A 72089-nucleotide genomic window follows, 5' to 3' on the forward strand; every position below is an offset into this window, starting at 1 on the left:
CCCAGATACATTCGAAAGAGCAACAAAATCCATGTTTTGCAGAAAGTTTGAAGTGGACTGTCCAGGGCACAGAGGCCACCTGTTTCCTGTATTAGCTCACTTGGCAGAGGCCAGAGCAATCTGATTTTAGGGAAATGCGGAGCCCCCTGTGAGACACCATCCTTACCTACCCAGGAGTGGAGCCAGTTGTTCAACGCCAGGTCATGTCCCTGCCTGAGTGCTTGACATACTTGTCAAGGAATATACCTATACCCACATCTATTTGCACTGATTCAGGACCATCTCCTTCCAAATTTAGTCCTGGACGTTAATAACCCCCCACCCCCAACACACACACTCTCTCTCCTCTCTGTCTCTCTCTCTGTCTCTCTCTCTCTCTCTCTCTCTCTCTNTATATGGTGAAATGATATTTTGGATATATTAGGTTAAAGTATTAAAATTACCTCACCTTTTTACTTTTTTAAAAATGTGGCTACTAGAAAATTTTAAATTACACGTGTGGTTTGCATTCTATTTCTAGTGGACAGCACCGGTCTAGGGGGAGAGGCTAGGCGTTAGTTTCTAGGGCTCCTGGGTCTACAATGCCACTCTTTAGCCTTTTTGAAATAGCTCAAAACATGGCCTGAAAGCTGAGCCTTCAAGTGGTGGTTTCTACCCACATAGTGAAGATGGGATAAAGGGGGAAAAGTAAAAACAAACAAAATTCTTTCTAATTACCTGATTAGCTTATAAGTCCCTGGTGCTTTAATTGATATCAGTGTGGTGGTCCCCAAGAAACATGTTTATTACTGTGGTTATTATTAGACCCAATATTAATAGTAGCCATAATAATCATCTATTGAGCCAGAGTGAGTAAAATATTCCACAAAACTGAGATGTGCACCCATTAACTCAGGGCACTGGAGTGTGTGTTTGGAAAATTAGCTCTTCTAGGAACTAAATGGTATCTTGAAGTCCTGAAAGAGTTAATGGGGACAGAATGTCGTGCTGGGCAATGGCTTCCTTTAACTCCAGGTGGATGTGCAGAGGCACACATGTATGGATCTTAAAATTGCTATAAATGTATCTATGCAACTTCCTTTGGAGCATCAAAAGCAGCTTTAGTCGCAGAAAGAAGTGGCCACAAACCCATGTATGTGGCTCACAACCCTGTGACAGTTCCTGGCAAGGGTCAGGCAGGAGTTCCAGGTTGAGGCTGTCCTCCCGGAGGCACCTCCCACTGGCCACTCTCTGCAGACCCTCCCTTCTTCCATCCCTCAGCCTCTGTGCGTGTTAATCTTCCTGAAACGTGGAAGGCTCCAGGTGACTCCTTTGCTCAGAAACTTTCAATGATTTTATGGCCTGAAGGATAAATCCCAAACTCCACAGGACTCAAGGCCTTCAGCACACTGGCCCCCGATTCTTTCTCTCACTTTCTTTCCCGCGATTCCTATCCCTTGGAGTCTACTGTCTAATAAGGAAACAATAATGCAAGTAATTATTTTATTGGAAACTGCTATGAAGGAGAAGCACAGGGGGCTGGAGGAGCATAACTTAGCTCTCCTTAAACCTTTGTTCTCCACCTGGAGTGGATGCTCCTTGATGAGAGTCACGTCTTTATATACCCAGGAGGACACACATGGTGGGTGCTCAGGAAACTCGAGGAAGACTACTGGTGACAAAATATCAGAAGTGGATGGGCTCTTCCAAGCTGCGCAGGCAGTGGTTTTCTATGTCTGTGCCGAGTAGTTTGGGACTCAGAAGTGCCTGGCTGAGCAGCAGGAGAGTCAGGGTGTGGGCTACGGCCCACCCCTGCCAGGCTTTGTGCAAAACATTCAACTTCAGTACTCTTTCTGTGAATTTGACCCAATACCGTAGAGGTGATTTTATTCAGTATACTTTGACTGAGGAGCAACACGTTTAAAAACGTATTTTAGGGCCGGCTGAGTGGCGCGTTGGTTAAGAGTTGGCTTGGGAGCACCAGCTCTGAGCAGCAGGGCCGTCGGTTTGGATCTCACATGAGGGCCAGAGACACTGCGCCTTCTATAGCTAAGATGGTGAACAACAGCTCGACCCGGAGCTGGGCTGCCTGAGTCGCCAGCAACGGCGTAGGCTGCAGTGGGGCTGCAGTGGGCTGCCATAAGCTACCATGAGTGACCGGGAGCCAGCGTGAGCAGCCGTGGGCTGCTGTGAGCGGCCGTCCAGGGCCCAGCAACCGATCTGCCTCACCCGGGAAAAGCGCAATGATCACAATACCAACATGGGCCAGTGAAGCAACGTCCTCCACAACTAGACTGAAGAACAAAATGACAGCAACTTGTCTGTTCCCCTTCCCCGATTTCCCAATGCTGTTCCCTCCCCCAGTTCCCCCCAAAAATCGTAAAACAAAACAAAACAAAAAAACTTATTTTAGATCTTCCAGCAAGACCCTCTGCACAAAGGTAAAGCACTGAAAGGGAAATGATGGCTCCTCCCCTTTGCATGGCTCACACACCACCAGGAAAGTGGCCTGATGGTGAGCATATCACCAGGGGAGTCTGGTGGGTGATGCCCATCAAAGTCATGGTGTCCCGCCCTCGGCTTGTCAGCTGAGGAGCATGTACGGCAGGAATCAGCGTGACACCATCACCCATCAAGACACAGCATTACATCATCCAAGTCCACGAGGAGTTTCTGTGGAACCAGAATGAGTGAGTTTCTTGCTAGCTGCTGTGAGGTGTTTCACGAATTGAGGTGAACATAATCTTATGAAATCAAAACTTGAGTTTTCTTCTTAATGTGGACTCATCAGGCCATGCAGCGGTTTTTAAAAGGAGGCAGGCCCTCGGGCTACTTTCAGGCTGGAATCATGTGAGGATTTCTGTGCCTCACCCCAAACGAGGACTGGGATAAGCCCCAGAAATCTGCACTCTACCTAAGCTCCCCAAGGGATACTATGCAAACTCACCCCCGTTTGAGAACTGCTGTTGAGCGTGCTCAGCCCCAACCCTTCCCTTAATTCCTACCTCTCATGGCCCTAGCTGTCAGTCTTGCCTCCTGACCTGTCCTGGAGATGACATTTTACCTTCCCTGCTCCCCAAAGCTTATTTTCTGCCACCAAAGCTGCCCACCCTGCTATCATTCCGAAATTTCTAGAGTTGTTAGAGTGGCTTGTTGGTAATGAGTGCCCACTCCAGGGAGGGCTTACCTCTGGTATGGGCCTGGAGAGAGGGGAGAAGCTACAGATGCCCTGAGGGGAGAAGTGGATTCCACTATAGCAGGATACTTGGGCTGACAAAACAAAGCTCCTCTTGTCCTCAGATATCCTAAATAGAAAATAATGTATTTTTATTGTAGAAAAGGTGAACTTAAAAGACCTGAAAAAGAATAAGGAATAAAACAAAAATCCACCACAAGTGTAATAATTAACATGAATAAACTTCCCTCGAATCTTTTTCCTTTTCGTATATCTGTGACCATTATGTTCTGCTTTACCAGTTTGAGCTATAAAATGATCACAATTCTTTTAGCATTAAGATGAATAAGATTTGAGTCCCCATCCTGCCTATAAATCTGTCTCTTCCTGTGATAATTTTAAGAAGCAAGATGCTTCCTTGGTCCACACACTGTCACCCTGGTTTTCTTGCTTGATGCAGAGCTGTTGGTTTGTGTTGCTGCTGCCTGTGGTCCCCTATATTCACACACACACACACACACACACACACACACACACACACACACACACACACACACACTCACACACTCACACACTCACACACACACACACACAAACATATACTGTCACTACCCCTGGAATTCTGATGTTAACTCCAGGTTCTATCCAGACCTATTTTACCCCAAACAAGACAGACCCAAGTCCGGGTAACCGGTTCAGACTCTCCTCACTCATGGTGAGTTTTCATGGCCACGGGTAGGGCAGGCATGGAGCAGAATTCTAGGATCCTTTTTTACTAGCTGACCTCCATCAGGCCTATGCAGCTAATCAGAGATGTTCTTATCATATTGAACTTCAAAGAATAACAGCCAAAACTCAATATTTTTCCTCTTTGGCAGTTCTGACAATGTGCCCACTCCCTGCTGCAGGGATATCCTACAACAAATGAAGAGCGACCACTTTTCTCAAGCAAAAAAAAAAAAAAAAAAAAGTCTGCTAACCCCTTCTCACAGAATTTAAGCAAAAAGAACCACTGAAATGATTCTTCCTAAGGTGGCTGACCAGCTGTCACAGTTGCTTAAAATAGAGGTAACTGGAAACTTTTGAATATCATCTTGACTAAATTTAAAATGGTATAAATTTAAACTATTTTTTTTAAATGATAAAAAGACTTTCTACCTTATCTTTTGTACTACCCCCAAATACTGATTATCAGTAATAAAAATGTTTCAATTACAAATTTCTTCCCCAAGGCAACCTCTTGAAGAAAATACTACTAAGACTAATCCTGGCCCTCACTGTGAGTTTGGCTTTCTTACCTCATGTTATTCTATTTCCTTTCTCTGTTTCAGGATGCTGTCCTTCCCCATGCTACAGGGATATTAGACCTACTCCCCCAAGTCTTATGTTGTAGAAGAAAATCATTTGATAAAACCCAACTTACTCTGATAAAACTATTAATAAGATTTTAGGAACTTCCCAGCAGAAGGGCATCTTAGAAGAAAAAGTTAGAGAGAAAGTAGTGGTTAGCACCAAGGCTGAATCACTAATGATGGCATTCGTCACATGTGGGGCAAACAGTCTTTGATATCCTTCCCATCATACCTTGTGGTTGGATGCTTTGCTGCTCTGGTCTGCTGGAGGCCAGCCCCAAATATTTCCCACCTGCTGAAAAATTAAATAGGAGTTTCATGTGGGCACACTAAAGCGTTCTGTTTAAGACGAACAAAATATTCATAATAGTTGAAGCTGGATGATGGGTACATTGCCATTTGTTATACTATTGTCTACTTTCATGGATGTCTGAAAATTTCCATAATAGAAAAATTTTAAATTCTCTTTAACCAAAAACTGGGAGTGGTGATTATGTCGGGCTTTTGAGCTTTTGACTGTGTGTAGATTGGAGGAGTGAATAAAAAGATTCTGTTGGAAGTGGCCAGTTAGCTCAGGTAGTTAGAGCGCAGTGCTCATACCCCCAAATTACCAGTTTGATCCCCACGTGGGCCACGGAGCTGCGCCCTCCGCAACTAGATTGAAAACATTATGACTTGGAGCTGATGGGTCCTGGAAAAACACACTGTTCCCCAATAAAATCCTTTAAAAATTTTTTTTGTTGATTTTGAAATATTTCATTTGGTCTGTTCGTAACTGACAGGTTCATTTTGAACACGAGGAATTAAGTTAAATCATGGCACAAAATATGCCACAAATCCAGTTTCTTTCTCTTCAGTAAAAATATTTTTATAATCCAGGAAGTAAAGTACCAGTATGCAAAAAGGGAGGGATCTTAGTACACTGTCCAGCCCCACCAAAGAGACTTTTCTGTATGCGAAATAACCACAGTCCTAAGCTGACTCCTGCCAGAATCATTCATGAAACCTGTACTAGCAGAAATTCAGGGTCTCCTGAAATAGTCATACATGTTCCAGAGACTTATGAAGTTAAAGCTAATTAATGTGTCATAGTCTGAGAACATGTGACTGGATGACATAAAATTATGGTTATCAGAAACTAGTTTAATAGTGATAGTGTGACTTATCTCTGGGATAACTTACATGTAAATACACAAAGTAAAACTTGGCCATCTAGAATCTTGGCGAATGAGTCATTTTTGCTGTCTTGATGTTACTGATACCCTTCAGACAACAAAACTTCAACCATCATATACAGGAATTCCTTGAAAATTTTGTGTTACAGTTGATGAGAGTCTGTCTTGGTGACTTAGGGAAGTGATGATGAGCAAGTTACTGTATTTCTCGATGCCAGGGAAGCTGTGGATGGGCGACCACCTCCCCTTCTAAATGGTCTTACATTTACACCCTTGTAACGCCCTTCCTTCTGTTCGGGTATCAGCTCCCTTTGCTACTCACTCTGGGATGCAGGTTTCCAATATATTTCCCTCTGGCTCTGCCTTTTGACTTGTTGTCTTTAGTCTTCTATGGACTGGGAGCTTCTTGGCCCTTTTAGAATTGTGTAGAAAGTAAGAGTAAATAGAATTTTAAATGCCTGTGAATGAGGGCTCAACTAATAAGCCAACTACTGGATTTTAACCCTGAACTTTTATGAAACACTTTCTGGTGGATCAAAGACTAATATTCTGAATGGATAAGGTCTTACCATCAAAATAACTTATGTGGCTTTGGTAAGTATAACATTTCTGTGTTATATTTTGAGCTCTATGTCAATTTATCAAAGGAAGTTAATATTCACTGATTTGAATTACATCAAATGATTTTTTAAGTGTGTGTGTGTGTGTGTGTGTGTGTGTGTGTGTGTGTGTACGCGTGTGTGTGTTTTAATTGGCCAAGAAGTAATTAGGTAGCACATATGTGTTGAGAGGCAGGGTACCACAGTATTAAGAGCCAGACCACCTCCATGGTAAAATGGGGACAAGCGTACCTTTGTTGGGTGGTATGTGAATTGATATTTATAAAGAATTTGGTAAACATTGACTCTTATTTTTAGGCAGGAAGAAGAATGAGCCAGGACAGAAGACTGGTTCTGGATAAGAACAAGAGTAGCCCCCCTTCCCCTCACTCCCCCGCCACCTTCTTTCTGCTGCAGGGGAAGGAAAGAGAGAGAGAGAACTAGAGAAAGAGAAGGGGATAGTAAAAATTGAGAAGGATAAAAGCCATGGAGGTATTTGGTGACTATTTGTGTCTATTCATAAAATGGACATTGTCTAAAAGAGAACTGTAATGTCAATACTGACAACAACTCAAGGATCTGCTGATGTCTGGCAAATAAAAATGTAGAAAAGACAAAGGTAGAATGAGAGGACAGCGAAAATAGTCATGGGGATAGAACCAACAAGAAAAGTGCTCCAAAGGTGACAGATGCAACAGTGAAAATGCGCTGTCCCCTCTGGGGGAGCATATACAGGGAAGTCCTAGAGAGAGAAGGAGTCAGAAATGAAAGTCATCAGGGTCAGGCCAGGGACAAGGACTGGTGAGCAGTGAGCTTGGCAGGCATTTTTTTTAATTTTACGATCTCATGAAACACAAACTCATCTGCAAGGAAGTGCAGTTTTGTGTTGTTAATTAAACACCGATTCAGTAAATGAAAGGACAAAGCCTGAAGATGTAGTATAATTAATTTAGTGGTGCAGTTTCCCACCCCCAACCCCCATCTGTTAGTTGAGTCATTTCCAAAGATAGAGAGCACAACCCTTGAGCTGTGGCTGGAAATGAAGAATGAAGATTAGTTTAGGTGCTAACATTGTTTTATTCATCAAGACCTGGGACACTGGACATACGGTAGAACTTTCAAAGCTTTCAATGAAAGCCAAATAGTCAAGAAAAGTGTCTTCTACACAAGAACAGAGAGGCCTTCTCCCTGCTGCTCAGCTTCTGGGCTGTCAAAACACAGAAAAACAAGATGGTTGGTGGTTTTTGTTGTAAACATTCAGCTCCAGACAAATACCTTAATTTGTCAAGCAGTCGTGGAAGAGGAGGATGATCCGTTTTGACTCATGCTGCCTAGATGGCGGAAGTCCCATGGAAAACAGCAGGAGGAATTAGATGAGACTAAATTAACTTCAGTGTCTGTGGAAATGGGTGGGAAGAGACAGTGATTCATGGCCACAAAGATAAGCTGGTTCTTGTTCTTATGAACGCCAAGTCCAGAGTCCATTTTCTGAAGTCATTCTAAAAGAGGAAATTCATTTGTGTAAATAGAAAGTAAAAGGCATCGGAGCTGCAGAGCTGAGATTGTCAGCAGGTTTAGGGGTCAGTGCCCAGAAGTGATGACCTCATGTGCCAACACGACCCAATGGGCTCTGATGCCCAGAGACTTAACTTGATCCCATAGACAAAGGGGACTCATATATGTAGCAAAAAGAGAAATGGTATTGAACTGAGGAGGACATTTGGCCCTTTTGACATTTTTTATTTTATTTTATTGAGGAACAGTGTGTTTTTCCCAGGACCCATCAGCTCCAAGTCAAGTTGTTGTCCTTCAATCTTAGTTGTGGAGGGTGCAGCTCAGCTCCAAGTCCAGTCGCTGTTTTCAATCTAGTTGCAGGGAGCACGACCCACCATCCCAGGCAGGATTCGGACCGGCAACTTTGTTGTTAAGAGCATGAGCTCTAACCAACTGAGCCATTCGGCCTCCCACCAGCAGCTCAGCAGCAGCTCAGTGGCAGCTCAGTTCAAGTTGGTGTCTTCAATCTAGTTGTGGAGGGAGCAGCTCACTGGCCCATGTGGGAATTGAACTGACAACTCTGTTGCTCAGAGCTTGTGCTCTAACCAGCTGAGCCACCCGGCTGCCCCCCTTATTACATTTTTATGGTTAGTCCAATTACTGAGGTTTTATTATTATTATTTTTTCCTACAGGAAAAGAAAGACAAAAGTTGTCTATCTTCCGTACTGCTTTACTCCTGAAGTATGGTTTTCAGATCTGAGACTGTAGGAGGTTTTATATAATGCATCACTAATAAAAATTGATGTAAGGTACATTTTGGGGTGGAGCTTTTTGATGCTGTAACTTCTAGGTTGGACTTGATCTATGGTGGGGGGTGGGATTAGGTATTCTGAAGAGTGCTGGTCCTGGCTGTTTGCTGGGAGGTCTCTGAGATCACTCACCTTCTCTCCAGCAGTAGGAGGGAACCACCTCGTCCCCCTGCTCCCACCTCCAAACCTTTCTCAGCAGCCAGACCTTAGGGAAGCCTTGAGCCCGACTTGTCAAGTTTGCTCTCACAGTGTTCAATCATTTCTAGAGGAATTGCTGTCATGGCTTTAGCATCGCCCTTACAGGAAATCCAATGGGACTGTGACTATATACAGTGTCATAAAAGAAGCACTGGACTCAGAGTTAGAAGACCAAGGGTGTAGTCCCAGCTTCGCACCTGATGTCTGGTGTGCCTGTCCATGGGCGGTCACTCTCCCCTATGACCTGACTGTAATATAAGGTTACTGAAGATAATTTCCAGTCTGTCCTACCTCTGAGATTCTTCTAGTCCACGAAGTGCTATCATCAATGGTAACAAAGGTCTTGGTAAGCTGCCATGCCTTCTGGGAATGTACCAAGAAGAACTTAGAACCAAGAAAACATGACCTAGCTTATGACAGAAGCCAGGGCTGCCAGATCCCTTGTTGGCCACATGTAACCAGATGACAGGAGACACCCACGAGTGTGACAGACTCGGCAGAGGCTCTTGGGGAAGGAAGAATATTCTGCTCACAGTACTTCTGACTTTCTCTCCTGTGTTCCCCAAATCCCCTTCCTCAGCACATCCTTTTGAATAATCATATTGAAATGTTGGGCCTAAAACTCCAAGCCCAATGTAGGTTATAGAAATCCCTTCTTCTGTCCTGCTCCATGTGTCAGAAGCATCATATTGGAACTGACTTGAAAGGGACAGAGCAGTAGAACTTCCAGTAGAAATATTTCAAACACTCTTGCAGAGAATTCACTTCATGTTTCAGACCTCTTTGAACAAAGTTCTCTGTTCCTCATTTAATGTTTATCAGCCCTTACTGTGGAGAGCTGGTCACAGGATTAGGGCACATTTTAAAAATGATTTTTATTTAAAAATTTGATAATATATATACCTGGTGCAAAATTCAAAAGGGACAGGAGGATATTAAAGGTAAGGTTAAAGTAAGTGTTCCTCCTACCCCATTCTTTAGCTTCCCTTGTCTTCCAAATAGGTATTAATTTTCCCCAGATTCTTGTATATCTGTTCAAAGATTCAATGCATATGTAAGACTTGGTGTACATATTTTTATTTTTTCTCTTCACAAATGGTAGCACAGTACACACTATTACTTGCTTTTTTTCCTCTTAAAGTTACATTTTGGTGCTCTTCCATTTTACTACATGTAGAGCCACTCTATTCTTTTTTAAAGGCTGCATGGTATTCCATCATATAGATGATCATAATGTGTTTAACCTGTTTCTATTAATGGATATTTAGACGGTCCAAAATGTTATAACAAACAATGCTATAATGAATATCCTTGTATATACAACATTGTCTTTTTGACGTTATCATGTATTGCCTTGTGCTGTCAGTCTTATTTTCATGCGTAAATATCTATATTTACAATTAGATTGTAAGTGTCTAGAGAACAGGAGTGAACACTGTGCTATCCTGTGACTCCAACAACACAAAGTGCAGCATCGTACACATAGTATGGGTTTCATAAATATTGGATGAATGATTTAAAGATCTTCAGTTGTGCCCAGGATACTTTAGAAATAAGTAAATGGCAATTCAAAGGTTAAATGACTGACCTAAAGTCACAGAGAAACTGTCAGTCATAGGAAACACCAGTACAATAAAATAGATGAAAATAAAAGCAGATATTCAGAACATGTTCCAACAGTAGAATACTTTTCCAAATTTACATGCACACTTAGAAGAGATAACTCCATTTTAGCTCTGCCAGGCGAGTAAACAATGCCTCTGAAAATATTGGTCACCTTGGGAGTGAGCAAATGTCTCCAGCTATTGGAATTCCACTTGGTAAGTGTTGACTCCAGTTCACCAAACGGTGTCCCAGTGACCTAGAAGAGGTAAGCATCACCCAAAGTGCCTGACTGATCTGTAAGGAGACATTTCCTCATCTGAGGAAATCTAGTTCAGTCCAGAGACAGATAAAAAAAAAAGAAGGAAGGGAAGAAGGACAAAAATCAGGAGGAGACAAAAATGTTCTCTGCCCATATGACAGCTCTGGAATAAATCAGGAAAAGGAGGGAATGAGAACACGACTTAATTGTGCCGCATCGGCTGTCATCAGTGATACATGAACAGAATGCCTCTTTGTTAGCAAACAAGGAGGGCGTTGTTATCATGATGTTTAATGAACACTCATTATAACCAGATAGTACGAAATGTGTGGTCTGATTGGTTGGTCTCAAAACAATTATGTCGACATCTCATAACTTAAAGATTATACAGCTTTGTAGTTTCATAACTTATTACCCCCTAAAACAAAAACAGTTGTCCATACAAATAGTGTTGTAGTAATCTTTACACAACTTTTCCAGGATTTCCAAGACCCCTGCCTACCTAGAGTGACTTTAATATTGACACCAGTGTTTTTGAGGTACTCAGTTTTCTTTGCCCTCAAATTGGGAGGAGTGCCGGATGGCTGGCTTTATTTACTCTTCCTTTTCTCTTTAGTGACCTGAAAGAACAGACCCACTGGGTCTAGGAAGAACATCCTGATTCACTCTTATCCCCAGCCCTAACCAATAAAAGCCTTGCCATCAGGTTTATGGGTTGAAAGACAACAAGCAAACTGCACAACACCAGGGAATAGGAACTGTGGATGCCACACAGCACTGAAATGCAAGGACAATTCGAGAAGCATAATTATCCAAGGTAGCAGTTTGATGAAGGGATGGAGGCTGGCACTCCTAAGCTTGAGTAAAGTGTCCTGGAATTTCAGTGGTTTTAAATGGTCCACATTTCTAGTTCCTGCCTCACCCCAAAGTACTGGCAGCTCCCTCATAACAAGGCCCACCTGGGCACCTGCAGCCCTGGTCCTCAGGGCATAGAGCCATGTGCTGAGTCATCAATACCTTCCAGAGCTCTGAGCCAAGAGCTACAGGGCAACGCCACCCTGTTTTCCTTTGCCGCCCTGACCAAAACATCGTGCTTGGCAGAGTGGCTGGAAGGGAGCGCCATCAGCTGAGGCTTCAACCAGACCTTTTCACGTGAATACAGCTTGATGAAAAGAGCAACAAGCGCTTACATTCATTGATTTGTAGAAACGGACTTAGGGGTCATCTGGTTTAACTGCTGCATTTTACAGATGTGGAAACAGGACAGACCTAGAGAGGTTACACCTCTTGCTAAAGTCACCCAGCTGGCTGAACCAGGAATAAACCTAGGACTCTTGATGACCTGTTCCCCCAGCCTCCCCCCAATGGAGTGCCCTTTCCATTTCATGAAACCAATGCCCCCACCCCCCCCATTATTGCTATTGTTCTGGGAGTGCATTCTTTTGAAATAAAATAATGGCCTGACATGATCTTATGAATCCTTATGAGATACTTGAGATGGTTGAAGGTAAAACCTAGGGAATCTCAGCACAGAGTGTTTTAAAACAAACAACTTAGAGTTCTTTTTGTTTATGATCTTATCCAGAAATTCACATTTCTGAAGATCTAGATAGAAATGATACTGTAGTTCCATTTCAGGGAACTGACCACATACTCCTAAATTATCACTGATTTATAACAAAAATTTAAAAATTTTCCTCACAGAAATAGCCGGATTTAATGTGTTTTGTTGGTACTCTGCTCTAGCTGGCTAGAACAAATGTAACAAGTGAACGTGGAATTCTTTCTTGGACGTCCAGATTCAAATATAGTCAGAATGTACACTGTTCTTAATTAAAAAATCTTTTTGAACCAAAGTAAGATTATATGCAGACGAAACCCAAAATAGCTGTAAAATTAAATGCTATAAAATGGAAGCTAGGTATTAGTGTTTCTAATTCAACTTGATCTCTTTTAGCAGATAATAGTAGAACTAATTTATTTAAAAGAGACCAATAATATTAAATCAAATTGTACATGGCTCTCTTTCTCTTCAGAAAGTAACTCTTTGAGATCAGGATCTCAGTCTTATTCATACCTGAGCCTCACCCATAGCCTGGCCCAACGTTTGAAGTATAATAGGCAGGCAGTACATGTCCATGAAATGGACAAATGAATAAATACGTAAGTAAAAATGCTGGTTTTATCTTTCATTATTAGGCTGAAAACCCCCAAATTTGAGACAACCTCCACACTCCCAAAACTTAGGACTTATATGTTGGATCAACCTATCTGATGATAGGATGTAACAATAAGAGGAACAGTAGGCAGGACTTTCTAAGCATTTTTTTCGGGGGTGGGGGGAGATTGGTCAAAAGAACACAAGGCTTGTGAAATACATTTAGTGAGTCTTCAACAAACTCTCTAATTCTATAGCTAATACATAATAACGTGGAGTTTTCAAAATGTTTTAAACTTTTTTTAATCTCTTGTGTTTTGTGGACTGAGCTACTGTGCTGAGGTAGAGAGAGAGGTTATCAGACATGGTTTAGGAAGGCTGTGGTCAGAGTTACTAGTTGGGTGACATTAAGCAAGTTACTTAAGAATAGTTACTGTTTTGGAGTACTTTCTATGTGCTCTAAGTTGAGGTTATTTTCCTGAATCATCTAATTTATTTGATCTCTCTAGGCCTCTGATTCCTGGTATGTAAAGGGGGGATGGACAGAACCTACCTCACAGGGTATTTGTGAGAATAAAATCAGAAAATGGCTGTGACAGACCGTAGTAACTTATACAGTATAAATCAAATGGGAAGCATTATTTTTATGATTATGATTGTATTACAGAAGCACCAAAATCAATATTTAAGGTAGATTTTTACTTTCTGTTTCTTCTACTGGAACAATGCCATTTAAAATGAATACTATAGAGCAAAAATAGACATGACTCATGAATCATATGTTCTTTGGAACCTTTATCTGTCATTCTCTTCATTAATCTCATGAAGGAAATGAACCAAAGAAGGAAAAAGTCAAGGTAAGAGTGAGAGAAGATGGAAAGTTACTCTAAGAAGTGCCCAGCTAATTTCTAGAAAGCTTCTTATCTGCAAGTAGTCCGGTCAAATAGTTCAGTGTGTTTTAAAGCATCTGCATGACTATCGGCATGTGCTTTGTGATCTGAGTATTCCTGTATTCCCCCCCACACCCCACCCCCCCACACCCCCGAATTTCTATCCTCTTAGGAGTCTCAGAGTAAGAAGTGCATCATAAAAGCGTGGAAGCTTTGTTCTGGGTGGGAGAAAATGGTCTGTTGAAAAACAAGCCAACTCCTCCTGGGCCTTGAAGCTTGACAATGTCATTTATGGAGTGACACAGTCACGCTGTAAATGACCAGAGACATTCCAGAGTTCATGACTGTTGTGTAACAACAACACTTGAAGGGTGGCTGCAGGCACGAGGCACCACCCGCCCTCTAAGTGTGGTGACAGTAGAGGAACCACGCCCCCTGGAATGTAGCTTTGCTCAAAGGCCAGCCTTCCTCCAGTCCCCACCACCAAGCGCTGGGGGTGGAAACTGGACAGACTAGAGGGACGACTCTATTTTCAGGGAATAACAAATTGCTGCTGATTGGGTGAGAGTACTTACCTGCCTCCGGCTCAGGCTCCAAGGACAACAGGCAGGGAGGCTTTGTTTAGGAGCCACTTGTATGAGGAAGTGTCTCAGGGCAACAGAATCCAAACATGATTGCAACTCTGGGCTCCATTAGAAAATTGGAGGTGAAGGGCCTTCTCCCCAATGTCCTATAGTCACCAAGTTGCTGGAGAGGACATTCCATTCCACTGAGAGAGAGAGAAGGAGACAAGATGGCAGCTTCAAATTACATGTGCAATAGGCCAGGAGGCTTGTAAACATTTAAGGAGTTGATTGTTATTTTCATTCCTGACTGGTTTGGTGGTGCAAATAACAACTCCATAAACTGCTAAAGCCCAGCCGGAGTGCTGAGGACATGCATCTGTGGTTGGGATCACAGCGAGTGATGAATATTCATGGAAGAGTGAATCTGAAGTGCTCCCCAAACAGGTTGGCTGGTGTGTGAACTCAAAACAGGTCTTGGTGTGGAAATCAAGTTTATACATTTAACCAAAGAAAAACATTCCAGTTAGTAGCATGATCAAGAAATGGCACTACACAGTGGCTGAGGAGGAGTAAGCAAAGTGTACTTGTTCAATGAGTAGTGTTTCAGCTTTGCAAGATGGAAACAGTCTAGAGATCTGTGGCACGACAATGAATATATATAGTTAATGCTAGTGAACTGTACACTTAAAAATGGTTAAGATATGGTAAAGTTTATGTTACGGATTTTTGGTTTTTGTGTTGTTTTTTTTACCACAATTAAGAAAGAAAATAAAAGAAATGTCACTATAGAGATGTCCTAAAACAGTTCAAACCAGATATATAGCTGTACCCCAACCTCTCTCATTCTTCCAACCCTGGGGACAGGTGCTAAGGAGTGAGGTATAAGCTGGTCTCGGGCTACACAGAGGTAACTGTGGCCACTCTTTGGGCTTCCTGGAACCACGGAGCTCTTCACCTGAATGTTCTTTCCTTTGTCTAATGATCTCTTTTCCCATCACCCCAAAGTGATCAGGGGCATAAAAGATGAGCTTTGCTGCTCTAAGGATTGGAGAGTCTGGCAGGGGTGGATACCCTGTCTAGGGCAGAGGGGAAACCTTAATGATCTCCCCTCTCCCCTATCCTCACCAACCCTCCTGCTTGGCCCCCAACACCTTCTACCCCCACATGCACCACCGAAAGGGACTTTCCCTCTCTAACCACCAGGGTCTCCAGTGGTGAGCAAAGATGATGACAAAGGACGTGTTGTGGTTTCTGCTCAGTTAGAAGCACAGGAAAAACTTTCAAACACCCTTTAGAAGGGAGAAAAACCCAAGTACGGAAGGAAGTCTGTGCACCCTCAGCTTTTTTTTTTTTTTTTTTGTCTTTCAGAAACATATACCTCTCTCTTGGAGAAGCCCACCAAATGCCTATCGAACCTCAGCAGGTCTCATGGAGAGCTGGGGTCAAGAGTCCTTACTAGCAAATGCTCGTCTCCATCCTACCACTTTCAGACTCTCGTTTCTCTGATGTGAACAAGATTTGGTGCTGAATTTAAGAGATGTTTCTCTCATTTCCAAGTTATACAGCTAGTTTTAAAAGACTTCTTCCTTCCTTTCTTTCTTTTTTTTTTTTTTTTTTTTTGCGAATCCTCTTAAGAGCATATAATTCTTCAGGCTATATATAGATGAATAATAATATATTATGCTATTACACTAAAGTTGGAGGGAAGATTGAAACAGCTGTAACCTATCTAAGATGGGCTGAATGGTTTGCTTCAGATAATGTAAGTTTCAGTCTGGAATCCACGTGTAGGTCAAAACTAGGGAAGACAAAAACTACCAATTTGAAGGAATCTAACCATAAATCTTGCAGGTTTCTGTTGGTTTCAAAAGCTGTATAACAGGTGAGCATACTGAAAGTCTTCAGACAATTCTTCGAGGAATCGTGACTTTTGGGATTACATTGCCTGGGAACAAAAAGGTAGAACAGACTGCTCTTTCTCAACTTTCATCTCTGTCTCCAGGTACACTGGTTAACTATATATGGGCAATGTTTAAAACAGAGAACATACCTCCTTAAACTCAGAAGTAACGAAAAATTTTTTATGTGTACTTGAAGCAGAAAATGTGTCCATTTATGCGTTTCCTCTCCTTTATAGAAAACACAGACCCTCCACACTTTAAAGTAGAACGAACTTAAAGCAACTTTATCTAAAATAGCATCTGAAATTTTTGCAATTGCCCAATGCCTTCTATCTGAGGATCAGTGTGCCCTTCAGCCGCAGTTGCTAGATCTCTGAAGCATGCTCTAACAGGGTGGGATTAGCTATGTGCCTCAGTTTCCTTTCTGGGACACTATTGACCTGAGGCTGATACCTACCCTTTTGCTAACACACACAGAAATGCTAACTCAATCCGGCACTTTGCGGGAGAATTGCCCACCCCCAGAGTGATCAAAACTTTTCAATAACGTGTCATCTGGGAGCAGCTTGGCTTCAGAGACATAAATGGTTGTGTGGAGGGAGCTCTAAGCGGGATGGATTCAGAATCACAGTAGGCCATAGTAGGCTACAGTTCTCCAAGACTTCCTGTCTCCTTTTTTCTTTCCCCAAATGCCTGCAGAACTAGTTAGGAGTCAAGCTCCTGACAATGCAAACACATTAATTTAATGCTACAAAACTCTGCTGTTTTGGCAAGCCTGCCTGAAGTACAGACAACATCAGTAGCTCCTGCGGGCCCTACCCAGCAGGGCAATAGCAGCATTATCTAATCGGCGAATGGAGGAAGCAGAGTCAGGAAGCTGGGGTTCAGTTTCCAGGTCCAGCAGGAACTTGTCTGGTGACTTGGGCATCTCTCCTGACCTTCCATATTTTTTTATATTCCCATTTCTAGGACGGAGATATTCAAAGCCCAACCCTTCCTACCTCCTTCATGAAAAAATTCAAGGAGGAAAGCACATTGCCTTAAGCCTTTCAACAGCAAAAGGCCAGGTACCTCTTGCAGCAACAGCAAGAGCAGGACCAGAAACTGTGTGGGGCCCCGAGGAAAACCTCAGCTCACTGGCCAGATGGGCAGAACTAGTCTTACCCTGGTTATTAAAAAAGGAACAGATTCATTGAAATTGGACATCATTCTTTGATTGTACAGACAGCTGCGTGTATGGCGAGCTGCTCCCTGGGTCACTTGGGTCAAATGCGCCCCTGGAGGGCCACCTGCCTCCCTGGAGTCTGCCAGAGACAAGGGTGTGCTCCGGGAGGGTGAGTGCTGACCAGTAAAGCACACCAACGCAAGTTATCTTGGCGTTTGTGAGCACCCACTTCCTACCTCCTTTCTGTTGAAGCAGATAATCGAAAGTTAGGTGTGTGCCAGCAGTTCCCATATAGACATGTGTTCTATACTTGGAACGAGAAGGGGAGCAACCCCACGGCTTTGGAAATGGCTTGTACAATTTTTACCAGCCATTTTTCATGACGCTTGACCTGTCTTTTGATGGTTGTCTGAGCACTTCCGTCTTTCACACCTCTTCCTGGAGGCTTGAAGGGCGGGGTCACACTGGTAGAACTGGTTCACTTCCCAGTGCTCCCAGTGCTTCCTCAAGTATTCATGGGGCGAAGACAGTTTTGCTACGATTGGCATTTTGTTTGCTAGCCCTGGGCCCAGAAATGTTCCTGAGAAGGGTATTCTGTCAACTCTTGGCACAGAAGACACTGTGTCGCTGTGGGAACATACCACCAAGAATGACAAGGAGCACTGACCATGAAATTACATTCTCAATTTCAGAGAAAAGACAGAGACAGGCCAAGGCTTCAGGCCTCATTAACTTCCCGGCTTCTCCTTCCCTCAGAAGGTTTGCTCGCCTCTCCTTGGCCCTCACTCCTTGGACTGTCTGTGTCCCGTATGTCCTGTGGAGGATGTCACCTGCCTTGTAGTGTCAGAGGGTTGGAGACATGACCAAGTGATGTTTTCTGTGTTCAAGGCAGCAAAATGGCCCACATGTGTCTGTGATGGAAGGTAATCACAACGAAACTGACACTCAAGTAGAAAACGGTGTCCGCCCACGGGAACGGCTGAGCACCAACTGCTACATGTAGGTTAAGCGTGGAGTCGACTACTCAGGTCAGCCTCTGGCTTCCACAAGCTTGTGATTCAGTAATAACTGGAAGCACGATTGCTTTTTCACTCACTATTTTTTAACGGTTTATTCATAAAGCAATTTTTCACTTTTCACTTATTTTCAGCCCCTTTCACATCTATCTACTCACAGTTTCTGTCTTGGTTTAACCTTTCCCTGTCTCCTCCTCCCTCTTTCTGCTTCAATTTTCTTTATTCCCTTTTTTAAACCTTGAACCGTTAAAACAGTATTGAGGCCTTGATTGCTTGGCTAACCAAAATGTTTCCTTTCAACGTCTTCTTGGGTTCTCTCTACTGAGTTCTCATTCTCTTCCTTAGCTACCAGTAATTTTGTCCCCCTTTTCTTTTTGTGGTAGCAAACTTAAATCTTTCCCAGTCTTCTTACAAGTATGCCTTTGCTTAAAAAAAAAAAAGAAAAAAAATCATGAAAAAAAAATCCCAAAACCCACTAAACTAAACTTCTTAGAATTTATGCAGACCTCTACTAGAGTTTGAGTTAAGCACAACCAATTATTTCCATTAAAAGAATATTGATTCTTTTTAGATGAACGTATTAATTCCTGAGGAAAGTTCATGGCTCTCACAAATTTGCAGGACCTTTGCGGCTCCAGCCTCTTTTGCCAAAAGAAGCCATAATAGTTCTTTCCATACAAGCCTGCCCCTCATTTCCATTTTCTCTGACATCTGCTCTCTAACTTATAAATATCTGCCCATAGCAACAATCAGAGTTCCAAGGAAAACAAACACGAAGGAAATAAGAGAAAATGATGGAATCTTAGCACATGAAAAGAGCGGGAAGGCCACTTCAGAAAGAGCGGGATGACAACCGAAGATCGACTCTTCCATTTTATGGATCAGGAAACTGAGGCCCAGGGAAGTTCCGGGACCTTTTGAGAACAGTTAACTAGGGGCTGAACCAGGACTAGAACTAAGCTTCTAAACCTCATTTCACTGCTCTTTCCACCACAGCAGGAGCTCATCATCTCAGTTCCCACCTTGGGATGTGTGTATTTTTAGACCCTGGGCCAAGGAATCATGGAAGGAGTTAAATCACCCATTAATTATCCTTAGTTGGTTGGTCTCACAGCAACTCACTATCTGTTACTTATACTAAAACTGGGAAGGCAAAGAAAGGTTACATGGAAGGGGAAGAAGATTCCCTTTGCCTGTGTGGATGGGAAATAGTATTAAAGAGAAACTGTGCCGATGGGAGAAGGGAAGGTGAAGATGGTCCCCTCTCTTCCCATGGAGTAACTGCACTGAAAGGCTGCTAGCCTGGAGGAGGTTGCTTTGCAGAGGGCTAGATGCTAGGTGAGAGCGTTACCATGTCTCATTTTCCACCCCCTTTTGGAATCCCTGAGAAGAGCTGAAATGTGGAATACATTTTCAAATATTTTACAAAATATACAGCATAGTCCATTTCATGGTATCATGGACTCTTCCTCAGAATTAGACAATCTCCAAATCTGTCTTTCATATATATATATATATATATATATATATAAAATCCACACACTATAGTTTATATATATATAGGCATTAAGGAAACAAGTTTTCTACCAAAGCCTTATGTCTATCTTGTCCCCAGGTGCATGATCAGTTATAAGGTTAAAAGAAATCGTAGAATTATAGACCTAGGAAGAGCTTACCAGAGCATCTGTATGTCCTGTGCTTTCAAACAACCTGACTCCTCTCTAAGGCCTCCCAGGAAGGAGACTCAACTTCCTTTCGACTTCCTTTCTCCCGCGGAATGGAACCCATTGTGTTACAAGCCCTAAAGGTGTTGTCTTTGTGATTTAAACCAAAGTCCCTCCTGCTATGGCTTAATTTCATTTCTTTTGCTCTGCCTCGCATCCAGTGGAGAACAGCTGCTGCCCATCATTGGCAGGTAAATCCTTCAGACACCTAAAGATGGGAAGTTTTGCCATAGTTCCATGAGAGCAACCCCGTTATGTTTACATAATGAAGAATTTCTTACCAAAATTACCTGCTGGCACTTATCTGTCACTTCCTTTCTTTCTTTCTGGATGGGGTAGGACAAAACTCTAAGGTGACTACATTCACATTTATGCTAAATAAAAACTTGTATCTTAAATTCAGAGAGAATGAGGTGCACGTGGCCAACTTGGGCTGATTTCTTGTGAAGCTTAGAAGAAAGAGTGAACCAGGAGAGGGTTTGTTAGTTTATAGTGTTCTGTGAAGCTGGGCATGGAGAGTATTTGCATAAATCAGGTTAAAAATAACTTTTTGAAATCTTGCTGGGTTTTTTTTTTTTTTTGCGTTTTCCTTAAATTACATGATTAAGGCTGTACTGAGATTAAAATCATTTCTCACTTATTTAAGGAGCAACTGTGAGCAGCTGTAAGCAGCACTTTGAGCAAATGGACTTGGGGGTTCTGAGGACTCAAAGCCTGAAAAAGGATGTGGTAGAAGACTTATCCATGGGTCCTTAAACTTTTCTTGCAGCTGCTATGTACCCAGAAGTGGACTCCAGTGTTCAGCATGACCTATTTCTTCTGTCCAGAAGTTGATAGTGGGCATGTTATGGACAAAGGATTCCATAGCCTCCTAAAGGAAATAGAAGTGTCTTCTGAAATGGTTCAATGATTGTATTCTATGTAAATTCTCTGCTATTCATTAACGTTTTTAGCTGCCATCCTCTGTGGTACAGCCTTCCTTTCTAGACCAGATTAGCCTAAAGGCCTGATTTTTCTGTTACTTTCATTTCTTCTCTCTGGCCTTTTCCCATTATCTCCTTTAAGAGAAGCCCGCCTTCCTTCCCCACCCCATGCCCCCTCCACAGGGGGATAAGCTCACATATAGAAATGTATGGCTCCTAAATTGGTTTCCTGACTCCCAAAGAAAAAAAAAATCTAGAAATGTGTCCATGAACTCTCATGGAACCGTTTATTCTGTGTATTCCCTTATGGTGGGGAATTGAATGTATCATTTCTGGACAGAGCTTTTATTTTAGGAAGAGATTCAGAAAACTGTGATACCTTTAGTCTCGCCTTGCCCTACAAACAGCTGCATGGAGCCTGGATCCAACAGGGTGAATGCAGGCCGGGTGGACTCGTGCTCCTCGTGAATATTATCTTTTCATGTAATGTTTCATTAAACAGCCAAGTCCACAAGTGTTCCCAAGATATATAACTCTCAAGGAAAAAAGACAGGCTTTGCCAAAGAAAGAACTATGATTTATGATAGTAACTGTTAAACTCTGGATCTTATTGGGCTTTGTTTTGAAAAATTATTACCACAATGGTTCTGTAGAATTTAGTAGTGCAACCAGCACCATTTGGCACGTTTATGACAATAGGGTTCTGGTTTTCTTAACTCCACAGTTACATGTTGGCAGCATTTCAAATTCTTGGCACAGATGTTTAAGTGAATATAAAGAAAAAAACATTTTTAAAAAACCGGGCAGTTTCGAGTGTCCACATGTAAGGAGCATTATGTTCTTAACATTCAGTTAGCATGGGCATGAAAACATGAACTTAGTGATGGATGGCAAGCATGAAAACCATTTGCAAAGGGCTTTTAGATTTTTTGTTTTCATTGAGGACACTAACACTTTTCGAGAAGCATCTTATTTACATTGACTAAATGAGACTCAAATTTGTTTGCGCCTGGAGACAGGTTAGTTTCTAGAGCATCAATGGACAAGCAAGTAGACCCCTTCCCACCATAGGACCCTTGGTGCTGCGTGGCCATACTACCGTGATCCCTAGGTTTCACACCAACAAACCCAGCTTCTGGTAAAATAGAAGCTTTTTAAAATTTAAATACACCAGTTCAAATCTGCTTCCTGAGTTAAGATGTGAAGGAAGAAAAATCTAGGATGTCAGTAAGGAAGACTATGCAGATGCACAGAAGACCTTCCATGTTCCCTGTGGCCTGCTCAGTGCTAGCTACTGAAGCAAAAGTGATGTCACCAATGGGCAAAGTGTTCCTTGACTCAGCTTCCTAGGGCTTCCCGAGGGCCCATCACCCATGAGAGGGCTGGGTCTACACACACACACACACACACACACGCACACGCACACGCACACGCATGCGCACACACAGAGGCACAAGGCTAGGAAGGCATTTCTGGAATTGATCCAAATCTTCCTTTCTCCCCACTACCCCATGCCCATCAACAACGTAAAACAAAGTCCAACAACAGCAAACAAATCTTCCCCCACTTATTGGCTAATGCTTGAAATGCTTTCATTAGAGAACATTTTTATAGCTCATAATGAAAGAAAACTCTTACATTGTTGAGTTATAAGAGAGACAACAGATCAGTTCTTCAGATCACTCACAAGCAGTGAGTGGGGTGGGGAGGTTGGAGAACCATCGCTGCAGGAGGCGGGGGACAGGGGAGAGACAAATTGTGTCATGTTTTTAAAATCTGTTCTGGGGCCACCCTTGTAGTATGGTTAAGATGTCGCTCCCTGGCCCCTCACTCAAGACGCTAGACAAGCATTGGTAAAGTATGAACATTATATTTAATTTACATTTTGACAATTTGCACATAAATAACAATGTAAACCAGTACGTAAACATAAGATAGTTTGTTGTTCTAGCAAAGTAAAAAGCCAATACCTTGGTCAATTTTAACTTTGAGGGAAAAAACCACTATTGATTGTGGGCTCAACACTCACATGCAAGAGCCTGGGAGGGAAAGGCAGATGGAGCAGAAAGTCTCAAGCCACGTGAAGGTCTTGGTAAAAATTCCCACAAATGAGAAAGCACAAAAGCAGGAAAGCGGAACAAATGAGCATTTGGGAATAGAAAATATTTGGTGTCAGAGTGTGATGCTTTGGTTTACCTACAATTAAGGACTGTGTTTGTCAAGCACTGGTACATTAAAAAAAGGGTCAGTTTTGCTACTTATAGGAACAGATATAAGGCTCTTAGGTTTCCCTGATTATCCTAAATTTTCTGTTCTCTTCTGCAGGTTGACAACAGTTGCCATGAGCAGAATGCAGGATATATAAACCAGATTGATTAATGATACATCAGCTATTTAGCAAGGAGGGAGAGGAAGAGAGAAAAAACGTCAGTGGTAAAGGGAGTAATAAAGGAATTTTCATTTCCGTGACTTGGGTGTGATCACATAAGGTGGCAAAACAAAAATAAAGCCACCTTAGGTTGCCCTTAACAGTAAAAAGCAATGTCTCTCTTTTCTCCCTGGTTGTTATGCGGTCCCCACCTTTGCACTGAGGTTTTAGGGTCTCTTACAACAGTGAGGGGTGTTCAAGCTCACCAATATGACTGTGAGGCCATCGAGTGTTAAGCAAAGTCTCAGAAAGGGTTTGATTCTTCTTTTCTTTTTTTTTTTTTGCCCTAAGGAAAAGTAGGTTCTTTTACATGGTTTGGCTCACAACTTAAGTGGTTATAAATATATTATATATACACATGGTATAGTGGTATAAATAGATTTATAAATATACATAATTCTTTGCTACACCTTGAATGCCGACATGTAATCTTTGGGCTTAGCAGAGTACAAGATAGAATGGCATGCTTTCTATCTTTCTGGAGCACACTTAGTTTCTCATCTAGAGTAGCAAATCATTAAGAAAGACATCATTTCCTGCACTACTGGACACACTCAATGAGGTAACTGTTGTTGAACAACTTTGCAATGCCCTTTCATCTTCAATTAAATTAACCACAAAATGTAAAAACACAAATACTGAGGAAAATCTGAGTTTTACAGAAAGAATACAATTGATGTGTTGGGGATAGGAATGTTCGTCACCCGCTTTTACCCTAAGACAACGAGAATACCCGTTTGGTTATTTTTTTGTTTTTTGGTTTTTTTTCAGTATTAAAATGTGGCCTGAGCCTATCTACCTCAAATCCTTCCTGGTAGAGCACCATGTTTGTGCAATTTTGACATGACAACAACAAAAAACCCAACAACAAAAACAACACCCAGACTCAAGCCTCCAAACCTCACTCATACAAAACCACCTGTGCTTTGGGAATGTTTCGCAGTGGTTTTAAACATGGCATTTTGTCTTCTTCACATTTTCAGATAATACGGTGGGTGGGATGCAAAAGTCACGTGGCCACTCTGAATGGTCACATGACTTTGGGGGTGGGGTGACCCTGCTTTTTTGGAGAAGGAGACAGGTTGGCAAAGCCTTGTCGCCTTTCTAGCAAATTTGTGACTAGGGAAAAAAAAAAAAACCTGAACTATCTACAGAAACACACAAGATTCCCTTTCTTGTTTCTTCTACTGAAGTGATTATTGGGTAATTCTGCACAGAAGTTATACAATGCTGTTCAAATGATTCGATCCTATGAATGAACACATCAACTGCCTCACTTTGGCAATGCCAGAACCTCATTTTCAAACCATTGTTATAGAGGGAGGTTGACTGAAGTCATGTATTTGTCTACTAAATCTTAGGTTACTTAAACAGATGTGCAGAAGTTATGTACAAAGGATGGCCACAAGACAAAAATATAACATTTATACTCAAATTAACAAGAATTTTTCCAGTTACTGTAAACTTTTTTAATTATTGCTTTTTGAATGATAAATTGTATAATAAATTATGAAGGATTATCATTGAAAAAATAATTATGGCTAGGCAATAGTCTTAGCAATGGGAAGGCTATGCAAACATATTCACACAAGTATTCAAAATAAACAGGTTCAAATATATAGATGGGGGTGTAAATAAGTATATATAATATGTATATATATAGTCTTTGCCTCATTTATGCCCTGAGATTTCAGTAACTTTGGAATTCCTTCTTTAATTCCAGAGAGGTGAGGGAAAACCATGTGCCGTCAGGAGAGCATTATGGGACTGGAATTATGTACAAGCAATTTGCTAAGGCACCCTGACTCGCCATGTCATAAGTTAAGAAACAAAACAAAACACTTTTCGTTTTCTGAAAATCTTAAGGATCCATTGCTTCAACCATTTCTTGTTTGACCTTGACAGGTCCCAGAGGTAGTGGGTTGCTATGAGGCAACTTCATGAGGGGCGGGTCTGATGACTCATAAAGGTTACACCCTGAGAGGAGTCCATTCCCCGTGTTTCTTTGCAAAGATACTTTCAGGCCAGTTTCTTCTTTCTCTTTTCTGACCATGGCCAGAATTTCTTTTTCCACCACAGAGGTCACATCGATGTCCTCCATGCCCTCAAGCCTGTCAGCGTTGTCACTAATGTCAAACTTCTCAATTTCTTCATTGATTCGGGTCAGGTCCTCCAAAAGCAGCCCTGTGGCCGGGGCCACGGGACAGTTCCCCTTCAGGTGGACCTTGAGGCTGCAGAGATGGATGTAGCTCTTGTGGCAATGGGCACACTTGTGGGGCCGCTCCCGGGTGTGTAGGCGCTTGTGGAGTTTCAGGTGCACAAACTGGGTGAACTTGGCAGGGCACACCTTGCACTGGTAAGGCTTCTCTCCAGAGTGGAGTCGCAGGTGGGTCTTGAGATTGCTGGTGCTGCTAAATCGCTTGTGGCAAACCTAAAGTGCAGGGGAGAGGGCGGAGAACGGAGAGGAGAAGACCAGAAAATTAAGAGTTGCCCATGGGAGAGGCAAGCTTATAAACCAACGCCCAGCAACCCGGGAGGTGAGAAGCCTCCCTGTGGCACCTATGTACGGTGTGGCATTAAGCAAACAGGGCGATGTGGCCACACTGCACATGAGGTAGTGTTTATTTCCCCTGCCATTTTCCACCCACTGGAAGCTGACTGTGTCATCATCTCAGCTCACAGCAGGCACAGGGCTGTCAGTCCATGCATGGCAAGGCAGGATTCTCGTGTTGGCTTAATCTACAGGCTACATGACCTGGGGAGGGAAACTCCTCAGACACCTTCTACAAAGGTCAAAAGTTCTACCCAGAAAATACTGCCCACCTGGCATTCATGTGGCTTCTCTCCCGTGTGTACCAGGTAGTGTTTCTGCAGGTGGGCGAGCTGAGTAAAGCCTTTGTTGCAAGTTTGACATTTGAAAGGCCGTTCTCCACTGTGCACTCTGAGGTGGACCTGGGAAGAAGCCACACGGGTTAGCTGTGCTATTCATTGGCTGGAAGACTTAACATTTCTGCTCAAGGACTCAGGCATTTATGATGCAAACATCTTAAGAAAAGCATCAAGATAAAAAGTCTTACACAGAACGAAATAAAGCCCCAATGTTTTCAGAACACTTTGTTTTGTTTGAGCTAAAGGAACAAAAGTCACAGGATAGCAGGGACTTTAAACTGATCTTCTATCTCACCCCCCCATGCTTTCATGATTCCAAAGAAACTCAGGAGAGGTGAAGTAACTTGTCCAAAGCCACACAGCCAGAAGTGGCTAAAAGCAAAGCCAAACCCACATCAACTATTCCCAGCCTGGGTCTCATGCCACTGAAAACGAAATTTATAGCTTGTGGAAAGCGAGCTAGATAGAAACGTGTGTATGCACTCACAGGCACAGGTACTAGCAATCAGACTGCACTATTTTGAGGCCTACCTTTAGATTTGACAGCTGGCCAAAAGTCTTGGAGCAAACATTGCATTCATACTTAATCTTGCCATTCTGCTTTTTCAGGGGGTAGGGAAGTGTCTTGTAGCCAGTCATGTTTCTTTTGTTTTTCATGAGATTCATGGCTTCATCACTGCTGGGGGCTGCCATCACTGCTGAGGTAGCTTTGGGCTGCACCACATGTTCTGCCGTGGCGGCTGTGCCCGCAGTCGGAGACCCACTGGTGGGGCTGCATGCCTTGTCCTTCATGCTGACAGCGGCCCCGGTGAGGGAGAAGGCACTACCAGGGGCTGGGACTAGCACCTCTCTGGGATGTTCGGGCTGAAGCAACCTCCGAGCTCCTTCTGAGGGCAGGGAGCTCGGGAGAGTGGCAGGGTTGAGCATGGGGTGAGGCAGGTTGCCCCCACCGAGGAGGTTGCTGTAGACGGGGTACAACCTGGGGAAGAGGCTGAAGTTGTTGATGCTATTGATGCTGCCCACAGTGCTCAGGCTGTTACAATTCATGCCATACGGGGGTAAAAGGAACTTGGGGTAGTGAGCATTGTAGGAGGGGATGAAGGCTGGTGGGAGGTGGTGGGGAGGCGCGTATCCAGGGTAAGAACCCAGACCTTCGGTGCCATAGGGCGCGTTCAAGTAGCCGTAAGAGTCCCGATGTTCTTGAGAGTTAGGAGCCAGAGGCGACATGGTGTTCCCTGGGCTGCTGTGAGGGCTGGAGCTTTTGAGGCTCTGGTCAGGGCTGCTTCCTGCTGAGGGGCTGGGCGTTGTGGAAGAGGGAATGGGGGAGTGAGTGATGTATGTCGGCCTCTCCATCCCATAGGCCAGGGAAGCTTTCAAATAGTCTTCTGGTAAAGGGGCCCGGATCGGGTACACAACCCGAGGGTAGAAGGGCATTTCGGGGCTCCCATTTTTTCTGAAGCCATCTGTGTCCTTTTCTGAAGTGAAGGGTGAAATGTTCGAACGGTAGAAGTCCTTTCCTTTCGAGGGGTTGGAGTCCAATTTTAGGATTTCTTTCACGCTGTACTCTCTCTTTGGGACATTCTTTGGGCAAAGGTCATTTTTCTCAGTGTTCTGCTGCTTTAGATGGCTCTGTGTTTGTGCTGAAATAAAGAAGAAAGGATGATTACTCAGAGGGGGATACAGAACTGAAGTGAAATTACCAAAGTTGTTCTCTCCTTGAGCAAAACTGAGCAGCAGCTGGCCACAAGCGAGAGACACCTGGTTTCTCAACGTCCTCTCATGCTAGAAGGCTCGGGGCCACTCACTCACAACTCCATTTCCTTCTCAGCAAGACGGGGGCACCGGCAGCATCGATTGAATGCATAGCACCACTTGGATTATTTTGTTTCCACTAGCAAAAAAAACCCTTATGATGGAAAAGTGCTGTTCAAGCTAGAACAGGAGAGCGTCCATTAAAATGGGGTGGAAAAAATACTGGGGTAGGGGTTGTCATAGGTTAATAAATGTCATTCTGAGGAAATCAGCACACCCTGTGAACTAGATGTGAGAGATTACGACTCATTTCAAGTAATAAGCAGTCATCAATTTTCACCTCAATTCTTGTTTAATACCAATTTGATAAAACCCTGTTCAAACTGCCTGTGCCAAATAGACAGATTAGAAATATAGATGCTACCCCTTCCCCTCGATTTGCTGACCACACGAGAATTCCACAAAGGCTTTGTCTGGTCTAAGCAGGCTCCCAGCAATGGTGTCCCATGGAATCACAAGGCGTGACATAGTCATCTCTGCCAAACCACAACAGGCACTTCCCGAGCCAGTTCAATTACTTAGAACACCAAAGAAAGCAGGCAGCTAAGATGAAAGCATTTATTCCAAAAGATGGCATATTATTACTTGGTAAATATACTATTTAGGAACGGCAGCAATGAGGAGGGCATTTCTAGACTCTCCAGGCCATTGCCAGCCCTGCCCCTCTAAACACACAGAACAAACGATGCCTTCAGGGAAACACCAGTCAGAGCAGGGAAAACCAAAAAAATTCCCTGCTCGGCCTTCTTTGGAAATCAAAAGTAAAACATAGGCAGCTTAGCGGGAGCTCAGGTTATTGGAGAGCAATCGCTCCAACATGAACACCTGCCCTAGGAGTAGGAGTAGGTTGAAGGCATCGGCCGTCGGTGTGTGTAGCCGCCATGAGAGGCAGGAAAACTCTTGGCCTCAGCATTAGAAGAAGACAGGTTCTAGGGACCAGGCTGAAGCCTCTGTAAAAGTATCATTCGTTGTCTTAAAAAAAAAAGTTCCTGTTTGATTTAACTGAAAAACAACTCCAGGCTTGATATCTGATACGTCTAGAAATGAACTCTGTGGAACTCCAAATTCTGAACTCTTCAAATCCATTCTCTAGGCTGACAGGCTTCAGGGATTTGATTCCAGTTTGAGAGCCCTTCAGAGAATGTTATCTGCTGCTAGCTGTTATCAGTTACTCCCGGGTGAGCCAGCAGCCCCAGAATAAACACAGCCAAGACACTATCAGGGAAGATGCTGATGGGGGGTGAAGGGGCGGGGGCAGTGATGGAAAGCTTGTTGAGGGAGAAGGATTTCTGAAGCCACTAAACCAAAATAAATATCCCTTTATCAGGCCAATATCAGTCTTTCAGTGAGGCCCAGCAGGCAGGAAGTTGAAATTGTCACTTTTGTTTTTTAAAGCTGAAATGGTAAAGAAAGAGAGACAACTAAGTTGGAAAACTGATAGGCAAGGCATCTATCTCACAGCCTCAGGAAGGAATTTTATGGAGGTTAAAAAAAAAATGATTCGGAGGCATTCACATAGGCCCACATTAACAACAACAACAACAACAACAAAAGAAGAGGTCACCCTAATGAAATGAAAATGCAGACACTTCACCATCACAACTTTCTGCCATTTTTAATATGGAATATTACATCTAAGTCTTTCCATTTTTCCAGTGGCTTCGACAGTCCCTTAATTCTAAAATCCAACAAATTAAAGCCATAAGCAAAAAAGTTTAAGTCCATCAATGGCACTCTCCCTCCTGCTTAGTCAGGTGGTCTTACTAAGCACCTCAATAATTCAACTGACACAAAGCTAAGGATTGGGCCAACAAACAAGAAAGTTGGAATTCATCATTTTCTATTTAAAATACTTAGCACAGGGCCTGGCGTGTCATAAATCCACCATAAATGTTTGCTATCTCTTATGGCTTCGTAAAAACAAATTTATATCTTATTCCAAAACCATATTCAGAGGTAAGCATTAGTCCCTGCTAAGATGTTCTACAGTGGAAATCATGCAGCCCAGAGGAAGGTACATTTAAAAAAAATCATCCTTTAGCAGCTGAGTAATCAGTGGAGCTAGCTGGTGTCATTTCTGACTCTCCCACTCAGCAGCAGCTTGAGTTAGCATGAAAAAGAAAATCAAGATCTGTTTTTGTTCTTAAATCTTTAATGGCTGTAGGCGGACAGAGTCATTTCAAGAGTGAACTGCTTCTGAAGGCTCCAAATGGCTTAATTATGCCGACTCACATTTTCGATCTATAATAAGAACCCCAAGACTACAAGAAAGAACCTAGAAGTTCTGCAGTAGGCAAAACAAAGTCTGTTTTCAACTGAAACTGAGAAAGCAGATTAACATGTACAAGTCTCTAATTTGGTCAACTGTTTTCTAGATGGGTTAGTTAGATAGAAAAAAAAATTACAAAAAAAAATAATAAAAAATGGGAGGGGTAGAAATTAAACTTAATAAGTTCCAACTCTTTTTCTTTGGTTTAAAAAAATATTGTGATTTCTGGCTACTTATTTTTCTTTGACTCTGTTTGCTTTGAATCGCTTCTCCTCAAAAGCTCTACCCGTTGAACCATCACAGCCATTTAAAATCCTCTCGGAGATTCTGGCACAGGCCTTGATTGTGCTTGAAGCATGGAAACCCAACACGACTCACCTGCAGACACCATCTACCTATTAGACCTGATGAAATAGTGGAAATTTTCCTGATCGGAGTCTCAATCATCAGATACCACACCTAAGACAACTCGTTTCACAATAGGCAGTAGGAGTCTTGGCCTAACGTGACTGGTTATTGTTGACTCTCATTCTTTACTCTGAATACTGGACAATGAAAGGGTACTTGAAAATGTTAAACCATCATTTAGAAAAAAAATTCTGCATAAACAAAAAGGGATATTTGAGGGAAGAAAGGTGTCCGTTTCACAGTATACATGAAAGTTGCTTCTGAACACGAAGGATAAGCTCTTGAATCTTAAAATACTGTGCGAGGCCTTTCATCAGGGAATAAACATATGCAAAGCCTTTAAAACCTCTCTGTCATGGCAGAGGGTGAGGGACATGTGCAAAAGCCTTTTTTGTGGTTGGTGCAAAGTCACTGGGGTGGGTCACCTCAAATGGAGTTAAAGTTAAAAAAAAACCAAAAATCAAAGTCTTTCTCTGAATCCATGAATGATTAAGCTCAAGGAATGTAAGGAGACCCTCAAGAGGAGGTGGTGACTCACTATGCTGAGGAAGTGAGGAGGAACCAGCACACCTGCCCATGAGATGCCCTGCTATAAGCTGTCTTGCCACCAGGCCCTGTGCACTGGGCTGGGCACATACAGATGCTGAAACAGCTGAATGGCTCCTGGGATGTTTGGCACTAGAGACACAACAGAGACTCTTGAGAGAGCTAAAGAGAGATGAGGGAAAAGAACAGCCACCTTTGGTGAGGACCTGATTATACCTATCATGCTCATGTTGAAAGCCAGTTTATTTCCAAACATGCCAAGACTTCTTCCTAAAGGTCAAGTTCAAGGGTGCATTTTGTGTGTGTTTGTGTGTTTGTGTGTGTGTGTGTGTGTGTGTGTGTGTGTGTGTGTGTGTGTGTGTACCGTGAACACAAATCTGAAAGGTGATCCTACTGGGGAGGTCCTTAAGCTTTTATAGCCCCTGCTTTTCAGAAAACTACAAATGTAGCCTTGAGATTATAGGGAGATCAAGTAAACGAGACACTGTGAGATGAGCACCAAATAGCTATAGAGTTGGATTACACCTAACTAGGATAAGTAATTGGTTTGTTTATTGGTTCTAAAGTTGAAGTCGAAATTCAAATTTATGTTAATATTAACATTCATTCCAAATGTCTCAAAGGTGAAAGTATGAACTAAAACAATTTAGTCTTCAGATAAAACAAATGGGACAGCCTATCAACAATTGAAGAATCTGGGTAAAGGGTATCTGGGAATTCTTTGTACTATTATTGCAACTTCTTAAGTTTGAAATGGTATCAAAACAAAAAGTTACAAAAATTTCAGCATTTAGATGCCGAAACTTTTAAGCCAAAAGGTGTAACATTTAAATTTAAAATTTAATTAAAAAAATGCTTTAAAACTTAGTGTAACTGAGAACATACAACCATAGTTACAACAGGTTGGAATTTTATGGTAATTCTCAAGTCATTCATAGACATCACTTCAGAATAACTAAAATGAAGTAGACCTTTGGAGAGATGTCACGATAGCAACTTTAACCAAATAAAAAAGTAAAAGCTTATAAACCTGAGGAACTGAGAACTTGTTAAGATAAAGCGATAGGTGGCTACTGTAATACTGATCAAGTGATCAGATAATTAGGTTTTTACCATAAGGAAGGAAGCTAAGATATAAAATCTTGATACTCATTTAGAATACCAATCTCATACTATGTTCCACATCAGACCATAACTTGATAACCAAATGGGCATCTCTACAATATTTCAATGCACATTTTAAGCACTGGCCAATTACCACAAACAAAGGGACTATACCTTGCACACTCTGGCACGTGAGGACCAATCTCTATTATACTCCTACCCACCCCCTTTTCGATAGATTAGAATTAGACATGTATTTCTTCCTGTAACTCTCTGAATTAAACACTCAATGTAGCTCTTAATATTTTTTAAATGATCAAGTTTTATAATAGGAAATAGGGATTAAAAAAAATTTTCGCCCTCTGTTCTCAGTCCCTAGTTTAAGCCACCTCCTTGGCCCAACAGATGAAGCCATATAATTAAACAACATGTTATTAGCTCATAGGGGCAGGACTGACATGACTGGCATTTAAAATTTTTTTGTTCTGTAATCCACTTACTGAGATTCATCATTGTCAGTTCTCCAGGATAAGGGTAGTGAAGCCTTTCTGCAAAGTCCCGGCAGTACCACACAAGAAGCTCCTGGTTGGCAGGAATGGGCTTAATGGTGTAGAAGTAGATGTTCATCCCGTTCTGACATGCAGCCAGGTTTTGCTCCCGGGCAGAGTGCGCTGGATTCACGTAGCGCATCCAGTTGCTTTTCTCCTCATTAAAGCCATCAATGAAGTGGTGAAGCTCTCCTCTGGAATAGATCTGCCCCAAACAGAAGACAGACGTGTTAAAGAAAGGCAGCCCCAAAGCAGTGGGAAGTTTCCCCGGCACCTCTAAGAATAAACACTGCAAGGACCCTGTATGATTTCTGGTCCCCTGCTGCCTAGTTAGAAAAAGGATCCAATCAGTGTGGCTGGGGTCATCTCGAATCAGCAGAAATAAGGGCGGAAACAGGTGAGGCACACTTTGTCAGTTACCTTTTCCATTTCAGTTTTACTGTCTTTTCACGTGTGGGGAAAAATAACAGAAGAATGAAACACAAAATTTCATTTAAGGAGCCGCCACAGACGGACCAAACCACCACCGAGTCCTACTTTTGCTACGGCGGCGAATGGCAGATGGGCGATACTACCTTGAGTTCTGACTATGCTGACTTTTAATGCTTTGAGTCACTGGGTAGAAGACTAAGCTGAGTGGATACGTCAAACTGAGTCTCTCAACTTTTTCTATGGCCTCTGTACTTGCCATTTCCTACACCCCCGCCCAAGGCTTAAACTATGCAAACATCCTCCACCCCCAAGCCTCTGAGTCCAGAAGTAACACTTGTTCATATGAATACTTGGAACCTTGCCTTTTTGTGGAAACACTGGGTGGGGCAAAGGTGAGCTTCACCTGCCATAACAAAGTGAACACCGGGACAGGAGCCAGAATCTGACAGTCTACTGAGGAGTCACTTTTCCTCTTGATAAACATGTACAGCCTTGTCAAAGGAGGGGAGAGGGAACCCTCTTATCTGTGAGGAGGTTGGCTAAAGACACCACTCAGAGCCATACACATGTGTTTTTGGAAAAAGAACAGGAAGACACTCTGTCGTTCTTTAAAGGCAATGCACAATGAAGAATTCAAAGTTTGCCCTACAGTCCTACTACTGCTTCTGGTTAACAGATGCCCTCAGGCCACTCAGTAAAAAGGTAGAGGTAAAAAGAGGACAAATCCAAACATACATTCTTCCTGCACCTACTTCATAAACAAACGCCTTACCCTTCCACAGAAAGTTTCTCTCTCCCTCTCTTTCAGTTGCACCACCTTTCCTTCAGACTTCCTTATACATACACAATACCTGGTAATCTGCCACTTGTAGTCTCCAAGTAGTGGGGGCACAGTTCGGAGCAGAAATCTTGCTCTAACCGGACAGCAGGCTTTTGCTTTGTTCTTAGTCATATACTGACTCGGTTAGTCTATAAATCGGTTCTGTATTTCGCTCAAACGTTATCAGAGACAAAAAGGAACTCTGTCCCTTTAACACAGGCAGTAAACACCAGAATCACTTTCTTTTAAGAGTAACTTCCTGTAAATTGTGAAGGGGGAAATACATGTGGCTTCATCAAAGCAGCTTGTGAGAGCTTTTGCGGTGTGTTTTGCTAAGAGAAAATGGAACAAGGCTGGGTGAATTCTGCTATCAAGAGGGGTTTTCAAGTTTGTTTACTCTGATGTGCAAACTTCCAGGAACATGGGGTTCCATCGCTCTTGCAGTCTTCGCTGGGCGGAAACTGCTTTCTAAAGCTATGGGTATGTTGATTCCAGTCAGCCTTCCACAGACTACAATTTACTGTATCCTCATTTAAAAACAGAAATATTGATGCCATGAAGTCTCTCACACACACACACCCACAAGAAAATAAAATAATGCGCACGTCAAATGAACACTGCTCCCTATCACCTCACTACATTTCCATATATTATCAAGAAGATTAAAAACTTGCTGACTCATAGTACAGTTACAAGAAATGTCACTGGTTTCTCAACTTGAACATCCCTTCTCTTCTTTGACTGTGTAATTTGCATGAAACTTTTTCTTTCCTCACAACAGATGTTCATATTCCTGCCAGCAAAATCAGGATGCTTTTAACAACATGTGGGAAGTTATCTCCTATAATATCCTTTGCATGTGAAAGACTGATTCAAATAAATCCTCCTAAAGAAAGCATTTCAGTTACTTAGAGTGAATCTTGAATGAATGAGGGCACTGGGGCAGAGATGGGAGGTTCTTAGGTATTTTCTTGCCTTTTGTCAAAATGACCACGCGTTAATGAGACTTATGCTAGTCTTAAGTCAGCCCTGCCACTCCAAGAATTACATACCACTAGGCTCGCTTCTAAGACCTTATTGCCAATAATGGCCAAAAATGCACTAACTTATATTTTGCCTATTATATATCATGTATTTTAAGCATGAGTAGTTATTAAATAAAAATTGTGAGCACACAATTCTTAGTGCTCTCTTCTCCTTGGAAAATAGTATAATAAATTTCTAAAAACATACAACTTCCTGGTTTTAAAAAAAAAAACACCTTGTTTCTTAGGATCAGCTTCTGAATGATCCTCGAATGTCATTTACCAAGACACTTGTCCAAAAGATATAAGCGTTCTAAGTAAACACTGGCCAAAGTAAGCGCGAGTATAATCCAATTTTTGTTGTCTCTATGCAGCTGTTTCTGAAAAGAATTCAAATAATGGTTCCCCAGCAGTCATGAACGTTTTATGCAAGTATGTATAAAAAGTTCCTTTTAAATTTTGTAAGTGTACCTTTATTTTCTAATTGAGGAAACTAAATATCCCAGAGAGATCTATGGGAAAATGGAAAGCAGTCCAATTCTTTCTCTGTTCACTCCTAATTCAGGGTCTTTTACTCAAGGGTTCTATTTAATTAGTTCATCTTTGAGGTTCTTTGTATTGGCTAGACTTTTCGACTGGATGTTACAGGAAGTTGATCATCTTGCATGATTGTAAGCATTTTCCTGATGCTATGGGTGAAACCTACATACTGTAAAATCCAATAGTTTTATGGTGCAGACGCATTTCAACTAGTCCTGAGGTCCATCTGCATCCCCCCAGAGCTATGTTCCACTCATCCTTTCTTAATGGCATTTATTTTCAAGATAATTCATTTATGATTATTCTTCCATTCAATAAAGTTAACTCAGCAAGAAATCAAGAAGAGGTGAAATCTAAGGCTTGGTGACTCATTACTACTTCCTTGCAGAGAAATGCTAATGAACCTACCCTTGAGGCAAGTAACAAACTGTTTCCTTTCATTACAAAGCTCGATGAATTGCAAAAATTAAAATCCACATATAGTCCATATCTCCATCCCTAAACACCATCAGGCTGTTTTCAGGGCCAAACATTTAGTCAGTTTCATCACACTGCTTACAATTCCCTGTGTCCATGGGGACTCTGAATACTTGTGGCGAGGCCCAGTATAGGTTGAAAAAGGAAGTGACCCAGAAATTCTAGCTTTTTTTTTCTTCTTAATACTTAATGAGTCTGGAAAACTTTTCCCTACTTACCCGCCAAAAATATTTCCTGTTGGCGTTCTTGGGAACTGTATCATTGGTGTAGATTTCACCGATTAGAGGTCCAAAACGTGTTCCCTTTGGTATGTATTCTTTACTCATCACTCCAATAACCTAAAGAGGGTACAACATATGAAACAATTACATCAACTGTAAAATATTAACTAATCTTTTTATTTCAGTGGATTTATCAAGTGGTAATAAAGCCAATAATGACAAAATTATGATATGGAGAGTAGACATTAATGGTACCTAGGTAATTAACAATGAGCTTCACCTTAGGGGAAGACCATCTTTTAAACTCCTCGATCATAAACATATACTCAACCAAGCATTAAAATAGTCTACAGGATTATTCTCCAGTGACTGAGGGTTCTTTAGTTTTATTATTACTTTTTATGCCAGAAGAACAGAGACAGTGACCATTCTGTTTTAGGATGAGAATCAGATACTGCAGAATTGCACAGTCATCCAATTCTGAAAACGTTAGACAATTTCAGCCTGCTCCTAGTTTCCTATTTCTCCTTCTCCCTCAAACCATAAACACAGTGTGTTTCAGAGGAATAGAATAGTTTTAACCTCAGAAACCAAAATAATGCTCTTTGGTTATTCCACAAAGGCCTAAAGAACCAGAAACCAAACACATTCTATTTTTTCATCCCAGATGAGGGTTGTTTTTTTTTTTTTTCATAGCTTGTAAGTTCTCTTTATAAGAAAAAAGATCTTTCAAGTAACTTTTGTTTTTCTTTAGCATCTTCTACTCAACCGTGGTCTAAAGTCCTCCTTTGAAATGGAATTTATATCAGGAGAGCTGTAGGTTCTGAGAGCTGTGGGTTCTAAGATCTGAGGAAATGACCTTCTCAGACTGGATGTATCACACATTCCAACCTTGTAGGGCCTTGCTAAAGAAACATGTTAACTATGCCAGTTCCTCCTCGATCATAAATTTCTTTAAGGGGGGTGGGGGGGGTGTGCAAAAAAATCACCAATCACGAATCAGGAAGCAATCCTTCACTATTCAAAAACCTCCTCTGTAAGTAGTCCTTTACAACATTTTGCAGTTATAGTTTTGTTTGGTTTTCATTCACTCACTTTCCCATGTTTTCTTTTCATTCAAAAGTGCCTACAAATTACTTACTAAATATCATACTTAAATGAACCAAGAGGGAGGTAAAAAGATAATATTTATTTCTAGTTTTTAATATCCCTGGTTGCTCCTGTGCAATTGTGTACCTAAAATGGTAGGCCAAATTTTATGAAATCAATAAATGCTCACAGTGGAATCAAAGATTTTGGTTATGATATACACTGACACCTCATTAAATTGCATCAAGAATTTAAACCTCTGTTTAAATGGATATGGAATAATTGCACCTATAAGGAAGGCACAGACCAGTCTTTCGCATGTACATTTCTTATCAGCCAGTAATTTAAAAAACACACACACAAAAACAATTTAGTATTCAATATACAAGCCAATGGAGCATACCCAGACTGGAAAGACAGAAAAAAAGAAATTTTCCTATACTTAACGCAAGTCGAAACAGGTTGGTGAGTTAGAGTGTTATTTTTGGTCCTTTATGAATTTCTGGCAAAGAGGTGAAAAAAGCAGATGTTCATTTTATCCTCTTCCTCTGCCTTCATTTACATCTATCTGCCCTTTCAATAACAGTTTGTCATTATTGGTATTTGTTGGCAGTACAATTACTGGGGACAGCAGCACCTCAGAACAGGCTTGAGATAAAAATACATACTAAAGCTTAAGTAGCCTTGCTTATGCAGAGGCTCATTGTTTATGATACATTATTGAACCTAATTAATTTGAAAAATTCATGGAATTGACTTCTATGACACGCAAATCATTTGACATTCATATCTGAGTGATTATTCCATAATATGAAAATGACAAACAGGAAAAACAAATAATGTCATTTGTTGGTGAGCCAATAATTAGCAGTTGATATTTTCAACATATCCACTTTAAAGCAGTAATTTTAAGAAAGGTACTCAACTGGTTCATCAACTTTGTTTTAAATTATAGTCTCTTGCAGACAGTGTCTTAGGAGTCAGAGCTTGATTACCAACAAGTAGCATTACGTTGAGGTCAGGGTTTTTCTTCCAAATTGCCATTCTTTTAACCAATGGGCCTCTTGGTTTTCAGCTACCAATCTTACATTAGGGAAATACACAACGTTCTCTTTTGACCAAAAAGAAGTCAACTAGAGTCCTGTTTCTATAAAGGAATTTGCAGAAGGCATAAGCCACCCAACACCTATTAGAGCACTATGGGCAAGTCCTTGGGGGAGCTATGAGGTGATACTAGAAGTATCTCTTGCCATATAAAACCTTACAAATGCAATTCAGCAGGCAAGGCATGAGAAATCTAAAACAAAGAGGGTCTGTGGTAGAAGAGAGGTCTATGAAAATCTGCAAGCCCCAAACAAATAAAAGAGCCTCAACATTAAATCTTCTTTACAAGTGGGACAGGGCCTTAATATTTTGAGTTCCTATTATACACAGAGCTATAGGATATGTATAAACTCCACATATGGATAAATAGGCACAAAATCATAGAATTTCGAGGTTGGAAGGAGTTGCATAGCTTATATACCACCTACAGCCACTCCCAATCTGTCACTCTAATACACAACAAACACCTTCATCTCACCTCCATGTCTGCGGCATTATTCAGAGAGGACACCAGAGCTGCAACTCTAAAATGACAGCGCTTGGCAGGTAACTTATGGAGGGGCGTAGGAACCAGGGTTGTTTTTAATGGGAAGTGGAAGACCAAGCCCTAGTTCTCCCTCTGTCCCTGGAAAGACCCAGCTGTGAATCTTAGCCAACAACATTCTACTCTTGGAGCAAGCACAAGCTTCAGAGAAACCTGGTGTGGGCCCTGGATTTCACAGTGCGCAAAAGACTAATTAAGAATGTGTTCACCTAAGCTCAGGAAGGAAACTTCACTGGAACTGACCAGGGTCCTAAAGAATTTCTGCTGGGGACAGGCTGCTGTGTGCCTTCCATAAACCCATCAGCAAGAGAACGCTGGCCTCAGCGCTTCCTCGCGCCCCCTCCCCCAACCCCCCCAGAAATTCTTCACCACTTTGCGTTTTGTGCAAAGCCAACCCTTCCGCCACGTGGGCAGATCTGTCTCTGTCAGTGGCCTCAGTTACAGAACACACCCTGACGTATGTTGCTTCCCAACAAAATGAAGATTTTACAGTTTAGGATGGGTTGAGTGGCTGAAAGAAAGTCTGACAGCAAGGAGAGTATAAGTTCTTTGTTTTTTTTAAAGCAAATTCCTCATGTAGGGAGTATACAGAAACACATACACAGCAGTGGGTTTTAAGCAGAAATATCATTAAGGTCTAAATGTGATATGAACATCCTCACCCCAGATAACATTAAGATCATTTTAATTACTAGCTATTTCTCTCCCTCCTCAATTCTCCCTCCCCTCCATAAAAATGCCTCATTCGATTAAAAGTCTATTTTGAATATAAGGATATCGGCACTGAGATTACTAGAGCTCTATTGTGGACCAAGACTTCAGCCTGTAATGCACAACAATTTTTTTAAAAGGGTGGAGTGAATGGAGATGCTTTTGGAAGGTTTCCTCCTTAATTATCTTTATATTAAAGGAAATGTGGTATTGCCTCAGTACACTGTCTCCCAAATATAAGGTGGAATGAAGAAAAGGGAATTGCATGTTACGTCGAGATACTTTTTATAAGTGGCTTGAGTTAATACTGGACTGCAATCAAAATGGACACTGAGCGAGTCCCCATCATCTGCCTGATGTTTATCACCACACGGCTTTGGGAGGGCAGACTGACAGAGCCAAAGCGCTTCTAGAGCACAACCAATCCAAGTACAGGCTATTGCTTCTAAAATATAAATGTTTAAATTGATCTTTTTGTATTCAAGTATTCATAGAAAAGTATTTCAGGAGGCCAAGGGGAAAATCCCCCTAAAAGAATAACCCATCAGTAAAAAAAAAAAAAGTTTTAAAAGTTTTGAATAGTATGTCTATATTTGGTTTGAGTTCTGGAAATAGGAAGTAAGAACAACCTCATTAAAGGTGCAGAACGATTCTGAACCAAATCTAAAAATGAGGGTCAAGATCAGAAATATGGTTTGTATGTTTTGTTTTTAAACCAAAAGAAAAAAAAAGGTGCTGACACATAGCACAAATTCATAATGAAAAATAGTCTTGTTAAAAAAAAATCCCCAAGTATGTCAGCACAACAGTACATAATGTAACACCTTCTGCTACTTAAACGAAAACATTTAAAGAAGGGCAAGTTAAATCAGTCAAATCACTCAGATAAAAACTACATGTAGAAAAGCTTTTCTCCTATTTCCACGGCTGGTGGAACTGAAAGGACAACTGAATAATGAAAATGTAAACATTTCATCAATCCTTAAAGGTCTCTGCTAGAACTGGTTTGCAGCAATCATACCCTCAATGACCCAATTCCACAGTCCTCTTTCACCACCTTAAAGGAGCTGTCCTTTTCCCAAAGTTCAAAAAGGGAGAAACAGAAAAACAGGTACAAATTCCAGAGTGAGCTTAAGACAGTATTATAGTTAAGTTGGTTTCCTGATTGCTTTTATGATTAGGGACTGAAGATGTACTATTCGAGTCCAGTGTTTCAGTTAAATAAAATATGGGAAATAGCATAAGAGAACCCCGATCTCTTATTAAGCTATAGTTTTGAAGAAACCCTCTTTAAGAATACAGGCACTGCATGTTTTTTGGGTGCTGAACATACTGAAATAGGGAGTTATACGTTCAGAGGATAAAAAAAAACCAACACAACTAAACAAGCTTATTCAAGGATCGGTCTGGAGTATGTGCAAACGATAAATAAAACCACAGTGACACCAAGAGGGGCCAGTGTAGCATAATCAAGAAATGCTGGCTGAGGAAGTCAGAACTTTGCTCCAAGTCTCTGCTCGGGCTCTAACTACATACCTTGGGTAAGTGACTATCTTTCTGAACCTTGGACTACACGAGGAAAGAGCATTACTTGACTTAACTATGATTTTAACTAGAATGATGGAAATTGAAAAACAAGCTAAGAGCTGAACCGAGGATAAGAACATTGTAGAATTAAAAGGCAAAGATGACCCACAGAATGGAGATTTCTTTCAGCCCCAATGGGCTGGACAGGGCAACACAGCACAAATGAACCCTGGGAACAGACCACTATTTGGTCAAATCTGATATGGGAAAAAACACATTACACCTTTTGGGAAAAAACACATTACACCTTTTAAAGCCACAGCCAAACCTCAAAAACTGAAACAAATCCTACATTGATTCCAGGGGCCACATATTAAGAGACTTTCTATTGACAAGAGTGTTACTTTAGAAAGACGTATAATTAAGGCCAATCTCTGGGGTTACATTTTTAACAACGTTCGTGTATAACTACAATTTAAATTTTGTTTTTTATACAATCTGCCTCCATTCTCCCAGCAGGGTAAAAAAAAAACCAAAAAACGTTGCTCTTTAGTGAAACTCAAAGCAGAGTTGCTCTATTTAATTTTAGACAGCTGTGTCTCCCCCTCACTAAAAACACTGAACTCAGACACAAACAGGAAAGAGACAAAGTATTTCCCAAACAGGCTCCCCGGCTCCTTCAAATGCTGTTCCTTGGGGAAGGAGGAAAGTGATTTGCCATGGCTGTAATGAATAGTCCCAGTATCGAATTATGGATTCTTACAGCAAATGATCCCCTTTTCACTACTTTCTGAAGGCAGTAATAGAAATGACAGTGACCTGTGATCACGGTGATGGTGGGAAATCTGTTGAGGGGTCAGTTCCTTTAACTCAGCCCAGCAGTAGACTCGTGAGAGCAACTGCAGTAGCCGAGTGCTCAAAACAAGAGGTGGTTCTGCAAGTTATTTCACAGCTAAACATCACGCCTAGCTATAACCATTATATAAAAGGGTAAACAGAAATCCTATGCTCATTCCAAGCTGGGGTTTTCGGCCCCTTTGAAACAACAAAGAGAGTGTACCCACTTCAGAGGCCAGTAAGGAATAGGCCAGGCAGCCCAGCCAGAGCAAAGGAGCTGCCGCAGTGAAACGGTGGGGAGAGCTCTGAAGTCATCGGGACAGAGGACACTTTTCCATGAACCTCGTCTCGGTTTAGGCCATCACTCCAGTTCATAAACACCTCAGGCTTTTGAGAATAATTTTAGAAACCCAGCCAATAAAGCTGGCTCATTAAAAAGAATAAAGCCCTCTAATGACCAAAAGGAGACAAAAGAAACATGACAAACAGTTTTTTTTTCTCCTATGAAAAAGTTTTCTCCCTCAAAAGCTATTATACACCTGGGGGACTAGGGCCAGTGAGTCCAGAGTGAACAGTGGCTTTCTCCAAGCTCACAGACAATTGCACCCACCCTATGCTGCAGTTCGGCTTTTCCAACCCATGTCATCTTGCCAGAAGATTTAACTGTTTACTAATTAGTATGGAACAGTGGAGGGCTGGAGGAAGTGAGAGAGGACTGATTTAGGGAAAGAGAGAGCCATGAAAGAAGTGAAGTAAGTGATCAATTATTTACTGGTACTTACAGATTCTCAGAGATATAGGAGGCCTCGAGGGCAAGTAGGGAGATTTGGCGTCAGATGCCAATCTCCTTCAGCAATAAACCAGAGGCTTACCTCTTCGCTGTTTGTGGCAAATTTGAAAAGCAGATTCCTGGGTAAGGATGCCTCTGCCTGAACCGAAGTCCCTCCGTCGGCTCCAGCATCCCAGGGGTGGTCGTTCACAATGTATGTACACTTCTCTTCAAACTCAGCCTCTGTCCACAGAGTCATATCCGCGTCCTGCATGTCCATTTTCATGGTCCCCTCGGTCCCCTCTGCCAACCCTTGAAAGCTCACCACGCTGGAGCTACACTTGGGGGCAGCCTGGAAGAGAAGGGACAGGCCTTTAATCCCCATTGTCCTGTGGCTCCCTCTGAGAGCCTATGACTAATACAGTAGTCTGAAGACTTTAAAAGCAGATGCGGAGGGCTTGGTACAGTTGAGTAAGAGCCAAAAAGCCATATAAAGAAGCCTGCCTTGAAAAAGCAGAGTTTAGAATGCTACTCTAAGTTTAAAAAAAAAAAAAGAAAAAAAAGTGTGGCAACCTCATTGGGAGAGAAAGAAAAAAAGAAAGGAAAAAAAAAAAAAAAGAACCGCCTCTGAAGAATCCCTGGCTTTACCTCTCACAGCAGAAAAATGTTGTGGGTGCTCAGTTGTGTGCCCCAGAACGCCTGGGGTCATGGCTGCCAGACCCTCCGCTCTGTGGAAAAGCTGCCTCAGAAAAGTGTCACAAACAAGGAGAGGAAGAGGAAGGAGCTCTGTCTGCCTGTGAATGAAGCTAAAAATGGAAAGCGCGTGTGGTGCAGGAGCGGAACCCAGCCTGCCTTTTCCAAATGGGGAAGACTGAAGTTTCCCACCAGCTCCCAATGCAAAACAACTTTCAAAATAACTCGCCCCCCACCCCTCTGCTGCGTGCCCTCTTCCATCCTCTCAAGGCTGGAAAGGATCGCATCCTGCCAGCATCACCAAGGTGCAGCTTTTCAGAAGTTGTTGGGACCACAGGAAAAAGAGGAGGAAACAAAATGGGTGAAGGGGGGGAAAAACGCCCCACAGTGGCTTTTGACTTGTGGGCATCTGACGCCAAATTGAAAAAGCAAAAACAAAACATAAAACTGTTCAATAGGATTCCCGAGAGAGAAGTCCTTCAGGAGCCCTCAGCTACAAATAGCACTTTCCATTTAAATCTGAAAGTATACGAATTCCCAGAAGTCACTGATGTGCTACAGTTTACTGTAACTGAAGTTATAACAAATAGAGAAGACTCAGAGGACACGCTCTGCTTCCATTTGTAAATGGATAAGGATATTTCCGCGAGTCTCCCCTCACCCCCAGGAAAAGTGCTTTCTAAAGAGGGCGGGGGGGAAGGTGAACAACTTCTGCAATGTTTTCCCATACACACACGCTTGATAAAGAGTAGGGACATGGGTATCATTTCCATGTAAGAGCATGACCTCCTTAGAATGTAAACATAACACTGTGTAAGTCCTTCAAGGTGGCGTCTACATTCTATCTCTTCCCTAAATATGATGCTCTTTATTTTAAAGTCAAACGCTAAGTAGTCCTTTCCCTCAGTTACGATTTAAACCATCTTGCTTGCTTATTTTTATTTAGTTGCAACATGTACAGTCATGATGGCAAATACATGTTAAAATAAAACAGGATTTTAAAATTAAGCCAACCCGGAATAGTTACACTGTTTGACGGGGGTGGTCAGGAGCCACTACTGAAATTTCAATGAATTGACAATTATGCCTAGAACTGAAAGGGTTAATGATTCATAAGGAAAAGTCTTATAAATGTTTGACAGTGCTAAGTGCCTTAAAGCAGAAGTATTTCTGGTTTCTACTGCGACTATGTTAGCAAAAAAAAAAAAAAGTTTTCAGATCAATTTCAGATTTAAAAACAAGCTCAAGTTCCTTACCAAGGTCGTACCCACACGTTTATCCAAGCAAATATCCAACATTGGAGAAAAGTGTCGCTCATCTCTCTACACAGTCCACATTCCCTCCGCGTCCCCTCGCGGGCTGGGGACTGACGCACACCTCGGCGGTTCCCTCCTTATGTGCGGCCGCCCGGGAGCCCGCGTCCCGGCTCTCGGAGGCGGACAGGTGCTGTGCGCTGCTCTGCCTCTCCGCAGCACTGGAGGACCGAGTGTCACCGCAGCACTTTCAGTATGTGTTCTCCGCGGCTCCTCTCCCCTCCCTGCTGCAGATTTCCCATTCGTCTGATTCACTTTACACCAGCTGCCTGAAGTGGGAGGCGTGGCCACCTGGACTCCGCGGAGCTGCGCGGTGCCCAGCCCAGTGCTTTCCCCAGATCGCCAGCCTCCGAAGCTTCCTCCCTCCGCATTTGAATTTCAACATTTACTTGGAATCTTCCTACTCCCTATTTGCAGGCACTTAACCTCAACGTTGACTCGGATTGTATTGTATTCTAAATACTCCAGACCTCCCTCCTTCCTGAGGCGGCTTTATTAAGGGGTGGGGGTGGGGGTGGGGGGAGCGCGCATTCCTTATATTAAGGGAAACTTAAAAATTACCTAAAAATTTTGTAGTTCCTCCGCTCAAATCTACAGCGACAGATTATACAAAACTTACTTGAAAAGAGCAAGTGAAATTATTTTTGCATCTAATGTAATAAAATGTAGCCGTCTAGTCCTCAAGCTATTGTCTGTGAAATACACGTCCTCCCTCTCTCTCTCTCTCTCCTCTCTCCTCTCTCCCTCTCTCTCTCTCTCTCTCTCTCTCTCACACACACACACACACACACACACACACACACACACACACACACGTAAGCGTCCATTTCTCCTGCTAATTAAAATGCATTCAAGTTTGGCAGAGCTAACTTCCCTATTTCAACTATTTAGGAAATAGGAAAATAGGAAAAAGTTATCATCCTACAGATTAAGGTTTCTATGCCTTTTCTCTCCTCCCAAAACCCACAGCCAGACTTCTGAGGAATGTGTAAGCTGTGTGGTGTGTAAGCGATGTGTGGAGCATTCATCCTTTCACAGTTAAAGGGAATGTTGAACTGGTCACTGCAAGTGGAGGGCAGACGGAGGCAGTAATTAGTGGGGCTCGTTCTGAGCCTTGTCCGGCTTTTCCTCCAGCCCCAGTCAGCCCTCTGTTGAAGGAAGGACATCCTGTGATGATGGCATACAATGTCCTGTTTGTTTATTATTAAGAGCGTGGACCTTGCATTCCTGCTTCTCATTACAAAACAAACCAGATGCTTTACTTCCTTCAATGGTCTTATGCCTTCAGCAAGGAATCCTCTAATTCAGAGAAACAATGATGCAGAGGGTCCATTTATAGCAGGCACCCCTTTACAATTACTGTTTAGGTCACTGACACACAAGTCTCCCACTTTTCCTGCTTGCCTCATATAGGTGGCTGTTTTTAAAATCATCTCTCCTTCCACCTTAGGAGGCAATGTCTTTTCTAACATTTTAAATACACATGTGCCTATACACTCACGTCCCAACATACACACACACCCACGTACACACACCCAGTCCCAACATAATAATACCAACTTAGTCATACAATGAAGTGGACATCTGAGTATTTGTTTACAGGAAGAAACAAAACCAAGCAAAACAAAACCCTAACTCAATCATAAAAATATGTCTGTTTATCTTTAAATTTTTCTTCTTTCTCTTTTAGGATGCTTTTCTAGAATTTTTTTTTGAGGGGAGGGGAAAGATTATTTGCCAGGAAATGGTTTTTGTATCTAAAGTCCTTCCACAATCTCTGTTGTACAGAACAATTAAATTCCCACTAGGGGACATAAGTAACACATACACTCTCCACTTACTGCCTGTGACCTGTTGTTGCATGTTGTGCCAGAGGGGACGCTAGCACCAAGAGGAAACAGGACTTCTAGTTGGGCAGATGTGCTAGGGGTATAAAGCTGAATGAACAATTCCTGCGAGTTCTCAGAAAGCTTCAGGATGATAATTAAGAGAAATGCAGCCTTCTCCAGAGGGTTTACTAACTGATGCTGAGTCAGCGCCACAATGGACAGAAAAACAATGTAGTCATACTGAAGGCCGGCCTGCTGTTCGGTCTCGGCTGCAGATGTTTAAAAGTATTTCACTTCCCTTTTAGAATCCAACTCTCTTAGGCCACATATACCATGCAAGTGCGGGTGAGTCAACTACGATGGAGTAAGGGAATAGGCAAAAAGTGGGATATCTGAGGTGGGAAGAGGCTATTTTAAGCCAAATGTTTACTTTAATGACTGGAAGATGCCAGTGAATCAACTCACTGTTAATTAGTATCAGCCTGCACTCACCTTCAGAGGTGGTGAAATGGGCTTCAGTCTAGGGAGGACGCAAACTTCAAATACCAGTGTGGGGCTTAGCCAGGCAACCCTAAAATTAGTTCCAGGTGTTCCAGCTGAGCTGGAGAAGGCCACGAGTGGAACTTTAAGGAAAGTAAATTTTGAGACACAGAGTGTTAGATTATAAGATCCTTCAAATGTTTGCTTCTTGTCTAAAATAATACAAGCCCCCCCTCCCCTCAAACCAAACCATTTTTTATTGCAATTATAGCAGTCAAGGATAGGTAACTAATATCATTTAAAATGAAAGATGCAAAAAAGGAAGAAAGAGTAAAAGAAAGGAAGCATGCCCCATAATAAGCAAAAGCATGTTCATATGGTCATATTTAGGTATTGTCCAGCACAAAAATGTTAAAGGGGAAGGAAAGAGGGTGACCTTCTGAACTTTACTCGCCCCTTCTAGAAGGCCCGAGCATCACATTTAGAATGCTGACTAAAGCAGGGAGATGTTGGCATTGGTACAGCTGTGCAGAGAGAGCTATCTGAGGCTGCCACTGTCTGGAATCTTACGTCTCAAAATGTTTGTTTCTAAGTAACAACTTGGTTCATTTTTAGTCACTGTATTATTTTCCTCCCGCTTAGAACACCGAAAGAAAGAAAGAAAGAAAAAAAAACCTCAGTTACCTTTATTAATCAGCATTTCTCAGGCAGAGTTCTCTCATTAAGAGTATTCATAATGGCAGCAAATCATGAATGATCCAAACAGCTGGGCTCTCAGAAACCCCCATCTGTTCCCTTTGATGGTATCATCACAACGGCTCAATAAACCCATGTTAGTCTCAGCTACTGGGCCTAGCCCAGTCCTTGGGTGGGATGGGAATTGCAATATAGGAGGCCAGGTGACTGTAGGAGAAGACTATTGTAGAATGAAGGGAGACTGAGTACCAAATCTGGAGACCTGACACCATTTGGGGGAAAAACATTTTTTTTCCCTAAGGAAAGTAAAAAATGGGATGAAACGTGCCTAAGATGAAACGTGTTTTCATTTTCTAATTCAACTCCTGCTATACCCAAACAAGGTCAATGACAGACTAACCACATCAAGAGAACAACCCCCCCCCATCCTCTTCTCCCCACTCCCTACCCACCCACCCACCCTCACCCCCCACACCCATTTCCCACTTCCTGTAAGTTAGGCATCTTCATGCTGGTAAACATTTGGGGACCAACTGTAAGCCTGAGCTCTAAGAGGGGCGCTGCGGCTTTGAAGCCCTCCCACGTCTCAAAGCCAGGCTGAGAACTAGAGGGACACTTGGCTTTTACACTTGAACAGCCTTTTCAACTCAAATCTCTGGGCTTGGCTTCCTGGCCGCCTTCCTTTTCTAAAGCTGGACAAGAAGAGCAAGTACGTGTGAGTGAGAGAGAATGTATGTATGACACATGCCATGTTACAATGCAGCGTGTGTGTCATTGGTATGATATGTGTATGATATGTTTCAATGATGTGTTGCATCAATTTAAAAATAGCACAAGGCTTCCTTTTGGTGACACAGCTCACCACCCTAACACTTTGGACAAACATATTCAGGGCCTAAACCTTGGCATGGTGAGCCTAGGGGACTGTGGGTGTTTTGAAATGAGGTCAGTGTTTTGACTTCCTAAATAAGGGAAACAAAAACTAAGCAAATGAAAGAACCAAAGTCAAGCTCCCTCCACCTCCCGAGGAATAAAGATCTTCTAAGTGCCATCCAGAACACTCTGTAACACCCAGACAATGTCTGAAGTCTCAATATTTACCAAACCACCTGTTACCATCACACCTAAGTGTCTTTTTTTAGCTTTCCCTTTAGACAGGCAGTTGTTTTTCTCGAATCATTTATACATTTTTAAATTATTCATTGAGTTTGACATCCACCAACTTAATAAATAACAACAATAATTATAATCATTTCCATATGAAGTGTGGGGAAACCAAGACAGGTTTCCAGTACTTGTTCTTCCTAATTATGTTTTTATTTTTGTGAATATTCGGACAACAGAGGGACTGTGAGGAAGGACATGGGAAGACAGATAACATTTCCTAACCTTACATTGGTGGGAAAAAGGAATAAAACTAAACTAACTAACAGAAGGCAAAGTATAACCTGTAAATGACAGAGAAAGAGAGCAACAGGAAAGGTGCACGTTCTGAAACTCAGCAGTCTCTTCCCTCTTCCCTTCATTTAGGGAAAAGGGAGAGTCGCTTCCACACAACAGGAGGAAGGCTGTGGGGCAAATGTTTGCTTGTCTCACCTTTCAGTGGTAGGAGAGGCCACACTGAAATAGGGGAGGACCCAAGGTAGAACTAAAAAGGGAGGGTATAGATAGGAGCGCTTTACTCAAGTTAAGATCAAAGAGGGGTATGTAGGCTTAAAAACAAAGGTGAACCGATGAGCAGTTGGAAGAGTAGCTGTGAGGCTATGAGAGCCAGTGTGGGCAGGAGTGGCCCCCATGGGCCGGGAAAGGGCTCCACGGTGGGGCCTGCCACACTGTGCTTCCCAGAAACCAGAGTGTTAAAAAGGATCCAGGAAGAATGATTTCTTATCAAAAAGCTAACTGACAATTTGTTTTTATTGCAAGATTCAAGATTGTAGCAGCTTGATTTTTATATGCCAGGATGAGTTAGGAGAGAAGAGAAAGAATAAAGATTAATAATAGTTGAAATCATTTGACCTCCCCACTAAAGAGAGAGAGAACAAAAAAGGTAGGACCTTAGTAATTTGTTTCAAGACAGAAAGATGCCCCCCAGTTCTGCTCCATCCAGCATTTGGTATGCAGTCGGAATTGAAGACTGTAGATCCATCCCAACTCCTCATTTCCCCGCTGAGAAACGGAGGGCCCACGCAAAGCAGAAAGGCCATCTCTCCTGGCCCTCCTGATATTTGGAGCTTCTGTCCAACTGTGAACCTGGCAGATGCCAGGCCGCCTGCTCTGGCAGAGGGCAAAACCAGAGGATATAGAATCCTCCTAAGAAAAGGGGAGGAAAGGGTGCCTATTGTAGAACCTTTTAACTTCTAAACCGGTGGTGGTGGTGATTAACATTAAACCAACCTAATTCAGTGCGAGACAGTGACTGTTCTCTTGAATGCCTAGTTCTCCACCTGAGGAGATGAGAAGTGACTAGGAAAGAGAAGGCCTGGTAATACAATGACAAAACTCATTTAAGGGACACCTTATCTTTTGAAAATCTCTCAACGTTGACTAAGAATAAGCCAGGAAACCTTTTAACAGAAAGATAGTGTGAGATTCTGAAGCCATCAGCCCTGGCTTATCTGGTCTTCATCTACAGCCCATTGTTTCCTGCAAGTACCCACCAGGGAGGCTGGGGCAGAGGGGTTAATGTTCAATAGGCATCTTCCCCCTGAAGGGGCACCCCTGGGGACGGAAGGGCAACGGCAGCATTACTCTAGAATGGGACCAATCACAGAGAAAACCACAGGTCAGTGTTTTTTAGGCTGGCTTCCCAACAGTTCCTTTTAAAAGAACAGGCAACTGTCTTTAGGAGAGATAATCCCAGGATGGACGGATGTCCATTAGAAGTATTAGACTGCCACCATGATCCTTGGGAGGAGGGCTCTGTCCCGACAATAGACAATTAAAGCTGATAAACCCAAGCTACTTGTTGCTGTTCTAATTCCTCCTAATTGTATGCCACTTGTCCCCCGATGAAGCATGGCTACTCTAATCTCCAAAATACCTGACCTACTTCCTACAGAATCTTTTCAGCATTCTTTCCTTCCCATCTGGACCCCCTTTGCTCTTCTCCTTTTCCCTTATTCCTCGGAGCTTGAGGGGAGGAGAAAGAGGGATGTTGGCTGGGGTGGGGGTGAGGGGGTGGAACAGAAGGCTGCTTCCAAATCAATAACTCTGGGGCCTTAGACTGTTGACTAATCTGAACAGCTAATCAAGCTCACGGGCATGCCAGTGACAAACTGCACTTTGCATTAGGCTCAACAAGTGACACAGGGCACACTTAGGAGCCAATTGTTAGATCATTGCTAGCTGCCAAATCTGCATGTGCTTATGTGTGCAGAGTATATGCCTCGGTGATTCTATTTGTAGCTGATGGCTCACTAATTATGCTGCCACCACCAGCTACTCAGCAAAGTGTTCATTCTCACCCAGCACCCCAAACCATATAATTCCATCTAAACAACAGAGCTTTAAATGCCAGCTTGATGTCTGCCTGCATGTGTATGCGCTCCTTCCAGAATCTACCAAAGGAGCAAAATTATCTTTGTAACTCAGTTTTAGCCTTGAGGATATATATTTTTTATGCCCCTCCCAAAAATCTCTTCCAACCCTTCTCCACTTGGTAGCCTAGACCAGTGGTTCTCAACCTGTGGGTCGCGACCCCTTTGGGGGTCGAACGACACTTTCACAGGGGTCACCTAAGACCATCGGAAAACAAAAAGATATTTACATTACGATTCATAACAGTAGCAAAATTACAGTTGTAGAGTAGCAACGAAACTAATTTTATGGTTGGGGGTCACCACAATGAGGAACTGTATTAAGGGGTCACGGCATTAGGAAGGTTGAGAACTGCTGGCCTAGACAGTGTGGAGTGTGCAGTAATCTGTCCTTAAAAAAACCCCACAGCTTTAGAATTAACAGTAATTCCAACCATCAAAAAGAATGTGTTGGGCCGGCCGAGTGGTGCATTGGTTAGGAGTTGGCTTGGGACGCCAGCTCTGAGCAGCAGGGCCCTGGTTCGGATCCCACATGAGGGCCAGTGGTGCTGCTCCCTCTACAACTAAGATGGTGAACAACAGCTCCATTGGAGCTGAGCTGCCCTGCCATGAGTCGCTGGCGACAGCGTAGGCTGCAGAGGGGCTGGCCGGCAGCCAGTGTGAACTTTCGTGAGCTGCCATGAGCTGCAGTGAGCGACCATCCAATGGCCGGCGGGTGACTGCCTCACCGGGGAAGAGCACAATGATAATACCAACATGGGCCAGTGAAGCGACGTCCTCCACAACTAGACTGAAGAACAAAAGGACAGCAACTTGCCTGTTCCCCTTCCCCAATTCCCCAACGCTGTTCCCCCCCCCCCCCCCCATTAAAGAAAAAAAAAGAATGTGTTGGTTGTTTTGAAAAGAAATCCTTATATTTCAGATATACATATGGAAATACTTACAGATAAAATGATATGCTTTCTGGGATTTACTTCAAAATCATCAGAGATGGGGTTGGCGTATAGATAAAACAACCCAGGCCTTGAGTTGATAATTGTTGAGCTGGGTAATAGAGGGCATTATACCATCCTCTTTAGTATGTTAAAAAATATGTTATAATGAAAAGTTAAAAAAAAGAAAACTTTAGATTCTATTGACCCACTCAAGTTTCTTATGTTGTTTTAACTCAAGTTATCACCTTTTGTTAGTATGAATGAACATTCAATAGAGAAGAATTGGTATAAAATGAAAGCACCTGCCTACTGTCATGCCCCCATCAAAAGAAACAGTCTCTGGGATGGCAATCATTTTTCGACATGTTTTTCAGTGCATGGTAAATGTAAGGCATTTTCAGTGCCCTTCAGTGTCAGAGGTGTGATAACAGCTACCAAATAAGGTTCAATTTTGTCTTCCTGATAAAACTGAAAATTGTATCTCATTTGATGCAATTTTATAGTGATCGTACCAAGAAATGATTAGGAGCATGTCTGAAAATGTGCTACAGGAGATAAAACTTCTCACAGCCTGTATCTGTACCTGAGAGATGCCCCCTTTTCCAGATAGGACTAGGAACAAAATATTGCAGATAACTCACTTTTTCTCTGCAGTAGTCTGAGCAAGTGCTGGCAGCACCCAGCAGGGGCTCAACTGATAAACTGTGTCAAACTCAAACCATTTGTCAGCTCCAAAGAGAGGAGAACAAGTTGAAAGATGGACTCAGGAAGTAGATTTATCTGGTGCAACACATTTACTAGTATAAATAGCAGTGGAAAAAAGTAAACACATTTACCCAGAGAGGAGGGACTAATCACAGGTTCCTCACTGATTAACTCAATGTTCTCCCAAAGCTTTTCATTCATCAGACAAGTGACACCAATTCATCTCGATGTTCTACCTAGAATATAGTTAAACAAATCGAAGGTGTATTTCCTTATTGACCCCTATTTCCTTGACAAGTAGCTTACACTAATATGAAAAGGTCTGCCAGATTGAAAAAAAGTTTTCTCAGGTGATAATGTTCTTCCATTCCTTAAGAGGAAAGGTTTTTTCCAAAATACCATTATGAACAAAACCACTGTGTAAAATTATTTTTCAAATGGTTAATGCACTTCATGTGCATTATACTTGCACTTTTATTTATGTGATTTTGGACATTCTTTGAAATGTTTTTAATTTCAGAAGTCCTAACCGGCCAAGATCAGCACCACAGTCAATAAACAATACTGGGCTATTGAGGTACATGCTTTGCTAAGAAGTTGCCTGAAAATGCCAGCAGTGCTAGGCATGGCCATGGACACCTGGCTTGTAGTCCGGGCTGTGCCTCTGGGTTCCATGTCTTTGTATGTACCACGTTTGTGCTCATGCTCTACCAATGAACCCATTGTGCTGATGGAGGATCTGTCTCTGTGGTCTTCTACCCACTGGGCTGTGAGCAATCTCAGGCATCTTTGAAAACCCCAGCACTCAACAGATTGCCTGGTGTGTATTAGATGGTTGATTAATATGCGCCGAATGAATGGATTAAAAATGGTTGTCGGGTCCCACTTGTGAGTGAGGCCTTGTGGTAGGCTCTGGAGACACTTTTGTCATTTTCTAGAGAATGTATTGGGTTGTTGGAAAAGTCATGACGCATTTTTGCAATGAAAAACATAGAAAAAATACGTCATGACTTTTCCGACAACCTAACATATGCGTATACTGCTGCTCAGGCCTCGTTCATGGAACTTAAGAAAATGTTCCCGGGGCAAAAGCCCCAGACATAAAAATGGGCACTTTAATGGAAGAAGGAGGACCCTACCTCTAACAGTAGCACTTGAGAATAGATTCACCCACTAAAAGCAAATGCAAATTTCCCACACAATAGTGATTTACATAGTTCTTGTGGGGCCTGCCTTTGTCCCCTCTCATGCAGATGCACATCCCAGTACTGGACCTCTTCCTAAAAATTTCCTGTCAGTCTTTGGGCCTTCCTCCCCTTCACAGTCACTCCACCCAACACTAATTAGGTTTAACAAGAGCAATTAACAAAGCAAACTCCTTGCTGCTTAGTGGGCTGATAATTCTGATTGCAAAATTGTTTTAGGATGTGCAAAGCAGTTTAAAACAAAGATAAATAAGTTATGCAACCACTCGTATAATCCATTTGTTTGTGTGTAGAAATTCCACATCTTAAATAATGCAGCCTAAAATTACCATACATTTTAGCTACACTTTTACTAGCATTATGGCTTCCTCATATATTAATTCAGATCTAATGAATCTAATTTAGATAATTTTTTCCAGTGTTACAGAGTTTTAAATGATTCAGAGACAAATGTCTCATTTTTATCTACTAAAGTATTAAAGTAATAGCTGTTATGTGTTTTTTAAATGGAAGATTGATATAAACATAATCAACACTATCCAACTTCCTGAATGCCTTCTACATAAAATACTACCATTTCAAGTTTATATTTTCAGCCACTATTACTGTAAATTCATTTTTTGTACACCAAAAAAATGTAGCACAATTCCAATGTTCTGCTTATTATTCAATACTAGTATACCACATTAGTTTTCAAGTTTATATTTGGAGTTTTATGTACTTTAATTTGATTTTACCTGCAGTGATTTTTATGATAATCTTATATCAACTCCCTTGACTTTTGGAATAAGAGCATGGTGATGAAGGAAAAATAAGTTTTCTGCAACTATACCTGAAAAGGAGAAAAGTCTACATTCAATTAAAAGTACTGTCTCCTTTCCACTTGACGTCCTGATGGGCATCTGACAGTATAAAATTCTCAGTGTGTTAAAACTGGGTTAATCTTACAGGAAAACCCACAAGCAGCCTCTGAAGGCTGGGGAAGATACTTATCAGAACCAGGGACATTTAATGGTTAATATAAGGTTATGTAAAGCTTTTTATCTCCTGGATTTCCCAAAAAGACACTGTTGCTAAGTATCATGTCTTTATTCTGAATGACACAGATCACTGGAAATAAAAACCCAATTGTCTGAAAACATGTAGAACTGGTGAAGAGCCAGAGCTAAAGCAACAACCAGGATATTATGTTAGCATCTAGAAAGCTCAATTAGTATAGGAAATGAGGACTTCTGAAAATTGTTTGCTTTAGAAATGAAGCCACTGAAGGATTCCTTTAAATAGCAAACTGTCCTTGCTTTAAAAATATGGCTCAATATATAAAAATGTGGTTTTAGAGAAAATTTCTAAAAATGATGTATGTTGATATATTAAGAGATATTAATAATACAAACCAATTTCTGTTATGATGTTCAAAATTAACTTTTTATTTCAATTTGGTTGTCAACACAGTTGATGCTTTTTTATTCAGTGCAATTGGGACCAACAGTTTTTTTAGTTATACAAACAGTTAAATTATAAAAAATGATGAATACTAACCTTAAACACCATATTTGGAACCTACACTACATCCTTAAACATTGTATTGGAACCTACAATACATCAATGAACATCAAGTTTTCTGTCTTTGATGCAGGGCCAAGGCCTCTGTTTGAGAATGAACCTCTTCCTTTAGTCACCCACCATGTCTTTTCTGCATAAGCCATCTCACAATACATTACCGTTCAGTCCAAATAACCTGAGCATAAAATCCTCCTAGATTAATATTACCCCTCCCCCCAATATTTCATAATTTACCAACACCTATTTCCATTACAGGATTTTTCCAACTAGCATTTATCAACTATTTCCAAAGAGTTCTATTTAGTTTTAATGGAAACAACTCTTAATACTTATATTTCATTGGTTTACATATTTAATTAAATTACATAATTACAACTAGCATCATCAAGCTTGGGAACAAATACAAACAACGTTTGGTAGGCATATAAATTAGAAAAGACAAAGCAGAAATGCTCACAAATATTAGAGAGGAGCCGATTAGAGAAGCATGGGGGTAAAAAGTCAGTATGTTCTATAGAGGGCACAGAGAATAGAAAAACACACAGCAAGCTGGTGGAGCACAGGCTAGTTAAGGGCACTTCTAGGCGATCAGCCAATAACTGAATCCTTCTAAACCACTCCACTTGGGTTGTTTTGAAGCAGCAGAGAATGTAAAGAACCAAGAAATAGATGCTATTTTAAAATATTATTCAATTTTTTCTTATTGTCCACATTTCTTCTGAACTATGAAAAATGATTTTTAATTAGCAAGCTTGAAAGATTTACTCCATTAAATAACCATTCTGATCTAAAAGGTAAAAGGATAGAATACAAAACTATAAAACCTAAGCTTAGTTAAGAGGGTGTCATACTAAAATACGTACATTTTTCATATGTAGAGTTATCTGAGAGTCATGCATTGAATTTACCAACAAATAGTTACTAACAGAACTCAAATCAGAAGTGAGATTTCTTAAATTTCTACTTAGGAATTGAATCAATAGTGACACTGATAAAGGGAATATTCAGTTAGAAATTTTTAAAGACTTACATTTAAAAATAAATCAGTCTTTTATTTTAATACATAAGTATTCAGCGCTTGTGGTAAAATTTCTGTAAATAAAGAAGAAATGAATATTTCCTAAAATACCACAGCAGCTTTATTGCATTGCCTTTAGATGCCCATGAGGTGTTTATAAACCCTCAATGAAAAGCTTTTTACCTGACATGGTTTAAATGGGTTTATTATTCCTTGTTACCAAGTGAACCGCAACGAAACAATTATTGTTAACCATTTGACGTAGATTCTTGAATCTAGCTCAGTATCATTTTTTAAACAGAATCATATTTAGTGTCTTATAACCTTTTTTTTTTTCACTTACTACTGTGAACATCTTCCCAAGTGTATGTCATTTTAAATTTCTATGGAGTATTCTAAAGCACATATATCATACCATGCTTTATTTAGCTAATGATCAAACATATATTACTAATGTATTTTTAAACTATCACATAGAATGCTGTGAGCATTTGGCAAGTTGAATCTGAAGTTCAGGAGTGGTTCCGTCCATGGAAAGTTACAATCCCTAAAAATCTTATCTTACTTCTTCATTTCATAGGAGAAGAAACTGACTCCCAGACAGAGAAAGTCATTTTCTTTTGGTCACCTAGTTACCAGTATGGGCCCACAATGATCTTATCTGCAATCCCCAAATCCAAAATGCTCTGAAAATTGAAAATTGTTTCCCTTTTTACTCCCAATACCATAGATTAACTCTCATCACTACGATACTACAATACAATGGCCTAATTGCTGTCTCCATTTCTAGTTTCACTCCTTTGCAATTTCATCAGCACCACTGCTCCCAGAATTATCACGCTGAATCATAGCCTTCCCATAGTCCTTCCCCCAAACCTCCCGTTGTTGCTGACCAGCAACTGTCATCTTTGCTGTAAATCTTCATTCTGTTTTCTGCTGCAGAAACACTAATGTCTGAATAAGAAAGAACACCTCCCTGAGTGTGTATGCTTCAATATTACCTCTCTAAAATCTGAAAAATTCTGAATTTCAAGTCACATTCGGCCTTGGGGGATGCAACAAGGAAATGGGACCTTGCATTGGGGTCAATTCTAGAGCCAGGTCTCCATCCTCAGATGGTCACTGGGCCTGTGATCCCATATACAGTGGGTGATTGTGGCCCCACAAATACATTTGTTGCAATCAGTTACCAAGTTTTAATACTTTCTCATCTCACACAAACTTAAAGAATCACAAATAATCTTTAAGCTGTAATAAGATATTAGTCACATATTATCAAGGCAACACAATAAATGAAAATAATAGTTCCCTAACACTGTTCAGTTGACTAGAAGACAGGGACAATAAAATGGCTAAATCATTTTTGAGATTGAAGAAATATTATGATATACTGTGATATTAATGCCTTGAACACAGGCAGTCAAAAGGAAATCGAAAGAGCCTTTGGGTTTAGAATGATATATACGCACACAGGCACACACGTTCATTTATGACCGGGATTTTGGATGTCTACCCCTCCTGGTTGCTTCTCGGTGAAGACGGCAACCAGCACCCAGCTCTTGTCGCTTCCACTGTGCCCTTGCAGCATCGCTACTTCCCCTTCCCGGGCCCCCGAGTCAAACGTATACACAGCACAGGCCACGTCTTCTGGGGAAGCTCAAAGGCCTGCTGTTGTGGCATAAGGTTCCCTTCAAAGCATCCCCTGGAAGTCTGTGTGGGATGAGGAGTATTGAAACCATCCCCTTTCCGGGGAAGAGCTAAATCCGCCCCACCATGTTTCTGTTCTCATTTACTCAGCGCTCAGGACATAAATGGTTAGGAGGCTGTCCGCAGCCACAGCTCCCCCACGCAGACAGCACCACAGACGGCAGGAGCAGTCTCACACACATCTGGGCGGAGGCTCCGAATGGGACACGCTGAAGCCTGGTTAGCCAGCAGTCTTGAGATTATTTAGAGCTGGACTACAGAGAAAAGCCTAACTGTGGGACTAATTGTGGGAAAGAAGAGGGAATTGTTTCTCTCTCTGTCCCCCGTCTCTCTCTCTCTCTCGAACTGGACCAATACTCAAACTCTATAACGAAGAATTGGGGGAATATGAAATACCTTAGTTGCAAGCGAAGTACGTGCAATTGTATGCTGCAATTTAGTAGGGTTCAGAGGGCAACAGTCACGATTCCGAGAACAACCTCATTTATAATCTGAAATCCTGCTTAAGACCTACATACTACTCTCCAGATTGGCCTGCAGGATAATTTCCAGGTTAGCTTGTTGCTACCTTTCAGAATATGAACAGAAAGAAATAGCCAAGTAAGAAGGAGGGCTTTTCCTCACAGCAGGTAAAGAAGGTTGTGTCTATGCTTCAGTGTGAACATAAATGCAAAAGCCCAGCCACCGGCGTCAGCGAATGGAATTCATTGATAGTATGTCATAAAAATATGCCCCACAAAATCCTTTAGTGGTCCCCAAACTTCTCCGTAAACTATCGTACAATGACCTGGGGAGTATTACAATATCCTGATGCTCAGGTCATGGCTCACACCAATTAAATCAGAATGCTGGTATTGGAGCCCACACCGCTGGGTGACTGCAATGTGCTTTCAAGTTTGGGGACCAACAGCTTTACGTAATCAGATGCTCACCTTTAGATTATGTCTAAATTTAAAACATTGTTTTTCCCAATCCTCCCCTGACAAAGAAAACGTAGTGTGGTTGTGGCACATTCACGGGAACAGCATCTGACCATACGGCTTGGGTTGATCACCGGGTAATAGACAACCTGCCTCTGAGAGTAGCAAAGAACTGGGGTGGCAAGGCCAAGGACATTAGTTCTATGCTCACAGGGGCCACTTAGGCTCACTCGGGTCCGTGGCCACAAATTGTGTCCCCAATTCCAGCTGTGGATGAATGTATTGTGGCTGGGAAAAGAAACCACCATCAAGAGTTTGGATGTGTTGGGGCGGCCGGTTAGCTCAGTTGGTTAGAGTGCAGTGCTTACAACACCAAGGTTTGCCGGTTCAATCCCTACATGGGCCACTGAGATGCGCCCTCCACAACTAGATTGAAACAACTACTTGATTTGGAGCTGATGGGTCCTGGAAAAACACACTGCTCCCCAATTAAAACAAAATCATCTCTAGACCATTAATAATGAATCATACTAATACCTAAAAACATTTGCAGAAAAGGTTTCTCAAGTCCCTTTGAATCAAATAAATAACTGATCAATAATTCACTATAAATATTTCATCAAGATCACATTTTGCTTTTAAGCAATTTTCTGCTTTCTTACATTCCAAAACAACATGGTTTCAAAATAGCTTCTTAGTTCTGAGGGAATGTAAGATAACACATGAGAATTTTGTGTTATTTAAAATGAGAATGCATTTGCTAGAAGATACATTCAATCACATTTCAGCTAACTTCAGGAGAAACAATGTTCCATTTTTCTTGCATAGGTTTCACTGCAAGGTTAAGCCAAGTAAAACGTTTGCATTCAGCTGTCATTTAAAAAATAAACAAACCTTAATTATGTTCAAATACAGGGTATATATACTCTTTAGTGGCCACTGCATATAATCCTTAGTAATAAAAACTATGTGACTTTTTGTGAAACCAATCAGAGTCACACTTATCAGAAATGACTGTCATAATGCTTGTTCCCACCCTGCTCCTCTTACTTGTGAAACATCCTTCCCCTTTTCTGAATCCAGTGTGGATGTGGATGTGTAAATACCAATGCAATACCTGAGACCAGAAAATGAACTCCGAATTCTATGTTCTACTGAAAATGGGTCAGTACAGTCAACTTCATGTATTGATTTTCTGTTGGCCTTTATATTATCCCTCTTATCAAACTAGGTTCTGATTATTCTCTGAATTAGAACATGAGTGGATGGTCATACCAAGATGCATTCTTAATGTAGATGGTTCAAGCCTGTCATTACAAATCATGATTGTTCAAAGAAATAGCCTGGAAAGTTATCTTAAGAAAAAATATTTTGATGGTAGCAAAGTTACTCTTTAGAGTATGGTAGGATGCCTAGTCTATAGCCAGAGCCCAATATGTTTGTCAAATGACAAATGATAGAAGCACTATGCTATTTGGGCTATTTTTCAAACATTAGCAATGCCACCAATATTTACATATAAAAACATGGAAATTTCTGAAATTTTAAGTTAAATCTAAATGTCTAGATATTTACAAACTATACTTTGTTGGTATAACTTTTCTGGAGAGAAATTTAGCAATATATACCAAGAGCCTTAAAGACTCATAAACTTTCATCAAGTGATTATACTATGGAAATATATTGACAAGAAAACAATTTGAGCAAAGTTACAAAAACATATTAATTGCAATGTTATGTATAATTATGACAAAATGGAAATAGCCTGAATAGTCAAATTGACAGAAATTGTTAAATAGATTATGATATAGCCACATGATATGAGTATTATGCAGCCATTTAAAAAGGGTTTAAAAATATGATATGAAAGAATGCTCATGACATTACCATTGGATGAAAAAGGCAGGATGCAGAACTACACTATGATATGGTTCCATTTATATTCTTTTTATAACTACTAGAAAATGTCCTGTCCCTATGTTAAAGAAAAATATCTAAACCAATTAGAAGGGGATATCTGAAGTTGATTCCCACTTCTATTCCTCTAATTAGTCTTAATGAAGTCAGCAGTTTTGTCATAAATTACAATTAACCTGTAATCCCCATCTGACACACAACCATTGGTCCATATGTTGGGCCTGTTAGTTGACCAAATGTAACAGCCTTATGAAAATTGATTTAGCTAAAAATTATGCAACAGACACAAAGTGACAGCCACCTAGGAAATCTGAAAAGATAATCATTAAAAAGAAATCAAGGGGGAGGTAGTGGGGGGGAAGAGGGAAGAATTGCATGAAATCTATTTTCCAATTTTTCTCCTTCCTTCAAGCATTAAGTTAATCCAATCACAGCTTTTAAATAGCTTAGAGAAATTTTGTAAGGTGAGAAAACATACACAGGGTTTTGGAAGCCAACTCCTAATTTCCCAATTCTCCTCACTAAGGCAACCAACCCCTTCCACTGAAGCCAGGCAACGAGTTAAGAGTGTAGCACACAAGAGTGCATTTTTTATCCAGCAGAAATATTTAGCTTGGCTGTCGGCCAGGGAATGCTGGAAGAACAGACTGAATTAGGGGATTTACCTTCCGCGTGTTTGGCACGCGTCATTTTGAGTATCTGAGAAGCTTGGTCTCTCTTTCTCCATGGTACCCGAGCAGTGGAGAGGGCTGTCATACTAAAGAAGAGTAATGTCACTTCTTACTGTAGTAAGATACAGCGTGATCTGATTTTATTAATGGGGCGTTTTACTCAGGTTCCAGTTTGCTTTCTTTCCATGACTGATACAATGATAAAAGGACATTCTAGGTAACTATCACTGTTGGAAGAAAAAGCCTATATTATTTTCCCTAAATTCTACAGATGCTTCCATTTTTTCCCCACCTCTTAACATCATGTTGGAATTGTATCAGTCTATAAACCAATTTTTGGCAATGTTGAGTTTTTTTAAAAAGCTCAGCATCATAAGACGGTTTTAGCATCTTCATCTATGCATTATAAAGAACTGTTATTTTATTTTAAACAGGCATAATGGGAATTATATATAATCAAGTCACTGAATTTGGTCAAAGCTGTGTATGTTTTCAGTTTTTAATTGGCTGGACCTGGACCCTATGCTAAGCTACTAAACACATAGTAGATACTAGATGCCAAAGGTGGCAGCCAGTGGCAGTGGAGCTGGTGCCAGATCTAAAGGCTTTACCTCCACGTCACTGTGTTTTCTGCAAGCCCATGTCTCCAGTCCACCAAGCACCAAGATCGGTGAGTGATAGGAAGTCACAACTGAAGAAGGCTCTGTCCATGCTGACATCAACAATGGCTAAAGGTGGGGATATACCATAGCCTCCGAATAAGGAATGCTCACCAAGTGCAAATTCCTAAAGAAATTGCCTATTTCCATCAGAAAACAAACTAGAGAAGATAACATTCAATTTTTATGCAGGGAAAGAAAATGCCTTTTTGTCTTCTTCTCCTTGCAGGAGGTGACATGAGGCTATCATCGTATCTAGGGTTGGAAAGCTTATCCCAAAACTGCACTATGTTTCTGGACAAGCGTGTCGATCTCTTGGCCCCAAACCCCAGCTTGGTACAGTACAGACTGTTTAATAACAACATTCAATTGTATGACTGTGGATGGGAGGGGGGGAAATTTAATACATAGCTCATATTACTGTAATTATTTTTAGTGGAAATGTATACACACACACACACACACACACACACACAGGAAACAGATTAGAAATATATAGACAAAATATTAATAATCAATTATAACCAGGTGGTAAGAATACTTTTCATTTTCGTCCTTTTTGCATTTTCTTCAAATCTTTAAGAATGAATATTATTTTTATAATCAGAAAACAAGCTAAAAATTAGATAGGGAAGGAGCAGAAGAATGCTGTTTTTTGAGTACCCATTACATTTTTAATTTGGATTTCTAAAATTAAACAGATTTTGTTGTCTTGCCCTCAATTCAGAAATGCTACATTCTAGAATCCAATCTGCTGTGAGGGAGAATCATGAAGCAGAAACTTCTTCTTCACAAAACTGCCTACTTGATTGAAATTGTTTTTAAACTCTTTATTAAAATCTGATAATCATCTTTGATGATAAAGTTCTAAGACTGGCTCAACCAAGCCCCCCTGCCCCCGGCTCCCTCCTGCCTTTCAACATGATCAGCTAGCTCCTATCTACCAGTGTGATGAATTAAATGTATGACAGATATGACAGGTGAGGAGTGCATGGAGGGGCTTAACCAGCAGGGATAAGAAAAAGCCCCCATTTAAGAACAAAGCCCCCACCAAAGCTTGTCCATTAATGACCACGAACAGAATCTCTTCATTTGTCCCCTTTAGAAGGAGCAGGCGGAAGCCATAGACAGTGTGTGGTTAGGCAGGGCGGCTGTTGCTTCAAGGGCCTCGCAACCAACGAATTGAAAATCCTTGATTTTGTGCTAAACACATCTGACAGACAGGCTCAGCTTCCACGGACATGAATGAGGCTGCCTTTCAATGTTATATTAATACAAGACTTAAATTTACAGCTGGCCTAAGTGGAATTACTGTATATAAACCGTAATATCTATCTGCAGGGATCCAGCTAAGCCCCAGAGAGACAAGTCCAGAGGGGCAAATTCAAGGAATTTTGTAAGTCAATTCATTAGGATTACCAGGCGGCCCCCCGATTTTGGAAGCTATAGGCTCAATCTATGGAAGCAAGGAGGTCTCAATCTTTTTTGATCCCAATCTCTTATCTGAAGACGTATTGACCCAGTTTTTATTTAAAATAAACTGATAAACTACAAATGACATTATAATCATGTTCTACAATACACTATTGACATGACATTAGTTGGAGGCAGCCTAGCCACATGGGAACTTTTGTGCAGTAATTAAGAGCATGCTTTTGAAAACTATGTGTATGGCAAAAGTGTAGCCCTCTTAACATATAATTACAATAACCTGAACATTAGTAATGCTACATGATGCTAACAATACACAAAAGAAAATTTGAACTGTTGGCTACAATCTCCTCGTTCAAGACGTTTAGCCACCACTCATTTCAGTTCATTAATAACACAAGGCATTGTAAAAGAAGCTAAGTTATGGGATTATCTCTGAAAATGAACTGTCATCCAGGGTTGCGCTCTTATGGATTGACTCATGTGCGAGCAGGTTTATATACAGTAGATACTTAAGAAATACTTATTGGATCAATAAAAAAAAATGAACGACAAAAAGACTTTAAAGCCACAGACATCCTCCAGGTACTCTGGAGATGAGAATAAATTTGATGGGTGTCCTTGACCTGCAGCCTATGCAAAATTAGTCACATTTACAGAGCTATGGCTGGCTGAGATCCTACTGAGGACCTCATATCTCTACTACAGATGAGGAAAAACAGTGACTCAGCTAAGCAACTGCACCAAGTTCAAAGAGCAATCCAGAGACCAGGCTGAAAACCCCACCCATATCTATGAGGCACCAAAGGCTCTTTTCCTCTGCTGTCTGTCTAGTCCCACCCCAGCGGCACATTTTCTGACCAATGCTAGCTTTAATTCAGCATCTGTGAGAATTTTGGCTACGTGTGCATTGTGTCCTTCTTGCTAAGGAGAACCAGCTCTAGGAACATCTGAAACCTATGCTTCCACTGCCAAGAAAACCAAAGAGAGAATTTTCCTGCTAATAGAGATCAAGATAAGTTGGCGCTGCCTGGTTGCTCTCAGAAGATGAGCACTTGTTCTCGCACTGCTTTCTCCAGTTTCATGCAAGAATAGGATTATTCAATTATTCTTCAAAATATCAGGTTCAAGTCATTTGGCAAATACTCTTCAAGTCTCTGTACTTGGATTCATTGCAAAAGCATCCACCTGTGTCTTAACAGCCCAACAGCTTCCCGGCTAGCTAAAGCATCTCACCAAGAACTCATGAAAGCAATCACCATCAGGGCCCTGTGAACAGGCCTGGCTTTTGTCTGTCCACGGCTCAACACCCAGACAGGACATTTTGCAGAAAGGCCAAATAGACACTGAGGCAAACTTCTTTGGGGCCTTATCTGAATGACAATACTTAACTTTCACCACCTTGCAGAAGAAATAGTCACACTCAATTATTGTCTTTCTCCTAAACAACTGCTGTCTTATCCTACCTCCAGCTGATATTAACTGGTAGAAAACACAGTGCTATTTTTAGACAGGACAGTGATTTCTCCCTTTCATCTATGAGAAATGCACTTCCTCTCTTATAGTCAGTTCCATCCCAGATGCTGAATGTGGGGTAAGATTTTCATACGAGAGCATTATTACCCATTGCAAAGTGAGTGAGCTTTGAACTTCCTAAGGCAGTTCTAAATTCAAAACTACCTGCTATACTGCTCCCTGTTAAACCATAGAAGTACACAGAATATGCACTAAATCTTTAAAAGCCATACTCTTGACACATTGACAAAAGATGGTACTTTATGTTTTTTGTTTTTTATATATATATTAGTTTCAGGTGTACAAAACAACATAATGATAGATACTTTTAAATAAGATTAGCATAGAAGGGAGAAATGAACCAACATAATGAAAAACCCTCTTGACACATCCTCTGTTTTCCACTGGCCTTCTCAGCTCTTCTCATCACTCCACCTTTTTAGTCTCAGGCTAACATGATTTGATCAAGAACTTGATTCATCATGTAGTACTCTTAAAATGGAATTTCTAGAATTGACCAATAAATATTTTGGGGATTGATCATAATGCCTTTCTTCCATGTTTTTTCAATTGTTTAGAAATTAATTTTCAAGGAATGAGGAATAGCTAAATTGATTCATTATCTTTATATATGAAGTTATGCCTTAAAGAAAAAAATGTATCACAGAGCAGGCAATCATACCTGATTCTTAAATGCCTGAAAATGAGGAGAAAACTCATGCTTGATATGTTAGTAATTCATGTTCTGGCTTTCAAATGTGACTGCTTATTTCTCGGGGGTGAAGTGGGAGACATTTATAGGAAGAATATAGATTAAGATCAGGAAAACTCTACCAGCTTTAGAACATACTATTGGTGCCAAGATGGCCTGTTCTGTAGCCAAGATTTGCAAATACTAGGAATGTGAATAATTGGTATACAAGGCAGCTTTTGAAAATCCAAGCATGTTATTTCCCTTGGTAAAATTTTGCCATTTGAAGAATGATCTGGAAAGGAGGTGTTGAGTTAGTTTACATTGACCTCAGCCTGACCTGGAGGTGGAGGTTTTAAAAGCTGAGCAGTGGCCACAGTCAGGAAGCCTGAGGAAAACAGCATGAGGAAAAGACTGCATTTGCGGGGATCCAAGAGTCACCCCGCCATTCATATTGCAAAGAGCATCCTCTTTGCCCTTTGGGGTGAAGGGATTCCATCCATCTTCATTAGGCTTTTTGGGGGGGGCGCGTGGAAGGAGAGGACTGCCATTTCCTTTGACTCTTAAAAACAGAAGGCAGCAGTGATTATTCATTTCATCCCCAGTGCCCCCCCACCAAACCCTCCTAGCAGGCAGCAAGGGAAGAGTCAACATGGCCTAACACATTAGCAGCCTGTTTGTTAACCAACTGTTGCAAGCTGAGCAGCAGCAAGCCACCACTTAATCAAAACCTACATTTTAAAAAGGTGTGTGTGTTGGGAGAGGGGAGAAGACGTGTAAGAGGTTTTGAAAGCGATTTATAACTTTTACTATACAGGAATAACTCCCGTTAGAACAATTCCATATCTTTCACTTTTTGGAATGGTCAGGTGCAGCCGATGTTTTGTGTATATATCACACTATAATTACGATGCTGAGCTTCGGCATTTTCACAATCCCATTCGCAACTGTGCTCGCAGTGGTGTCCGGAGCACTGGAAAGGCATCTCAAAGTGTTTTGCAGTATAAATTGCTGAAAAAAATCAGTTTCAAGATATGAACTTCATGTTGATGTCAGCTCACAAAGGAAGGGGTTACACATTTCCCTTCCTTACAAGAAGAAAAATAAATAGATTTACAAGGAACCCTACAGGACAAAGACATAGAAAATTACCCTTGGTACATTGATCTTAAAAAAAGAGTAAAAAGAAATACTGTACATTACAGAGATGTGTTTCAATATATGTAGCAAATATGTATTTTTAAGATTCTGTAGCCAGTTCCAATTTTGAAATGATCAAGAAAATTTTTATCCCAAGAGAGTTATAAAAACAAGATGGTGGAAAGATGTAGACAAAGGGAACTCCCCAGGAGGTTACTGGTGTCTGTTACTGATGATCAGTTACATCCCAGTGCTATAGCACTGCCAACACAGCTTGTGTTGAGTTTCTGTGCCATGTTTCGGTTTCAATGGCAAGCAGGCTTCACCAGGATATGCTAAACGCTCATTAATAGATTACTCACACTAACAAGAGGAAGTTTCAACCCAATGAGAGAGTGTGCCTCACTAAAGGCTTGGGAATTAAGCAGTCTCCATATAACTAATCAATGCTAAGTGACTGACCTTCATGGAGAATGCTGCTCATTAGTAGAAGACACACAGACGGTAACGTGCTCAAAGGTATTTAAAATATATGTGAAAAGAACTACATTAATAACACAAACCAATCCCAACTGTCTACGACTTGGCTCTTGTCCCTATGCTACCTGTATGTAATTTGTTACATTTGTTTATGAGAATGAATTTGCCTAATAGCATCTACAGTTTCAAATTTCTATGTAGATTACAGATTATAATCAACACTCACAATAATTTGCTTTCATGAAAAAAGTCTATAGGAAGGATTGGCTTATAATAACAACTTTATTTATTCAGTAACTCATTTATCCAAGGGTAGTTGCCTTGAGGGAGAAATGGATTCCAAGCTTAATGCAATAAATGTTTATTTGGAATTGTATTTGACTATTCCTTCTTTTTCTTTCTTGTCAAATGCTTTCTCAAATGTGACCTGTTAATAAATTATTCCATGATCTCCGATGGCTTTGCTGAAGATTTTCATTCTGAAACAAATATGCTTGAGTTTCTCTGACAGCAAGCCAGTGGTGACATCAGAGATGCCATGACTATACTTCAAACAGGACAATGCATACAACAGCCATTCACTAACTCTACTCTTATCCCATACTTGCCAAGCTACTGCAAAAGCCCCAAGAGGTAACGCATGTTGTAATTTTTCAATCTTGTACCTTTTTTCTTTCACTCAGCCAATCTGTCTCAAGAAGGAACTTGAAGACTGCAATGAGTTTTTATGACATCAGCCTCCCATGTCTTTTATTCTCCTTGCCCATGCTTTTCGTTTTCCTTTTCTTGTTCATCTCCCTCCTAAGAAATCCCTGGTTCTGGCGTCTTCAGTGAAAGCAGTCAAATGAAGTGTTTATCAACTCCTAAGGCTTTTTAAAAAGTTTTGTTTAGATAAGAAGCTCCCTAAGGGGGAGACCTTTACTCCTTATTTGGTGAAGTGTAACATTTGCTCACAGCTCTCTGCCTCTGATAAATAGAATTAGGAAATGTGTCTTGGAGTAGAGCCAAGCATTGATGCGAAGACACCCAGACAGCCTGCTTTCCTTGCCTTTTGCTTAGGAGAATGATGCTGTGACATACAATGGCCCCAGGTCATGTGTAATCCGTGAAGGTCCAGAGGTAGAGGGATTTAAAAATGTAGAAAACAAAATGCAAGAACGGAAGTTGGCTCCTTGGCATATTTCCCCTACCAAAGTTGGTAGATTGTGAGATCTGCAATCAGCAGTGGTTCAGAATAGCCACTAGCTTTTAACTAATAAGGCTGAAAAATGATATCTATTTATAGCTATAAAATTGGTAGGTAAATAAATGAAATGGAATGCTTTCTAGGAAACTGTAAATTATAAAAATTGATTCAAGGGCTGGCCGAGTGGCACATTGGTTAAGAACTGGCTTGGGACTCCAGAGGGCCCGGTTCAAATCCCACATAAGAGGGCCAGTGACACTGCCCTCCACAGCTAAGACGCTGAACAACAGCTCAACCTGGAGCTGGGCTGCCATGAGTCGCTGGCGATGGCGTAGGCTGCAGCCCCTGTTGCAGTGGGTTGCCATGGGCTACCGTGTGTAGCCAGCAGCCAGTGTGAGTGGCCGTCCAGAAGCCAGCAACTGATCTGCCTCACCCGGGAAGAGTGCAATGATGGTGCCAACTTGGTGGCAAATGATGGGCCAGTGAAGCAACATCCTCCACAACTAGACTGAAGAACAAAAGGACAGCAACTTATCTGTTCCCCTTCCCCCAATTCCCCAATTAAAAAAAAAAAAATCTTAAAAAAAAAATTGATTCAAGAAAAAGAGATAACCTTAAATTAATTCTTAAAAACTTTTGAAAAAGTAATCAAAATTCACTCATTAAAAAAAAAAAAAAGTGGTGCCAAGGATGTTCTGCTTCTGCTTAGGATATAGAAAACTGAAAATAATTTTGTTCTCACTCTAACAAAAAGAAAATGTCTGATAATCTACAAAATCATATACATATTTTTAAATTCATCAGTTAGCTGAGGTTACAGGGAGACCAAATAGCCTGAAATCAAAGGAAAGACAGGAGCCTCCAAGGAAAGCTGGGATAGAAGCCATGCCTCACCTCTGACAGAGCGCAGGAAGGAGAGACAGGAAGAAGAGCCGCAGAATGCCATGCATACAAGTGGGCAAGAAGAATTCAGCTAAAATTTTTAGTGAATTGCTGAATGCCAAATGTGGGCTTACTTGAGTCAGAACCACTGGGAGGGGCAGACAAAAGGGGAATTTGCACCTACTTCTATGCTCTTCCCCATGGACTTTCACCAAGCAGCTATATAAATGTCAAAACCCCACCACTACTCCATTTCACAGGTTGGAAAGAGAAGGGCAGCAAATCCTCTTTCCCCTAAGGCAGAGGTGAACAACCCACATGACTGGGGTAAGTGAAAATTAAAAAATCCTGTATCTCTAGGGGAAGGTCAGGAAGCCATCCTGAGGTCAGATCATTAGAGGAGACTAGTGCTGGAGAAAGGGTAGGACCATGTAGAAAGCCCCCACCTCCATGACCCAGAACCACAGGGCCTGCCTAAGACAGGAGTCCCAGAATAACAAAGGAACCCTTTGACCCCACCACCCTGCTGGGAAGCACCAATAACAAACAACAGCAGTCTACTGTTGAGGGAATGGGCGAGTGTGAAGACCCCTTGCAGGCATATCGTGAAGGTCTAAATTTGAGAGTACAGAAGAGACACTGAGGAAAAACCCTCCAGCAACCCAACCCTCACCCTAAGCACCAGTTGACACGAGAGGAATCTTAAACCAGTAGTGCGCGGAAGGCAACCATCATGACAATGAAATCCAAACTCAGCTCCAATCTCCTACACTGATAGGTGAGCAGTAGAAAAGGTATGCCCTTTTCCAGGCATGGCATAAATACTACTTACCTTAGTCTCTACTGTTCTACACAGTATTCAATAAAAAATTTACCAGGTTCAAAAAAGTGAGGGGGGGAAAAAGGTCTTGGACCCAGTGGTTTTATGAGTGAGTTCTACCAAATGTTTGCGGAACATATAATTTTGCTATCATTTAAGTTATTCAAGAGTATTAAAAACTGGGGGTGGGGGGAGGGGAAATAGGAGATCAATATTAAAAGGGATTTCATGAGGTGGGACACAGAACCTATTTCAATATCTACAGTTCATTGGCCATCATGGTTTAAACCCGGGCAGTGAGTGATACGCTGCCCTGGCTTGAGGCTTCGGCTCTGATCCACAGTGGCTACAGAAGAATGGCCTCCTTTCAGTTTTTCGAGGATCCACAAAGAAATTGAATCTTTTCTCATTTATTTGTGGATTGAATTGGAAGCTGAGCTCTCTTTAGAACAGAATTTGTCTTCTTGTTTGGTTCACAGATATGACCAAATTTCCTCATCAAAACTTTATTTACAGAAACAGGGGGCAAGCCCAGGTGCCATAGTTTGCCAATTTGATTTTTTTAAACATTGTTAGAAATTATGGTTTATCTTGATTATTAAGTTTTTGTCACTGCATAAGTTTTGCACCTTAGACGAGTGACTCACAGGCTGTTCACCCAGTTCTGGCCGTGCTCCGCGTCCTCCATCCTGGAGACTCACTAGGTTCATTTCAGGATGAGTGAGTCTTGTGTGTTGGTCTACCATCACCTTACCTTACAATGTCACACATTTTCTGAGAAGCTGTTTGCCTTCTAAAACTGCCTTCATTTAAATCTTCCTGATTGAGTTAGGAAAACAAGAGAAGTGAGGAGAAAGGTTCAAAAGCAAAGAAAACAGGGAGAGGAGGTGGAAGTGGCTACTGCTCAAGGAACCCGTATGTGTGAATGGCTAATCCAGAAATCACCATTATAAAATCAAACCGGGGTGGCATCATGTATATGCTCACCTTCCCCATGTCCCCTGAGGG

General features: G+C 41.5%; 1 protein-coding gene across 3 annotated transcripts; it reads right to left on the reverse strand.

Moving 5' to 3' along the window:
• Positions 1–22843: 22843 nt before the first annotated feature.
• PRDM1 (PR/SET domain 1) lies at positions 22844–45297 on the reverse strand. Of its 3 annotated transcripts, none has more exons than XM_019665868.1 (7): positions 45056–45297; positions 43193–43441; positions 36506–36625; positions 32946–33198; positions 26838–27946; positions 26241–26369; positions 22844–25848 (listed from the first exon to the last, which is right to left on the reverse strand). In XM_019665868.1, the coding sequence occupies exons 1-7, from the start codon at positions 45098–45100 to the stop codon at positions 25279–25281; spliced, it is 2475 nt and encodes an 824-aa protein (XP_019521413.1). In that variant the 5' UTR covers positions 45101–45297; the 3' UTR covers positions 22844–25278. The 3 variants fall into 3 exon arrangements, with proteins under 3 accessions (XP_019521413.1, XP_019521415.1, XP_019521416.1); XM_019665870.1 differs by having other exon boundaries at positions 45039–45297; XM_019665871.1 differs by lacking the exon at positions 45056–45297 and adding an exon at positions 43738–44178.
• Positions 45298–72089: the final 26792 nt, after the last annotated feature.

This window comes from Hipposideros armiger, unplaced genomic scaffold, assembly GCF_001890085.2.
Source record: "Hipposideros armiger isolate ML-2016 unplaced genomic scaffold, ASM189008v1 scaffold_456, whole genome shotgun sequence".
NCBI classification, from domain to species: domain Eukaryota; kingdom Metazoa; phylum Chordata; class Mammalia; order Chiroptera; family Hipposideridae; genus Hipposideros; species Hipposideros armiger.

Bases quoted from the DNA above. Each gene is read 5' to 3' on its own strand.
- PRDM1 (XM_019665868.1), bottom strand. From the start codon at position 45,100: ATGAGCGACACTTTTCTCCAATGTTGGATATTTGCTTGGATAAAC. The intron at 43,442-45,055 runs GTGTGGGTACGA...CTTCTCTTCCAG, and splicing joins GGATATTTGCTTGGATAAAC to GCTGCCCCCAAGTGTAGCTC. The intron at 33,199-36,505 runs GTAAGTAGGGAA...TGTTTGGGGCAG, and splicing joins ACAGGAAATATTTTTGGCGG to ATCTATTCCAGAGGAGAGCT.